The sequence below is a fragment of the Pseudophryne corroboree genome, unplaced genomic scaffold (assembly GCF_028390025.1).
Source record: "Pseudophryne corroboree isolate aPseCor3 unplaced genomic scaffold, aPseCor3.hap2 scaffold_619, whole genome shotgun sequence".
Lineage (NCBI taxonomy): Eukaryota > Metazoa > Chordata > Amphibia > Anura > Myobatrachidae > Pseudophryne > Pseudophryne corroboree.
This window is the reverse complement of record NW_026970215.1, coordinates 272,792-344,880: the sequence shown is the minus strand read 5'-3', so window position 1 is coordinate 344,880 and position 72,089 is coordinate 272,792. Positions and strand designations below refer to the sequence as shown.

General features: G+C 48.6%; 4 non-coding genes across 4 annotated transcripts; all 4 read left to right on the top strand.

The window, feature by feature from the left end:
• Nucleotides 1-60,383: 60,383 nt before the first annotated feature.
• LOC135035849 (U1 spliceosomal RNA) lies at nt 60,384-60,547 on the top strand. The gene has a single exon (XR_010230763.1). It is a non-coding gene; the product is annotated as a U1 spliceosomal RNA (small nuclear RNA).
• Nucleotides 60,548-60,699: 152 nt separating this feature from the next.
• LOC135035864 (U1 spliceosomal RNA) lies at nt 60,700-60,862 on the top strand. Its single transcript, XR_010230777.1, has one exon. It is a non-coding gene; the product is annotated as a U1 spliceosomal RNA (small nuclear RNA).
• Nucleotides 60,863-61,533: 671 nt separating this feature from the next.
• LOC135035854 (U1 spliceosomal RNA) lies at nt 61,534-61,697 on the top strand. Its single transcript, XR_010230768.1, has one exon. It is a non-coding gene; the product is annotated as a U1 spliceosomal RNA (small nuclear RNA).
• Nucleotides 61,698-61,849: 152 nt separating this feature from the next.
• Nucleotides 61,850-62,012, top strand: LOC135035872 (U1 spliceosomal RNA). Its single transcript, XR_010230784.1, has one exon. It is a non-coding gene; the product is annotated as a U1 spliceosomal RNA (small nuclear RNA).
• The last annotated feature ends 10,077 nt before the right edge of the window (nt 62,013-72,089 follow it).

Sequence of the window (72,089 nt, the reverse complement as noted above, 5' to 3'; positions counted from 1 at the left end):
CTATAGTGATAGACTTGTAACGCTCTATAGATGTGCTGGTGAGGTGAGGAAGAAGCCCCGCCGCTGTAATGGCACGCTTCTGTCCCGCTCAGAAACAAATAATTAATTACGCTGGCGGGGTAAGGACAGTGCCCAGGCACTAATGTCCACTTTTGCCAGCCTTTTGTGAGGAATTTATGCTGCCCACGGTGCCCCCCCCCCCCACCCACCCACATGCCCTGCACCCTGCAGTGCCTGTGTTTGTGTGGAAGCATGGCGCACAGCATTCCGCTCGCTGCGTGGTACCTCAGAATGCCGTCACTGGAGAAGAAGTCTTCTGTTCTTCTGCTACTCGCCTGTCTTCTGACTTCTGGCTCTGTAAGGGGGTGATGGCAGGCTACGGGAGTGGGCATCTAGGCGTACCCAGCGATCAGCACCCTCAGGAGCTAATGGTGTCCTGTCAGCCAGAAGCAGAGCCATTGAACTCACTAGAAGTTGGTCATACTTCTCTCCCCTAAGTTCCACGGAGCAGGGAGACTGTTGCCAGCAGCCTCCCTGAAAATAAGAAAAACTAACATAAGTCTTTTCAGAGAAACTCAGTAGAGCTCCCCTGTAGTGCATCCAGTCTCACTGGGCACAATTCTAAAACTGGAGTCTGGAGGAGGGGCATAGAGGGAGGAGACAGTTCACACCCTTTGAAAGTCTTAAAGTGCCCATGTCTCCTGCGGATCCCGTCTATACCCCATGGTTCTTAATGTGATCCCAGCATCCTCTAGGACGTATGAGAAAACAAATAACGCACACACGAGGAGGAGAGAACAAAGGAAGCTATAAGGAGGGGAGGGGAGGGGAGGGGAGGGGGAGGGGGAGGTAAGGTAGTAAAGGGATATTGGATAAACTACAACCTTATACATATTCATTAATGTACCAGTAGTTAGAAGTAGAAGAGCTCTAACAGAAACCACAAAGCTTATCTAAAGCCACACCACACTGGATATGCCCAATCTCATTTGATCTTTGAAGCAAAGCAGTATTGGACTTTGTTACTACCAAGCAGTCTCCCATCCATGTATTATCAGATTCTTTAGGTAAACTACCAACACCCTTTTCTTGGTACTGTACATTTAATATTTACACATATTCTTTTATGTACCAGAAGTTAGAAGTAGAAGAGCTCTAACAGAAACCACGAGCTCATCTACAGCCACAGCACACTGGATTTGCCCAATCTCTCCTGATCATGGAAGCTGAGCAGTGTTGGTCCTGGTTTTAGTACTTGGATGGGAGACCACCAGGAAATACCAGGAGCTGTGTGTATTTTTACAATACCAACACCGTTCTCTTGATGCATTCCATTTTGAAACATTGGGGCAGATCTATTAAGCCTGGTGAACTGATAAAGTGCAAGGTGATAAAGTACCAGCCAGTCAGCTCCTAACTGTCATTTTTCAAACCCAGCCTGTGACATGGCAATTAGGAGCTGATTGGCTGGTACTTTATCACCATGCAAATTATCATTTCACCAGGTTTAATAAATCGTCCGCTTATTCATTTATGTACGAGTAGTTAGAAGTAGAAGAACTCTAACAGAAACCACTAAGCTCATCTACAGCCACACCACACTGTATATGCCCAATATCACCTGATCTTAGGCCTGGTTTGTTCTTGGATGTGAGACCACCTGGGAATACCAGGTGCTGTAGGTAGTTTTATACTACCAACACCGTTCTCTTGATGCATTCTATTTTGAAACTTATTCATTGATGTAGAAGTTAGAAACAGCAAAAATCATCTACAGCCGCATCACACTGGATATGTCCAATCCAGTGGCGTAACTAGAAATTTTTCTCCCCCAAGCCAAAAAATTCTTCGGCGCCCCCCCCCCTTCATGCTCCATAATTGGGAGCAAGAAAGGGATAAATATGCGCGCGCCTAAGGTGCGCGCGTCAAAAAAGGGGCGTGGTTTTGTTGGAGTGGGCGTGGTTTCGCATAAAGGGGCGTGGCATTGCAGGAAAAGACTACCTTATACCCCAGTTTTGCAACCTGCACGCCCATACGTTGGCCACCACAGGAAAGAAAAATAATCCTGATTCATGCCCCTTACATTATTTGTCATTTTTCCTCCTTATAGTAATGCCCAGTATACATTATGCCACATACTGCAATGGCCCTTAGACATTATGCCGCACACAATAATGCACGACACAATATGCACACACTGTAATGCCCCCGACACATTATGCCACACACCGTAATGTCTGTGACACATTATGCCACACACCGTAATGCCTGTGACACATTATGACAGGAATCGCAATGCCCGTTATACATTATGCTACACACTGCAATGCCCCTGATACATTATAGCACATACAATGTCTGTGACACATTATGACACACACCGCAATGTCCGTGATACATTATGCCACACACTGCAATGCCCGATACATTATAGCACATACAATGCCTGTGACAAATTATGCCACACACTGCAATGACCTTGAGACATTATACCACAATGCCCGTGATATAGTATACCATACACCGTAATGCCTGTGACACATACCGCAATGCCCTGCCCGTTATACCCTATGCCACACATCGCAATGCCCGTTATGTATTATGCCACACTGCAATGACCCTGAGACATTATACCACATACCACAATCAGGGCCGGTTCAAGGGCGCAGAGCGCCCCGGGCAGGAAAGGGCGTGGCCTAATACAGGGGGCGTGGTGAGTCACGCCCCCTGTACATTGAAAGCGCCGCTTGAATGCTGAGCGGTGCGCGATGACGTCATCGTGCACCGCACAGCAAAAGGTCCTCTCCACGAAGAGAAACTAGACGCTATGCGTCTAGTTCCCTTCGTGGAGAGGACCTTTGCTGTGCGGTGCGCGATGACGTCATCGCGCACCGCTCAGCAGTTACTCTCCACGAAGGGAAACTAGACGCATAGCGTCTAGTTCCCTTCACAGGAGGCGCCGAGGACGGGGACGGCAGCGGGCAGCGGAGGCGGATGGGGGACACAGCGGGCAGCAGTGGCGGATCTTGCCACGGTGCGGCGCCCTCCGGATGGCGCCAGCGCCCTCCGGAAGGCGGCGCCCCGGGCAAAAGTCCTGCTTGCCCGTGGCAAGAACCGCCACTGACCACAATGCCCGTGATATAGTATACCACACACCGTAATGCCTGACACATTATGACACACACCGCAATGTCCGTGATACATTATGCCACACACTGCAATGACCCTGAGACATTATACCACATATCACAATGCCCGCGATATAGTATACCATACACCGTAATGCCTGCGACACATTATGACACACACCGCAATGTCCGTGATACATTATGCCACACACCGTAATGCCCATTACACATTAAGTCCTACAGTAAGGCTTCTAATTACTTTTCAATTACCTGCTCGTTGTCAGGGGTTTCATGCACTGGGTGTCATGCTCGTTGCCAGGGGTTTCATGCTCTTGGTTCCATGCACGGTGCCAGGGGTTTTCATGCTCAGGGTGTCATGCTCGTTGCCAGGGGTTTCATGCACTGGGTGTCATGCTCGTTGCCAGGTGTTTCATGCACTGGGTGTCATGCTCGTTGCCAGATGTTTCATGCACTGGGTGTCATGCTCGTTGCTAGGAGGTAGTCCTTGTTGCTAGGGCTGTGCTCCCAGTGCCACATATGTCCCCAGTGCCAGATATTCCCCCACGGTGCCAGGTACTTACATGCCCCAGTGCCAAATATAGTCGTCGTCCCCATGTGCCAGGTACACATATGCCCCCAGTGCCAGATATTCCCCCCCAGTGCCATATATGCCCCCCGTGCCATATATGCCCCCAGTGCCAGATACCCCCCCCCAGTGCCATATATGCCCCCAGTGCCAGATATTCCCCCCCAGTGCCATATATGCCCCAGTGCCAGATATCCCCCCCAGTGCCAGATATGCCCCCAGTGCCAGATATTCCCCCCAGTGCCAGAAATGCCCCAGTGCCAGATATTCCTCCCTCCCCCCGTGCCATATATGCCCCCAGTGCCAGATATTTACCCCCCCCCCTGCCGTCGCTTTTTGGAGGGACACGGAGGGCACAGCTCGTCTCTCCTGTGTCCCTCCTGCTGCATCATCTCCGGCGGCCGCGGGTCTAATAGGGGGAAGTGCCAGTTCGTGAGCCAATTAGAGCTCACGGACGGCACTTCCTCCTATTAGACCCGCGGCCGCCGGAGATGATGCAGCAGGAGGGACACAGGGAGGCGCGCTGTGTGCCCTCCGTGTCCCTCCAAAAAGCGGCGGAGGGAAGGAGACTGCAGACTGACATGCGGACGCTCGTCCGCATGTCAGTCTGCTGTAAATCAGTGGCGCCCCCGCAGCCCCTCGCCCCCAAGCCACCACGAGGACTGCGGGGGCAGTAGTTACGCCACTGGTCCAATCTCATCTGATGATGGAAGCTAAGCAGTGTTGTGCCTGGTTTGTTTTTGGATTTCAAGTCCTGCCTTCTGGTTTGGCCACGGCACCTCGGATATTCACCAAGGTCATGGCCGTGATGACGACCCTTCACCATCAGAGAATCAGGATCCTGCCAAATCTGGACGACTTGCTGATCCTGGTGAACTCCCAAGAGGTTCTCCACAGTTATCTGGAACTGGCGGTCCAATTCCTAAAAGTCCACGGGTGGCTCATCAACTGAAAAAAGTCCTCGCTGGTCCCTGCTCGGAACATTGTGCACCTAGGGGCACTGCTGGACACACACAGCCAACAATTGTTTCTGTCTCCAGAGAAAGTCCTGAAAATTCAGGACAGTATCGTCCTCTCTCGCCCAAGAGTGTTGATACACACAGCGATGCAAGTACTAGACCTCATGGTGTCGGCTTTCGATATGGTAGAGTACGCTCAATTTCATTACCGCCCTCTGCAGAGGTTAATCCTCTCCAAGTGGGACGGCCTGCCTCATCGGATGATGTCTCAAATGATCTCCTTGACTCCGGAGGTTCGTCTGACACTGAGCTGGTGGCTACAGGACCAACAGTTGAGCAGGGGCCATCCCTTCTAGATCTCCAACTGTGTCCTCCTGACAATGGATGCCAGTCTTTTGGGCTGGGCCATGGTGTTGGAGCAACACTTTCTCCAGGGTCGGTGGACCAGGGAGGAATCTCTCCTCCTGATATACATTCTGGAATTGCAGGCAGTGTTCAATTAATTGACACTGGCCCTGCCTCTAGTACAGAACAGACCTGTTCAAGTACAATCTGACAACGCCACCACGGTAGTGTACACAAATCATCAAGGCGGCACTCGAAACTGCATGGCAAAGCTGGAAGTATCAAAAATCCTCCGTTGGGTAGAAAGTCATCTGACAGCAATATCGGCAGTGTTCATTCCCGGAGTCCTCAACTAGGAAGCGGATTTCCTCAGTCGTCAGGACGTTCACGCTGGAGAGTGGAGAGGCCGCAGCAGAAATGTCTGCACTGGTGTCAGTAGGTGACTGAGGCAGGGATGACTGGGAGATAGTGGGTGACTGAAGCATGTATGAGTGGGAGATAGTGGGTGACTGAGGCCGGGGTGACTGGGAGATAGTGGGTGACAGGGAGATAGTGGGTTACTGAGGGAGGGGTGATAGGAAGGGGTTGGGTAAGTATGGGAAGAAAGTGGGTGACAGGTATAATAAATGACTAAGGCAGGGGTGATAGGGAGATAGTGGATGACTGTGGCAGGGGTGACAGGGACAGTAAGAGACTGAGGCAGGGGTGACAGGGATAGTGGCTGACTGAGGCAGGGGTGACTGGGAGATAGTGGGTGACTGAGGCAGGGTTGACAGGGATAGTGGGTGACTGAAGCAGGGGTGATAGGGTGACAGTGGGTGACTAAAGCAGGGGTGACTGGTATAGTGGGTGACTGAGGCAGGGATCGCAGATATAGTGGTTGACTGAGGCAGCGGTGACTGGGAGATAGTGGGTAACTGAGGCAGGGGTGACAGGGAAAGTGTGTGACTCAGGCAGGGGTGATAGGGAGATAGTGGGCTGCATATCTCTGCCTCACTGCAGCAGCACATTCCTGCTTCAATGACAGCAGCACATCCCTACCTCACTTATAGCAGCACATCCCTGCCTCGCTGACAGCAGCACATCTCTGCCTCGCTGACAGCAGCACATCCCGGCCTCGCTGACAGCAGCACATCCCTGCTTCACTGACAGCAGCACATCCCTGCTTCGCTGACAGCAGCACATCCCTGCCTCGCTGACAGCAGCACATCCCTGCCTCGCTGACAGCAGCACATCCCTGCTTCACTGACAGCAGCACATCCCTGCTTCGCTGACAGCAGCACATCCCTGCCTCGCTGACAGCAGCACATCCCTGTCTCGCTGACAGCAGCACAGCACTGCTTCGCTGACAGCAGCACATCACTGCTTCACTACCAGCAGCACATCCCTGCCTCACTGGCAGCAGCACATCCCTGCCTTACTGACAGCTGTATATAGGGCCTAATTCAGACCTGATCCCTGCTGTGCATATTCACACAACAGGAGATCAGGTCTGAAGTGCGTGTGTGCTGGTGCCGCAGTGCACCGGCACATGCCAGAGATGCGATCAGCATCTCTGCCCAGTGAGCGCCTCTGCCTGATTGACAGGCAGAGGCGGTCACTGGGCAGGAGGAGTCGGGCCAGCGGCGTTGTGCCGCCATTTTGGGGGCACAGTCAGGACAACGCAGACATGACCGGACCGTATGGGGGCGGGCCGTGACGGCTGCGTGACATTTATGGCATTTATGTGCAGTCTAGTTTGCACAGTTGATAGAGTGTTGATCTTGCACTATCAATGTAAGCCTCACATAGGTTTGATACACATGTAAGTTTGTTTTTATTTTACTACATTGTGGTTTGTGGCTCTATACCATGTAATGCATGTCTTTTAACAGTAGTCAAGTCTTCCAATGTGCTTGTTAGTGAAACCCAATAGATAGCTTTATTTTATTTTGTTTCTTCAAATATTGAATGCATATGTCTTATAACTTTTTTTTTTCAATATACAGGTTGAGTATCTGTATATACATTTTTATTATAAGATTTTCAATGACACAAGTACATCCAAGTTGCAGATTATGGATTGTGAAGGACAAATCAACCATATAAACAATTTAAGCAATTTAAATTGCATGCAGGTAGTAGAATATCAAACTCCTTGGATGAGAGTTGGTCGTAATAAACTAGGATAGAAAAGAATAAAGTAGAAAATAAGATTTTAAACCTACCGGTAAATCTTTTTCTCGTAGTCCGTAGAGGATGCTGGGGACTCCGTAAGGACCATGGGGATAGACGGGCTCCACAGGAGACATGGGCACTTTAAGAAAGACTTTAGTTCTGGGTGTGCACTGGCTCCTCCCTCTATGCCACAGTTAGAGAAACTGTGCCCAGAGGAGACGGACAGTATGAGGAAAGGATTTTGTTAATCCAGGGCAAGATTCATACCAGCCACACCAATCACACCGTATAACTTGTGATAAACTACCCAGTTATCAGTATGAAAAAACAACATAGCATCAGTGCAGGACCGATGCAACTATAACATAACCCTTATTGAAGCAATAACTATATACAAGTATTGCAGAAGTAGTCCGCACTTGGGACGGGCGCCCAGCATCCTCTACGGACTACGAGAAAAAGATTTACCAGTAGGTTTAAAATCTTATTTTCTCTAACGTCCTAGAGGATGCTGGGGACTCCGTAAGGACCATGGGGATTATACCAATGCTCCAAAACGGGCGGGAGAGTGCGGATGACCCTGCAGCACCGATTGAGCAAACATGAGTTCCTCCTCAGCCAGGGTATCAAACTTATAGTATTTTGCAAAGGTGTGTGAACCCGACCAAGTAGCAGCTTGACACAGCTGTAGTGCCGAGACCCCTCGGGCAGCTGCCCAAGAAGAGCCCGCTTTCCTCGTGGAATGGGCCTTGACCGATTTCAGTAACTGCAATCCAGCCATAGAATGCGCTTGCTGAATCGTGTTACAAATCCGGCGAGCAATAGCCTGCTTTGAAGCAGGGGCACCAATCTTGTTGGTTGCATACAGGACAAACAGCGCTTCAGTTTTCCTGACTCTAGCCGTCCTGGCCACGTAAATTTTCAAAGCCCTAACCACATCAAGTAACTCGGAATCCTCCAAGTCACGCGTAGCCACAGGCACCACAATAGGTTGGTTCATATGAAAAGATGAGACCACTTTTGGTAGGAATTGAGGACGGGTCTGCAATTCCGCTCTATCCACATGGAATACCAAATATGGGCTTTTATGTGACAAAGCCGCTAATTCCGACACTCGCCTAGCCGAAGCCAAGGCTAATAACATGACCACCTTCCATGTGAGATATTTTAACTCCACTGTTTTAAGTGGTTCAAACCAGTGTAATTTTAGAAAACTTAACACCACGTTAAGGTCCCAAGGTGCCACCGGAGGCACAAAAGGAGGCTGAATATGCAGCACTCCTTTTACAAAAGTCTTAACTTCTGGAAGAGAAGCCAATTCTTTTTGAAAGAAAATGGATAAGGCCGAAATCTGGACCTTAATAGAGCCTAATTTTAGGCCCAAATTCACTCCAGTTTGTAGGAAGTGAAGGAAACGGCCCAGATGGAATTCTTCCGTAGGAGCATTCCTGGCCTCACACCAAGAAACATAATTTCGCCATATACGGTGTAATGTTTTAACGTTACATCCTTCCTAGCCTTTATCAGCGTAGGGATGACCTCAACCGGAATGCTAGGATCCGGCATTCAACCGCCATGCCGTCAAACGCAGCCGCGGTAAGTCTTGGAACAGACAGGGCCCCTGATGCAACAGGTCCTGTCTTAGAGGGAGAGGCCACAGATCTTCTGTGAGCATTTCCTGCAGATCCGGATACCAGGTCCTCCGTGGCCAATCTGGAACAATGAGGATTGTTCTCACTCCTCTTTGTCTTATTATCCTCAACACCTTGGGTATGAGAGGAAGAGGAGGAAATACATAGACCGACTGGAACACCCACGGTGTCACTAGGGCGTCTACAGCTACTGCCTGAGGGTCTCTTGACCTTGCGCAATACCTCTGTAGCTTTTTGCTGAGCCGGGACGGCATCATGTCTATCTGTGGCAGTTCCCACCGACTTGTAATCTGTGCAAAGACTTCCTGATGAAGTCCCCACTCTCCCGGATGTAGGTCGTGTCTGCTGAGGATGTCTGCTTCCCAGTTGTCCACTCCCGGAATGAACACTGCTGACAGTGCGCTTGCGTGATTCTCCACCCAGCGAAGAATTCTGGTGGCTTGTGCCATCGCCACTCTGCTTCTTGTGCCGCCTTGGCGGTTTACATGAGCCACTGCGGTGACGTTGTCTGACTGGATCAGAACCGGTTGGTCGCAAAGTAAGGTCTCCGCTTGACGTAGGGCATTGTATATGGCCCTTAGTTCCAGGATGTTGATGTGAAGACAAGTCTCTTGACTTGACCAAAGACCTTGGAAATTTCTTCCCTGTGTGACTGCTCCCCAAACTTGGAGGCTTGCGTCTGTGGTCACCAGGATCCAGCCCTGAATGCTGAATCTGCGTCCCTCGAGAAGGTGAGCACTCTGCAGCCACCACAAGAGTGATACCCTGACCCTGGGGGACAGGGTGATCAACCAATGCATCTGTAAATGTGACCCGGACCACTTGTCCAGTAGGTCCCATTGGAAAGTCCTCGCATGGAACCTGCCGAATGGAATGGCCTCGTATGATGCCACCATCTTTCCCAGGACTCGAGTGCAGTGATGCACTGACACCTGTTTTGGTTTCAATAGGTTCCTGACAAGAGTCATGAGTTCCTGGGCCTTTTCTATCAGGAGATAAACCCTCTTCTGGTCTGTGTCCAGAATCATGCCCAAGAAAGACAGACGAGTAGTAGGAATCAACTGCGACTTCGGGATATTGAAAATCCAGCCGTGTTGCTGTAACACTTTCAGTGAAAGTGATACGCTGTTCAGCAACTGCTCTCTTGATCTCGCTTTTATGAGATCGCCCAAGTACGGGATAATTGTGACACCTTGCTTGCACAGGAGCACCATCATTTCCGCCATTACCTTGGTGAAAATTCTCAGGGCCATGGAGAGACCAAACAGCAACGTCTGAAATTGGCAATGACAGTCCTGTACCGCAAATCTGAGTTACGCCTGATGAGGTGGATAAATGGGGACATGAAGGTATGCATCCTGTACACAAATGCGGACAACAGGTGTCAAGCCGTGTGTTGCCTTTGTCAAGCTGTAATAAGTAGGGATAAGGACGTTAACCACCTCGGAACATCCTCCCTTATACGTCACCTGCAGCGCATTCATCATAAGTCAGTGACAAGTTCAAAAACTTTGGATGACAGCGGAAGTAGTCCACTAACCACTAAATCCCTTCCTCTTGTAACCAAGCTCCTGCAAACCACACCACCTACTCCCTCAGTGTCAATTTCCTCCTTAGACAGGAGAGCCAATAGTCCTGCAGGCCATGTCACTGGCAAGTCTGACGAGTCCTCTCCTGCCTGGGATTCCTCCGATGCATCCTTGAGTGTAACGCCTACTGCTGCTGGCGCTGCTGTTGTTGCTGCTGGGAGTCGATCGTCATCCCAGAGGGGAAGTCGGAAGACCACTTGTACTTCTTCCAGTAAGCAATTGACTGTCCAACAGTCCTTTGCGAGGAAGATGAAATATCACAGCAGTCATCCTGCTGCAAAGCGGATAACTCAGGTCTGGGTGGTGAGAAACGTGGTTCCGGTATCCATCGTTAATTTAGAGGCAACTAGAGACTTGATTGAGGTACTTTGTCCCCGGTACCAAATACCCTCTAGGTTCCATTTCTCTAGGCAGGCGATACCGAAAATGTACACAGACCTCAGAAAAAGAGTCACCAGTGTCCTAAAAAATGCAGTTGTACCCAATGTCCACTTGTCTGTGGTTAAGTGGAGCAGGGCAGACTCAGGACTATATGACTGTGACAGCCCACTGGGTAGATGTATTGCCTCCCGCAGCAAGAACAGCAGCGGCGGCACCAGTAGCAGCATCTCGCAATTGCCAACTCGTTCCTAGGCAGGCTACGCTTTGTATCACCGCTTTCCATAAGAGGCACACAGCTGACAACCTCTTACGGAAACTGAGGAACATCATCGCAGAATGGCTTACCCCAATTGAACTCTCCTGGGGATTTGTGACATCGGACAACGCCACCAATATTGTGCGTGCATTACATCTGGGCAAATTCCAGCACGTCCCATGTTTTGCACATACATTGAACTTGGTGGTGCAGAATTATTTAAAAAACGACAGGGGCGTGCAAGAGATGTTGTCGGTGGCCCGAAGAATTGCGGGCCACTTTCTGCCTTCAGCCACCGCATGCCGAAGACTGGAGCACCACCAAACATTCCTGAACCTGCCCTGCCATCATCTGAAGCAAGAGGTGGTAACGAGGTGGAATTCAACCCTCTATATGCTTCAGAGGATGGAGGAGCAGCAAAAGGCCATTCAAGCCTATACATCTGCCCACGATATAGGCAAAGGAGGGGGAATGCACCTGACTCAAGCGCAGTGGAGAATGATTTCAACGTTGTGCAAGGTTCTGCAACCCTTTGAACTTTCCACACGTGAAGTCAGTTCAGACACTGCCAGCCTGAGTCAGGTCATTCCCCTCATCATGCTTTTGCAGAAGAAGCTGGAGACATTGAAGGAGGAGCTAAAACAGAGTGATTCAACTAGGCATGTGGGACTTGTGGATGGAGCCCTTAATTTGCTTAACCAGGATTCAATCTGTTGAAATCAGAGCACTACATTTTGGCCGCCGTGCTCGATCCTAGATTTAAAACCTACATTGTATCTCTCTTTCCGGCAGACACAAGTCTGCAGAGGTTCAAAGACCTGCTGGTGAGAAAATTGTCAAGTCAAGCGGAACGTGACCCGTCAACAGCTCCTCCTTCACATTCTCCCGCAACTGGGGGTGCGAGGAAAAGGCTAAGAATTCCGAGCCCACCCGCTGGCGGTGATGCAGGGCAGTCTGGAGTGAGTGCTGACATCTGGTCCAGACTGAAGGACCTGGCAACGATTACTGACATGTCGTCTACTGTCACTGCATATGATTCTGTCACCTTTGAAAGAATGGTGGAGAAAAAGAGGCAATTTGGAGGCCCTTGCACAAACTGGCTTTATTCTACCTAAGTTGCCCTCCCTCCAGTGTGTACTCCGAAAGAGTGTTTAGTGCGGCCGCTCACCTTGTCAGCAATCGGCGTACGAGGTTACTTCCAGAAAATGTGGAGAAGATGATGATCATCAAAATTAATTATAATCAATTCCTCCGTGGAGACATTCACCAGCAATTGCCTCCAGAAAGTACACAGGGATCTGAGATGGTGGATTCCAGTGGGGACGAATTAATAATCTGTGAGGAGGGGGATGTACACAGTGAAAGGGGTGAGGAATCGGAGGATGATGAGGTGGACATCTTGCCTCTGTAGAGCCAGTTTGTGCAAGGAGAGATTGATTGATTCTTTTTTGGTGGGGGCCCAAACCAACCAGTCATTTCAGTCAGTCGTGTGGCAGACCCTGTCGCTGAAATGATGGGTTCGTCAATGTTTTTCTTTTCAATCTAAACCCCTGCAGTTTTCTGTAAGCATCTGCTTCGCTATGATGATCAACAAGTCACAAGGGAAAACACTCAGGGCTGGAGGCGTAGATCTTAGGACCAGCTGCTACAAGCATGGCAGAGGTGTCACTATCACTGGTGACACCCAGAGAGGCGGCGAGGGAGATTGTAATGCAGTGCGCGCAGATAAGCAGCGCAATGGTAAAAAGGAGGCATGGTCTCATAGGTAGGGGCGTGGCCTGAATCACCATTTTGTTGCTGCGGGTATCCCGGGGGTTGGGGGCTGTACCCGGGGACTAGTGTGTGAGTGGTGCTGGCTCCTGCACAGTGACAGAAACTGGGTGTTGCACGTAATGTCACAGTGAAACACCCATATTCTGTCACTGAAGAAGAGCCGGCACTTTGGTGTCACCCCACTTGGCGGGTGACACTCGGGTGTGTGCCGCAACCCCGTTGTGATGCCACTGACCCATGGGAAGCTTTACGTGGCTTACCCATGTGTTAGTAGCCCCAAGCATCTTTTGTGTTAGTCCCTGAAGAAAAACTTCAAATATTGTTTACAATTTTGTAATCAATGGCCTAATTCAGTAAGGATTGCAAATTCTGCTAAGTAACAGAATTTGCAATCATTTGGTTCGCATGCTGGGGCCACCCATCACAGGGCATGGCCACCCAGCATGCCGCCTCCCTTCTTGACCACGCTGAAATTGCAGTCTCAGTGCAGTTCAGCGTGATCATAAAAAATGGGTTAGCCTCCTGTTGGTGCAGACTGTACGTGTGCGCAGGAAGCCGCCACCATTTTTGTGATCGCAACGGCTGCATGTGATGTCATGCAGCCGCTCTGACCACGCCTCCTGTTTCTCCGTTGAAGCCCTGCCCCCGCACCGCTTCATCTCCGACTTTGAAATGGAGTGTTGCTGACCCCCCCCCGCACCGATTGACAGTCACAGAAAATGCAGGCGCATGCGTATGCTCTTAGCAATTTTTGCAGTTGGATTGCTTATTGTGATTGCAATCCAACCTGAATCAGGCTCTATTACCTATCACAATGCACTGCAGGTAGTACAAAATGGGGTTAATATAGGAGAAAACCCCCCAGAGCTGTGCTTTGTGGACACTTTTCAGAGAACAAATTTGTTAGCATGGAAATGGAGTGTTGTTGACCCCCCTCCCCCCCCCCCTTCACCGATTCACAGGCAGAGGTGATCGCATTATCTGCGGGGTGCCGCAGAAAATGCAGGCGGATGCGTATGCTCTTAGCAGTTTTTGCAGTTTGATTGCGATCCAACCTGAATCAGGCCCCATTACCTATCACAATGCACTGCGGGTAGTACAAAATGGGGTTAATATAGGAGAAAAAACCCCAGAGCTGTGCTCCTTAACTGTCCCTGGTGGCTAGTGGAGCGGCTGCCCAGTAATCAGTGTCCACGCCAGTGCGCACACGGCCCGCCCCCTACAGCCATGCTGGATCACGGTATAGTGTGGGCACAGAAGCCCCTTACCTCCCTTTCATCAGCGGCCTCGTGATCCCGGAGGGCGGTGTGTGTGTGACTGACCTTAGGAAGAAACCGGAGCCTCCGCTGCAGTGACCCAGCAACCAGGGCACGGGAGTATACTGCGCCGCTGGGAGTGACGGAGCTGCAGTAAAGATGTCTATTAGACCTAGCCTGCTGCAGCCCTTGTACATTCTTATAAAAAAAGTTCTTCTTTTCTTGTCAAAATTAATAGCTAAGTATAGGCTGCCTGAGGCAGCCCCCTGTTAAGTGTCCTGCTACTGAAGGCACCAACTACAAACTGAGCTCCCTGTTCATGGAAGCGAGGTTATAGAGCAGGGGGCGCTGAGCATCTTGGGAACAGTCAAAAGCTTTGAGCCTGTTGGTGCCTCAGATCAAGATCCTACTCTACACCACAATGTGAATCCTTGTGGAGTCCAGTGTACCCCACAGAAGAAATGAATGTGTCACACCCATTGGCAGCAACATTAGAATAGCTGCTGATGGGCACAATTGAGAAAGGAAGGGGGGAAAACATTTGAATCCAGCACATATATGTAATTTGAATATGTAATTTGTACCTTCCTACTTTAAAATGTAATGGATGAACCTCACCCTGTGAGAACTATCTTCATGATCAAGAGATCTCATATGCAAGATAAGTATGTGTTGGCAGAGGCGCTCACTGGGCAGAGATGCTGATCGCATCTCTGGCATGTGCAGGTGCACTGCGGCACCAGCACACACACACACACTTCAGACCTGATCTCCTGTTGTGTGAATATGCACAGCAGAGATCAGGTCTGAATACAGCTGTCAGTAAGGCAGGGATCTGCTGCTGCCAGTGAGGCAGGGATGTGCTGCTGTCAGTGAAGCAGTGATCTGCTGCTGCCAGTGAGGCAGGGATCTGCTGCTGCCAGTGAGGCAGGGATGTGCTGCTATAAGTGAGGCAGGTATGTGCTGCTGTCAGTGAAGCAGGGATGTGCTGCTGTCAGCGAGGCAGTGATCTGCTGCCCACTATCTCCCTATCACCCCTGCCTGAGTCACACACTTTCCCTGTCACCCCTGCCCCAGTTACCCACTATCTCCCAGTCACCGCTGCCTCAGTTAACCACTATACCTGCGACCCCTGCCTCAGTCACCCACTATACCAGTCACCCCTGCTTTAGTCACCCACTATCTCTGTCACCCCTGCCTCAGTCAACCACTATCTCCATATCACCCCTGGCCAAGGGGTAGATACGCCCCTGAGGGTCAGGGCCAGCAACAGAAATCTCGGGGCCCAGTACACTGATATCTCGGGGGCGGCTGTAAGAGTGCGGGGTTGTACGGATGTATGAGAGCGGGGTTGTACGGATGTATGAGAGCGGCAGTGTATGGATGTATGAGAGCAACAGTGTACAGTTGTGTGAGAGCGGCAGTGTGCGGATGTATGAGAGTGGCGGTGTACGGATGTATGAGAGCGGCAGTGTATGGATGGCAGCGTCATAGGGAGGGATGTCGGAATGCTGTTATAGGGTTCCTAATACAAAATGCCACGTTGGGCTTGATGGGCAGGTAGTGCGGCAAGCACACCCAAATTGGCATCTGACGTCGCCTGCAGTCCACACTGTTGTGAGGAGTCAGAGTTAATTTTGACTGTGTAGTGTACTCACAGAGGACCTACCGCCCGTCCCCTCCTCGCATCTGAGCAGCAGGTCAGGCTCTTATTTTCTTTTTAATCAGGAGAGGCCGAGTGAACTGTGAGCAGGGGGGCAGAGCTACATGGGACCCAGAGGGGCTGCTGTGCTGTCAGAGAGGGAGAGAAAGAGAGAGATGAAGCTACTGCAGATCCCCAGCTGATTGTGAGGTGCCGGGTTGAAGGGTGATGTGATCACCCTTCTCCCTCGCTGCCGCTGGGGACCGCATCTAGGCTTCCTCCATCGAGGGCATGCGGCGCAGCAGTGGGCAGCGTGTAATGAGTTTGTCTGACTCATTATACTGCTGCCTGTTGTGGACACCTCCGTCCGTACGGACTGGTGTACATGCCCAGCACAGAGGTGACAGTGTTGGTGGAAGTGCTGCCCAGTTCTGACCCTGCAGGCCTCCCTGATCTGACTGCGGCCGCTGCTACTGCTGCGGCCCGAAACCCCTGCCGGTCCCCTCCATAGACTTCTGCCTGTCCAGCGCTGAGGTACTAGGGGTATCCCAGCTGCGGGAAGGGTATGTCTCTGGCTTTCTCTCCGGCAGGGGAAGGTGACAGCGGCGGAGGAAGTGTTGCCCACCTCAGACACTGCAGGCCTCCCCGATCCAGCTGCGGCCACAGCTGATGCTGCCAGAACCCCCTGCTGGTCTCCTTTGTTGACTGCCGCATGGCCAGTGCTGAAGTACTGGGGGTAGGCCAGCTACGGGAAGAGTGTATCTGCCTCGGGCTCTCTCTCTCTGTCAGTGGAAGGAAGGGCTGATTCTCTGGCACAACAGGGAGGGCTAGGCTGCAGGAACACAGCACTGGAAGAAACAGGAGGCCGAACTCATGACCAAAAAGTGAGCAGTGCAGTGATCAGCCCCCTAGTCTTTCCCTCTCTCTGGGTGCAGAGCTGTATTCTACAGAGAGAGCTGGGATGGGAAGAAGGGGAACGGCACCTGACACACACATACACGCGCGGCACCTGACACACACATACACGCGCAACACCTGACACACACACATACACGTGCGGCACCTGACACACACACACGTAGCATCAGATACAATAAAATAAACATGCAGCACCTGACCCACACATACACGCGCAACACCTGACACACACACATACACGTGCGGCACCTGACACACACACACACGTAGCATCAGACACAATAAAATAAACATGCAGCACCTGACCCACACATACACGCGCAACACCTGACACACACACACATACACGTGCGGCACCTGACACACACACGTACCATTATACACAATAAAATAAACATGCAGCACCTGACACATGCATATACACGCAGCACCTGACACATGCATATACACGCAGCACCTGACACATGCATATACACGCAGCACCTGACACATGCATATACACGCAGCACCTGACACATGCATATACACGCAGCACCTGACACATGCATATACACGCACACCATCAGACACACACATACACACGCAGTGCCTTACTCACACACACATAGACACGTGCAGCACCTGAGGTACACACATGTACACGCGCAGCACCTGACGCACACACATGTACACGCGCAGCACCTGACGCACACTCATGTACACACGCAGCACCTGACGCACACTCATGTACACGCGCAGCACCTAATGCACACTCATGTACACGCGCAGCACCTGACGCACACTCATGTACACGCGCATCACCTGACACAGACATACGTATTCATGCACAGCACCAGACATACACTTGTACACACGCGGAGCACCTGATACTCACACACATATACACCCGCAACACCTGACACACACACACACACACACACACACACACGCACGCGGCAGCTGACGCATACACACGCACCATCAGACACACTCATATATACACGCAGCACCTGACACACACATACACACAGGAGCTGACACACACATACACAGGCAGCACCTGACACACACACACATATACACGCGCAGCACCTGACACCACGCACTCACACGTACAAGCAATGCATTTCACGCCTACCTCCAGCCTCAGTTACAGGCTGCTGCCGCCTACCCCCCTCCCTGCATCAGCTGCAAAGGCAGCAAAATATTTTGACCAAAGTCTAAAGGCCCGTACACATTAAACGATGTCGCTCTGTGAGCTACATCGTCTAATGTTTCCCCTCCCGGGCCGGCCGGCGGCCGACTGTACACACTGAGCGATATGACCGCTCATATCGCTCAGTGACGTCACGCCCCCGCCAGCCCTGCATGAAGGTCGTGGACGACAGTCCACATCCTTCCTGCATGCCCTACCGACAGCGAAGATTGTTGCCGACCCGCGGGGCCGCGCATCGTTTGTCGCTGGCTGCATACACACTTAACGATAAAATGAGCGACGTCGCTCATTAAATCGTTAAGTGTGTACGGACCTTAAACAATTTGGTTTGGTTAATAAAATAATTTTGCACAGAACAGTGATGTTATACGAACATTTTCATTAAACATTTAAAAAATCAAATGTTTATTCTTTAAGTGAAATTTTACATTTCTGAATAAAAAAAATAAATTTAAAAAAAGCGATGAAATTCCATAGACAAAAAACCTTACGGTTTCACATGTCCCATTAAGGCTTCTTAGACATGATCGAAATTTCAGAAACCTGTTGTAACTCTTCCACTCAAACTCCAAAAAGCAATGAAATTCCAATCATTAAGGCTGACGCCTTAATGGACGTGTTCCTTGCGCAATACAGATATGGTATGCCATCACAGCCTGTGGGTAAGTGCAGATTCAGCACTCTCACAGAGTGAGATTGCTGTCACTCACACAATGGTGGAGCTGCTAATTCACAGATTTGTGTGCTCATTGGAATACACACATGCAGTCTATGCAACTGAAGGTCTGAGCGGAAGACAAAGCTGCTCAGATGAGGTAAGAGTGTTGTTGATTGGAGGGAGGAGAGCGGTGTGGATGGGGGAACAGAAGTGTGTGGATAGAGGGAACACTAAGCAGCACTAATGGGGGGGACAGAGAAACACAGGGGGTAATTCAGACCGCAGCAGCAGCAGCGATTGAAGTCTGAATTAGTTTGTGAGGTACGCACGTGCAATGGCCGCACTGCGCGTGCGTACCCCAGGAGCCCAGTGAGATGCTATCACCCTGCCTGATTGATAGGCAGAGGTGGTTGCGGGGAAGGAGGGGGGCGTGCAAACAGCGTTAGAATGCCATTGGCAGGGCATGGTCTGCACAACGGAGGCGTTTCCGGACCACTGGGGGGTGGGCTGTGGCGGTTATCCCCCTGCCAAGAGTGCAGGATCCACTAAATTTACCTTCAGGATGTCAGCTACATGAATAGGGTAAGAGTGGTGTGGATAGGGGGTAGATTAAGCAGCAAGTATGGGAAGGGAGACAGAGCGGTGCAGATGGGGGAAATGGTGCAGATGGGTTGAAAACACTGGCATGGATGGGTAGAAAACTGGTGCAGATGGGAGAGAAGACAGTGTGCCATGTACTGGAGGAGGCGGAGTGACGTTGAAGAAGGAAACACTGAGCAGCACAGAGAGAAGGAAACGGTGGTACAGACAATGCACAGGTGGGGAAAGACAGATGGTACAGATAAGTTAGTACAGACTAGCACAGATGGGAGAACACAGCAGTAGGGATTGGGGAAGACCGGGCAGCATGGGGGTGTATAGGGGAAGTAAGTGTAGATGCATAGACCGTAGATGGGGTATTATAGTTTAGCAATTAACCAAGATGTTTGAGGGAGCTAAATGTGTATACTAAGTGAGATGGATGTATGGAGTTAGAAGGATGTTGTAACAAGGTGGCTTTGTTGTGTTGACTGAATGGGATGGTTGTGGGCACTGTGTGGGATGGGAGCACCACAAAACTGCTCAGACCTTCAGTTGCATAGACTGCATGTGTGTATTCCAATGAGCACACAAATCTGTGAATTAGCAGCTCCACCATTGTGTGAGTGACAGCAATCTCACTCTGTGAGAGTGCTGAATCTGCACTTACCCACAGGCTGTGATGGCATACCATATCTGTATTGCGCAAGGAACACGTCCATTAAGGCGTCAGCCTTAATGATCGGAATTTCATTGCTTTTTGGAGTTTGAGTGGAAGAGTTACAACAGGCTTCTGAAATTTCGATCATGTCTAAGAAGCCTTAATGGGACATGTGAAACCGTAAGGTTTTTTGTCTATGGAATATATATATATATATATATATATATATATCACAAACATATATGATTCATACATATATCACACACACATACATGATACATACATGAGAAAGACCTGGGATGGTGATGAGGCCAGGGCCCCCTGCTGATGTTGCGTTGAGGTTCAATCCCACCCAGGGACCTAATTGACCTTGTTATCAGATTTTGGTGATCTTTAAGTAGACAAGTCAAATTTCATACCCCCTGTTATGGTGTAGGGTACCTGGCCTTCTCTGATGTAATCAGAGTTAGATTTGATTCAGTGATTTTATAAAAACATCTAGGAAGCACAATTTAGCAGTGGGTTGCAGAGAAAAAGAAATATGCTGGCAAAAAAATCAAATTGCGTGATTAAACAGCTCTTCATTTTCTGGCTTTATTTTTATGCTAACAAATTTGTTCTCTGAAAAGTGTCCACAAAGCCAAGTCTCTGATTAACACCTTTGTAGGGATGGTTTTTCACCTATTACTAAATTAAACTTGCTTCATTGGAAAGGCAGCAAGATGCATCCTCATTTCAATGTCTACTGAAATAATACAGGTTGACACCAGGAAACATTAACGCCACTGCATCCTTGCTGCTTTCTCATGTGGAAGTCTGTTTAATGTGAAAACAAGGTGATATCTAATTAGCACACAGGTAAGGAATTAAGAAAATCTTTATTTAAGGGTGAAGATGTTTCTCACAAAATCGTTGCCCCAATGCATCATTGAAATTCAAGCTGGAAAGATGATTTTAATATATCACTTGTACATTTTGTATTGCTCTTCTGGTGACAATGTAGTTTGTTTTTGTCAATTACCATTTTAATAATAGGGTAAAGAAAATGAAGTGGATTTTTGAAAGAAAACAATACTGTCAATATACTATTAAAACAAATTAAAATGGTAAAAGTTATTGTACTTTAAGTAAAAATAAAAGAGCCAAAATATCAATCCCAGTTTTGGATTACTTTAATTAACAAAAAAAAAATGCATATAGCAGAGGATAGTTTCAATCTGCCTACCTCTGGGTTATGGGCCTAGCATGCTTCCATTGCAGTACTCTGCTGCACATGTAAGTGCAAGAGATCCTGAAGCACTCACTCATCATGGGAAAGTACCAATGTGTTTCTTCGTTGGTTGATGGAAGAAACATCTTACAAAAACTCTCCAGATTATTGACTTTTTAAAGTTTTTCTAGGAAACGTTTTAGATGAATGCTTATTAGCCTTTGTCAGTATGAACTTTTGCAAAGTGTCTCTGTGGCGCAATCAGTTAGTATGTACGGCTATTAACCAAAAGGTTGGTGGTTCAATCCCACCCAGGGACCTAATTGACCTTGTTATCAGATTTTGGTGATCTTTAAGTAGACAAGTCAAATTTCATACCCCCTGTTATGGTGTAGGGTACCTGGCCTTCTCTGATGTAATCAGAGTTAGATTTGATTCAGTGATTTTATAAAAACATCTAGGAAGCACAATTTAGCAGTGGGTTGCAGAGAAAAAGAAATATGCTGGCAAAAAAATCAAATTGCGTGATTAAACAGCTCTTCATTTTCTGGCTTTATTTTTATGCTAACAAATTTGTTCTCTGAAAAGTGTCCACAAAGCACAGCTCTGGGGGGTTTTCTCCTATATTAACTGCGTGTGTGTCAGGCGCTGCATGTGTGTCAGGCGCTGCGTGTGTGTCAGGCGCTGCGTGTGTGTCAGGCGCTGCGTGTGTGTCAGGCGCTGCGTGTCTGCGTGTGTGTCAGGCGCTGCGTGTCTGCGTGTGTGTCAGGCGCTGCGTGTCTGCGTGTGTGTCAGGCGCTGCGTGTCTGTGTGTCAGGTGCTGCGTGTGTGTGTCAGGTGCTGCGTGTGTGTGTGTCAGATGCTGCGTGTCTGCGTGTGTGTCAGGTGCTGCGTGTGAGTATGTCAGGTGCTGCGTGTGTCAGGAGCATGTGAGTGTCAGGTGCGTGTGTGTGTCAGGCGCTGCGTGTGTCAGGCGCTGCGTGTGTCAGGCGCTGCGTGTGTCAGGCGCGTGTGTGTCAGGCGCTGCCTGTGCGTCAGGCGCTGCGTGTCTGTGTGTGTCAGGCGCTGCGTGTCTGTGTGTGTCAGGCGCTGCGTGTGTGTCAGGCGCTGCCTGTGCGTGTGTGCCAGGCGCTGCCTGTGCGTGTGTGTCAGGCGCCGCGTGTCTGTCAGGCGCCGCGTGTCTGTCAGGCGCCGCGTGTGCGTCAGGCGCCGCGTGTGCGTCAGGCGCCGCGTGTGCGTCAGGCGCCGCGTGTCTATGTGCGTCAGGCACCGCGTGTGAGTGTGTGCGTGTGTGTCAGGTCCGTGTGAGTGTCAGGTGCTGCGTCTGTGTGTGCGTGTGTCAGGTGCTGCGTGTGAGTGTGTGCGCGTGTGTCAGGTCCGTGTGAGTGTCAGGTGCTGTGTGTGTGTGTGTCAGGTGCTGTGTGTGTGCGTGTGTGTCAGGAGCTGTGTGTGTGTGTGTGTCAGGTGCTGTGTGCGTGTGCGTCAGGCGCTGCATATGCGTATGCGTGTCAGGCGTTGCATGTCTGTGTGTCAGGCGCTGCGTGTCTGGGGGGGGTGGCCGGACACACAGCAGAGAGGGGGGGGGGGTGGCTGGACACACAGCAGAGAGGGGAGGGTGACCGGACACACGGCAGGGAGGGGAGGGGGTAGGGGGTGGCCGAACACAGCAGGAAGAGGGGGGAGTTGCCGAACACACAGCAGGGGAGGGGAGGGGATGGTGGCCAGACAAACAGCAGGGGAGGGGAGGGGGGGGGAGGGTAGGCCGGACACACAGCAGGTGAGGGGGGGGGTGGCTGGACACACAGCAGGGAGGGGGGGTAGGCAGGACACACAGCAGGGGAGGGGAGGGTGGCCGGACAAAAAGCAGGGAGGGGGGGGTAGGCCGGACACACAGCAGGGGAGGGGGGGTGGCTGGACACACAGCAGGTGAGGGGGGGGCTGGACACACAGCAGGTGAGGGGGGGGGGGCTGGACACGCAGCAGGTGAGGGGGGGGGGGCTGGACACGCAGCAGGGGAGGGGGGGGTAGGCCGGACACACAGCAGGGGAGGGGAGGGTGGCCGGACACACAGCATGGGAGGGGAGGGTGGCCGGACACACAGCAGGGGAGGGGAGGGTGGCCGGACACACAGCAGGGAAGGGGAGGGTGGCCGGACACACAGCAGGGAAGGGGAGGGTGGCCGGACAAACAGCAGGGAGGGGGGGGTAGGCCGGACACACAGCAGGGGAGGAGGGGGGGGCTGGACACACAGCAGGTGAGGGGGGGGGGCTGGACACACAGCAGGTGAGGGGGGGGTAGGCCGGTCACACAGCAGGGAGGGGGGGGGGTAGGCCGCCGGACACACAGCAGGGGAGGGGAGGGTGGCCGGACAAACAGCAGGGAAGGGGGGGTAGGCCGGACACACAGCAGGTGAGGGGGGGGGTGGCTGGACACACAGCAGGTGAGGGGGGGGGTCTGGACACACAGCAGGGAGGGGGGGGTAGGCCGGACAAACAGCAGGGAGGGGGGGGGGGTAGGCCGGACACACAGCAGGGAGGGGGGGGGGGCTGGACACACAGCAGGGGGGGGTAGGCCAGACACACAGCAGGTGAGGGGGGGGTGGCTGGACACACAGCAGGGAGGGGGGGGGGTAGGCCGGACACACAGCAGGTGAGGGGGGGGGGGGCTGGACACACAGCAGGTGAGGGGGGGGGGGCTGGACACACAGCAGGTGAGGGGGGGGGTAGGCCGGACACACAGCAGGTGAGGGGGGGGGTGGCTGGACACACAGCAGGGAGGGAAGGGGGTAGCCTTATTATAATAACCGTGTGGGGGAGGAGTCTGCGGCGGTGGGTGAATGAGATGTGGGGGCAGGCTGCTAAGGGTGCAGGGGAGGAGGGGAAGGGAGCCGGATGGATCTGAATGTGAGCCGCACGTAAGGGACCATACTGATCCTCCCCACCTCAGCCCGCTGGTGCTGCTGCTGCTGCTGCCTGACTTCTTCCGTGCAGCACAGCTGTCTTCTCCGGCTGCCGCTGCCGCTCCCGCACCCGCTTCAGGTGTGGGGGTAAAACACCGCTCAGTAGGCAAGCGCTGTCAGTCAGGAGTCAGCGCTGCACCGGATGTCTCTTCTGGATGTCCTCTGACTTTCTCCTGCGGCGCAACTCCAGCTATTCCTCCCGCTGCGGCTCCCACTTCGGGTAAGGGGACCATATTGCTCAGTAGTGAGCACTTTCGGTAAGCCTGCGGCTGCTATGCCGCTACCCCTCTCCTCCACAGTCCTAATGGGTCGCTGCAGTCTGTAAGGGACCGCAGGTGCACACACCCAGGAACCGCTGGCTCTCCTCCCGCCGCCAGCAGCTACTTTTATAACCTCAGCCTGCACGAGACCCCTTCCCTCACTCACTCTCGCTCTCCTGGCGGCCACTGCGCAGCCGCAACAAATTGAAAAGCCTTATCTCTATAATGGGGCATATTTCTCTTAATTAAAAAAACCCTATAACTTTCTGAAAAACCACAACCCCAAAAGGCACTACACTGGGGCATACTCTATCTAGTAAAACAAACCCCAAGTCTTAATTCGTCCTCTATCCGGAGTTATGCCTTCCCAAAAAATATCTAATTCACTCTATAGGAAAACGGTGTCAAAAAGCCACAAAGGAAGTCACAGAAAAAAACTGACAGTTGGAACTTTAGGTTACTCCCAATTCCTCATTTTTTATTATTTTGCCCTGAAATTTGGCATACAGCACCGGGTGACGATTCTACACGCCCATGCCAAATTTCAGCTCAGTACGTCCAATCAGTTTTGAGGTGTAGCCCCTCAAACACCATGCCCCCATCTCAGAAGTTCCCTATGGGAGAATTCCGTTTGTTCGATTCAGCCTTAATATAAGGGCACGACCGTGCCCTTATAATATCTATCTATCTATCTATCTATCTATCTATCTATCGTATGTGTGTGTATATATACATCTATACATACATGCGCTAACACCTGGACATACACTGATGTACCCACACCTAATATCCATACATACACGCCCTGACACCTGGACATACACCAACATTCCCACACCTGCATCTATACATAAACATGCTGACACCTGGACATACACCAACGTACAAGCACCTGCATCTATATATACACGCGCTGACAAATGGACATACACCGACGTACCCACACTTGCATCTATACATACATGCACTGACATCTGGACATACAAGCACCTGCATCTATACATACACGCGCTGACACCTGAACCTACACTGACCTTCCCACACCTGCATCTATACATACACATTCTGACACCTGGACATACACAGACGTACCCACACCTGCATCTATACATACACGCGTTGACACCTGGACGTACACTGACGTACACACACCTACATCTATATATGCATGGATGCAAATGTGGGTACGTCTGTATACGTCCAGGTGTTAGCATGTGTATGTATAGATGTTAGGTGTGGGTACATCAGTGTATGTCCAGGTGTCAGCACATGTATGTATAGATTCACATGTGGGTAAGCCGGTGTACGTCCACGTGTCAGCATGTGTAGGTATAGATGCAGGTGTGGGTACGTTGGTGTACGTTTAGGGGTCAGCGTGTTAATGTATAGATGTTGGTGTGTGTATGTCAGTGTACGTACAGATATAGGTGTGTGTGTGTATGTATGTATGTATGTATGTATGTATGTATGTATATGTATAGAGGAAGGTGTGATACATACATATAACACATACATGATAGATACATACATATATCACACACACGATAGATAGATAGATAGATAGATAGATAGATAGATAGATAGATAGATAGATAGATAGATAGATAGATAGAACACATACATACAAGATAGATACATACATACATACATACATACATGATAGATACATATATATACACACACATACGATAGATAGATAGATAGATAGATAGATAGATAGATAGATAGATAGATAGATAGATAGATAGATAGATAGATAGATAGATAGATAGATATATCACAAACATATATGATTCATACATATATCACACACACATACATGATACATACATGAGAAAGATGAGGCCAGGGCCCCCTGCTGATGTTGCGTTGAGGAAGGCAGTGTTCCAGGGCGGATGCCAGTCGGGGAGAGCGCCGCGCAGCCCGGGAAAAATACTGCTGAGGAGCTACATCTGGAAGAGCCCCTGGGAGGGAGAGTGCCACATGCCCCATCCTGCGCGGCAGACTCTGCAGGCCTGCACATGGGAAGGGAGGTCTCTGGCCACACGTACTCACCCTTCTGCTGAAGCCCTCTCCAGCGGGGAGCGGGGCCAGGATGAACCTCAACCTGTGAGAACTATCTTCATGATCAAGAGATCTCATATGCAAGATAAGTATGTGTTGGGATAGGGCTGGGGAGGGTGGCTGCTCGGGCACACCCCCGTCAAGTTAAGGAGATTTAACTGAGGAAGCACAAGGGAACTCTCGTCTGGGGACAACAACTGCAGGGAGACCACAAGTTAGGACATGTGTCGGACATTAAACCATATGCAACAACTATTGCAAGCATTCCTGGGGGAAGGTCTGCAGCAGACGGATTTGCATACGGTGATGTCATCCAAGCAGTGGGCCAAAGTTGGCTGGAACCCTCATCTGTATATGAAAAGAGAAAAGGGGCATGCAGGGCATGGCGGCCTTTTGCGGCGCTTGGATAACCCCAAGTTTGCATTAAACACCCCCACCCTCCTTCGGTGTGGGGCTCATGTTGGCCATGCCCAAGCCCCTGAAGCATTCAAGCTGATTTCTTGCAGCAGCTGGGCACTGTAACAGCTTCAGAGCTGCTCTACAAGACAAGTAAAAGGGTGTGGGCCCTGCAGCACCACCTGTAGTTTGCATACACACATATATAGGACAGCATCTCTTATATGCCCCAGGGTCAATAAAATAGTATCCTTGTCTAGGCTATCCATCCCCTCAGATAAGGTATTTGTCCATGCCGCTACAGCACTACACACCCAGGCCGACGCAATTGCCGGTCTGAGTAAGGTACCTGAATGTGTATAAATGGACTTCAGGGTAATCTCCTGTTTGCGGTCAGCACACTCTTTGAGGGTAGCCGTATCCTGGGACGGGAGGGCTACCTTCTTGGATAAGCGTGTTAATGCTTTGTCCACCCTAGGGGAGGATTCCCATCGTAACCTATCCGTTGATGGGAAAGGATACGCCATAAGAATCCTTTTGGAAATCTGCAGTCTTTTATCTGGAGATTCCCAAGCTTTTTCACATAACTCGTTCAGCTCGTGTGAGGGGGGAAAGGTTACCTCAGGCTTCTTTCCCTTGTACATATGTACCCTCTTGTCAGCGACAGGGGGTTCCTCTGTGATGTGCAAAACATCTTTTATTGCCATAATCATAAATCGAATGGATTTTGCCAATTTTGGCTGTAACTTTGCATCATCGTAATCGACACTGGAGTCAGAATCCGTGTCGGTATCTGTGTCAACAATCTGGGATAGTGGGCGCTTATGAGACCCTGACAGTCCCTGCAACATAGGATCAGGCATGGGTTGAAACCCTGACTGTCCCAAAGCTTCTGCCTTGTCTAATCTTTTGTGCAATGAGTTTACACTAGCATTTAAAACATTCCACATATCCATCCAATCAGCTGTCGGCGGAGACACCACATTCATTTGCTCCCGCTCCTCTCTAATATAGCCTTCTTCCTCAGACATGTCGACACACGTGTACCGACACACTTCACACACAGGGAATGCTTTTTCTGAAGACAGTTTCCCCACAAGGCCCTTTGGAGAGACAGAGAGAGAGTATGCCAGCACACCCCCCAGCGCTATATAACCCAGGAATAAAACAGTAACTTAATGTTTGCCCAGTGGTGCTGCTGTATGTAATTTGCGAATTATGTGCCCCCCCCCCCCCTCTTTTCAACCCTCTTGTCTAACGTGGTATAAGCAGGGTAGAGTCCGGGGAGCTTCCTCTCAGCGGTGCTGTGGAGAAAAAATGGCGCTGGTGAGTGCTGAGGGAGAAGCCCCGCCCCCTCGGAGGCGGGCTTCTGTCCCGCTTAAACTGTAAAATTGGTGGGGGCTTATACATATATAAAGTGCCCAGCTGTATATATGTTATATTTTTGCGAAAGAGGTTTATATTGCTGCCCAGGGCGCCCCCCCTGCGCCCTGCACCCTTACAGTGACCGGAGTATGTGAGGTGTATGGGAGCAAAGGCGCACAGCTGCAGTGCTGTGCGTTACCTCAGTGAAGATCATGAAGTCTTCTGCCGCCTCTGAAGTCTTCTTTTCTTCTCATACTCACCCGGCTTCTATCTTCCGGCTCTGCGAGGGGGACGGCGGCGCGGCTCTGGGACGGACGGCGAGGGTGAGATCCTGCGTACCAATCCCACTGGAGCTAATGGTGTCCAGTAGCCTAAGAAGCAGGACCTTGCAACTCAGAGAGTAGGGCTGCTTCTCTCCCCTCAGTCCCTCGATGAGGGAGTCTGTTGCCAGCAGTGCTCCCTGAAAATTAAAAACCTAACAAAATACTTTCTGTCAGAAAGCTCAGGAGAGCTCCTGAAAAGCACCCAGTCTCCACTGGGTACAGTATCAAACTGAGGTCTGGAGGAGGGGCATAGAGGGAGGAGCCAGTGCACACCCAGAACTAAAGTCTTTCTTAAAGTGCCCATGTCTCCTGCGGAGCCCGTCTATCCCCATGGTCCTTACGGAGTCCCCAGCATCCTCTAGGACGGTAGAGAAAATAGGATTTTAATACCTACCGGTACATCCTTTTCTCTTAGTCCGTAGAGGATGCTGGGCACCCGTCCCAGTGCGTACTGTGTCTGCAGTTATTAAATGGCCCTTAACTCAAGAACATTTATGTGGAGATGAAAACATCCAAGGAAGACTTGACCATCTTCCTTGGATGTTTTCCCCCTGTGTGACTGCTCTCCAGCCTCAGAGGGTTGCATCCGTGGTCCCTAGGATCCCGTCCTGGATCCCGAACCATCGCCCCTCTAGGTGGTGAGAACTGTGCAGCCACCAATGGAGTGAGATTCTGGTCTTGGAAGACAGGATTATCCTCCGGTGCATGTGTAGGTGGGATCCGGACCACTTGTCCAACAGGTCCCACTGGAACACTCTGGCATGGAACCTGCCAAACTGAATGGCCTCGTAGGCCGCAACCATCTTCCCCAGCAACTGAATGCATTGATGGATTAACACTCTTGCTGGTTTCAGAATTTGTTTGACCAGACTCTGGATCTCCAGAGCCTTTCCACTAGAAGAAAACCTCTTCTGTGTCCAGTATCACTCCCAAAAACAACAACCGCGTCATTGGGACCAACTGCGATTTTGGCAAGTTTAGGAGCCAACCATGTTGTTGAAGAACTGTCAGGGAGAGTAGATGTTTTGCACCAACTGGTCCCTGGATCTCGCCTTTATCAGGAGATCATCCAAGTACGGGATAATTGTGACTCCTTGCTTGCGAAGGAGAACCATCATTTCCGCCATCACCCTGGTGAAAATCCTCGGAGCCGTGGACAGACCAAACGGCAACGTCTGAAATTGGTAATGACAATCCTGAATTGCAAACCTCAGGTAGCTTGATTCAGTGGCTAAATGGGAACATATAAGTAGGCATCCTTTATGTCTACCAAAACCATGAAATCTCCTTTATCCCCCGGACTGGAGATCACTACCCTGAGAGATTCCATCTTGAAATTGAATTTCTTTAGGTAGAAATTAAGGGATTTCAGATTTAAGATTGGTCTGACTGAGCCGTCCGGCTTCGGGACCACGAAGAGGCTTGAATAAAAACCTTCTCCCTGCTGACTAAGGCTGATTTGAACAATCGGTGAGGGGGAACGTCTTGAAACCCCAGTTTGTACCCTTGGGACACTATTTGTAAAGCCCACGAGTCCAGGTCCCAATGAATCCAGAACTGACTGAAGAGTTTTAGACGTGCCCCCCACTGGTGCGGGCTCCTGCAAGAGAGCCCTAGCGTCATGCAGTGGATTTGGTAAAAGCAGAGGACGATCTCTGCTCCTGCGATCTTGAAGAGGCTACAGACCTCTTCCCTCTTTTCCTTCCTCTACCTGCAAAGAAAGGGGAATCTTAACTTCTTGCATATCTATTGGGCCGAAATGACTGCGTCAGATAATGATGCGTCTTCATCCGTTGAGAGGGAACATAGGGCAAGAAGGATGACTTACCTGCGGGAGCTGCCGAGATCAAATTAACTAGGCCGTCGCCAAACAAGGCTTCACCTTCATAGGGAAGAGACTCCCTTTCTTCTTGGAGTCAGCATCAGCATTCCCTTGGTGAATCCACAATGCCCTCCTATCCGAGACTGCCATGAAATTGGCCCGTGAGCACTTGTGCCCGGTGTAGGATTTTTAAATATGTGTAGTTTACTGTATGCAAAGGTTTAAAACCTTTTAGGAACTGAGATCTAAGGTGTATTACATGTAGTTTAAAAAAAACAAAAAAGGTTTATTTTATGGCAGTAGTTTCCAAACTGGGGTTCTTGCACTGGTAGCATAGTTTGGTGGTCCAGGACCAATTAAAATTATTTATACTTTATTAAATTGGCAAAACCATTCCCTCACAACATAACTGAACCTGAGGATGACATGCTATAAACACAATTTACTTAATTTTATATTTTTTTCTGAATTTCTCAATAAAAAAAACTTTGGCCTAGGGGTGCCGTGAAACAAATTCTGATACTCTAGGGCAGGGGTGTCAAACCCATGGGCCGCATGCCGCCCCCAATGCATCCTTTTGTGGCCCACAGGCCGGGGTCCGACAGGGGTCCTTTTGTGGCCCGATCACCTTGCTTAGAGCGAGGGCAGGAGAGTGCAGCCAGAGTCTTTGCTTTCTATGTGCGGCACCATCTTCCCGAAGAGATCACCGGGAAGATAGTGCCCCTTCCACTGGCTACAGCACAGGTATACTGGGGTGGGGTAGCAAACTGGGGGCCCCAATGGGCCCCTCCAGCAGTCCCTCTACCAAAACACGTCTTTTGGTGGTTTTGCGGTGTTGTTATAACTACATGGTGACGATACTGTAGCACAGAGATTTTCAACCATTTACAACTCACGTCACACAGAACAAGATTTAAATATTGACATGGCACACTGAAATATAATGGTGATGCATGGTGCAGTATCGTGTCCTAGGATGTCATGTCGCAGCTTCTCCATAGGTAACGCCTGAACAGGCCCGGTGACAGGGGGGACAAAGGGGACACTTGTTCAGGGCTCCAAGTATTGAGAACAGAAATAATGGGGCCACAGTGCCAATATTGCTTTTTAAAGTGTATCCACCAACTGCTCAATTTAAGCAGGAAAACAATTAACAGGCCAACTAAACCCTCCCCCCTCCTTTTACCCCATCACTTTGTCCAGTCCCTGTGGTCCATACTGTATTGCCATTATTATGCATGTTGCTGTGCTGGCCCTTTTCTGAATGTCCCTGCCACCGCCACCGAAGAGCTGGATAGCCCAGTATGAAAACCACCTGCCGGCCTCACTGACGGTCCGAGTCAAAGGCTCCATTTTTTTTTAAAGATCCCTCTGCCAAGTTAAGGGGGGGTTGAGGGGGCCCCAGAGATATCAGTGTACTGGGCCCCGAGATTTCTGTTGCTGGCCCTGACCCTCAGGGGCGTATCTACCCCTTGGCCAGGATGGCACTTGCCAGGGGCACCATCCAGCTGTGCCAACCGTGGCTAAGGGATAGAGTTCTGCAGTCTCGAAAGGGCGCTATGGCAATCAGCGTGGGACTGACCAATTAGACGGTGAGGGAAGGATACTGAAATTGTCCCAACCCTGTTACAGTTTGAAACGCCCCTCAACTGCTGTCCACTGCTTCACTCCTAGCTCTGCCCCTTTGAAATTATTAATCCCTACCCCCCGGTAGGCAGAGTTCTCCAGGCCCATACTCTGGAGTCACCACTGCTGTACATTATGTGCCGGTTGTAGAGGCAGAGCGGGGAACATCAGAGAACGCCACAAATTACACAGTGGGCAAGGAGATGGCTGGAGACAGCTGCACAGCCATGCCTTGCAAGTTCGAGAGAGCTGTTGAATTTCAGCACTTCAAGTCAGAGCCTGCCCCCTGCTGCCCAAGCAGTCCGTGACAGTTAGTGTCGAGGAGGGGGGGATTTGTGCATGTGTGCTATCAGTGTGTGTGTGGGGGGGTGGAGGATGTGTGTGACTGTGAGGGAGCTGTCAGTGTCAGTGGGGAGAGGAGCAGGAGGGAGTTGTCAGTGTGTGGAAGTGATGAGAGTTGTCAGTACTGGGGAAATGTGTGTGTGTGTACTAGATTTAGGAGTGTGTGTTTGTGAGAGGTTTCAGTTGGGGAATTAGAGTTCATACAGTAATTAAATGTTTTCATATTGAGAACTACATCTCCCAGCATATACAGTGTGCTGGGGATGCTAACAAGCTTTATTTAAAAGTTTAAAAAACATTGCTTTTATGACTGCAATGGTTAAAAAGGGAGAGATATAAATCAATTTATCAGTGAATGATCGCAGTTTGAGCTGTTACATTTTACTGAACCACCTATCCCTCCACACTCACTACCTGTCCTCAGGATACATTTACCATCCCGGCAGACGGTATACCGGCGGTCATTTGACCGATGTTGGAATCCTGACACCACTTGGGAGACTGATGCCGGCACACAGACAGCCAACATCCCGAAGGCGAGTATTGGAGGGAGGGTTAGGACCGGAGGAGGGGGTGTTAGGGAAGGCACTAGGAGGTGGGGGGGGGGGTTAGTCCTAGCTGCCACCCCCTGAGGGTTAGCCCTATCCGCCACCCCCCCCAGAGGGTTAGGATTAGGATTAGGTATCATGTGACTGCTGGAATCCCGAGCGCCGGATGCCATACCCAACCCCCTTTACTTTTTCAGGCATTTCTATCTCTCCTCTCTCTATGGTGTTCCGATTGCTCACTTTCCCTTGTGCTTTTCTCTCTCTCTCTCTCTCCTTTGGTTAGAGCATCAGTTTCTGTAGTCCACTTTATCCTTATTTTCTCTAACGTCCTAAGTGGATGCTGGGGACTCCGTAAGGACCATGGGGAATAGCGGCTCCGCAGGAGACTGGGCACATCTAAAGAAAGCTTTAGGACTAGCTGGTGTGCACTGGCTCCTCCCCCTATGACCCTCCTCCAAGCCTCAGTTAGATTTCTGTGCCCGACGAGAAGGGTGCACACTAGGGGCTCTCCTGAGCTTCTTAGTGAAAGTTTTAGTTTAGGTTTGTTATTTTCAGTGAGACCTGCTGGCAACAGGCTCACTGCATCGAGGGACTAAGGGGAGAAGAAGCGAACTCACCTGCGTGCAGAGTGGATTGGGCTTCTTGGCTACTGGACATTAGCTCCAGAGGGACGATCACAGGTCCAGCCTGGATGGGTCCCGGAGCCGCGCCGCCGGCCCCCTTACAGAGCCAGAAGAGCGAAGAGGTCCGGAAAAATCGGCGGCAGAAGACGTTCCTGTCTTCAATAAGGTAGCGCACAGCACTGCAGCTGTGCGCCATTGCTCTCAGCACACTTCATACTCCGGTCACTGAGGGTGCAGGGCGCTGGGGGGGGCGCCCTGAGACGCAATAAAACACGACAGAAATACCTTACATGGCAAAAAATACATCACATATAGCTCCTGGGCTATATGGATGCATTTAACCCCTGCCAAAATATACAAAAAACCGGGAGATAAGGCCGCCGGAAAGGGGACGGAGCCTATCTCCTCAGCACACTGGCACCATTTTCCCTCACAGCTCAGTTGGAGGGAAGCTCCCCTGGCTCTCCCCTGCAGTCACTACACTACAGAAAGGGTTAAAAAAGAGAGGGGGGCACTAATTAGGCGCAGTATTAAAACATACAGCAGCTATAAGGGGAAAAACACTTATATAAGGTTATCCCTGTATATATATAGCGCTCTGGTGTGTGCTGGCATACTCTCCCTCTGTCTCCCCAAAGGGCTAGTGGGGTCCTGTCCTCTATCAGAGCATTCCCTGTGTGTGTGCTGTGTGTCGGTACGTTTGTGTCGACATATATGAGGAGAAAAATGATGTTGAGACGGAGTGTCTGTAACAGTGATGTCACCCCCTAGGGGGTCGACACCTGAGTGGATGTACTGTTGAAAATTACGTGACAGTGTCAGCTCTATATAAAAACAGTGGTTGACATGAGACAGCCGGCTACTCAGCTTGTGCCTGTCCAGACGTCTCATAGGCCGTCAGGGGCTCTAAAGCGGCCGTTACCTCAGATGGCAGATACAGACGCCGACATGGATACTGACTCCTGTGTCGACGGTGAAGAGACAACCGTGATTTCCAGTAGGGCCACACGTTACATGATTGATACAATGGAAAATGTTTTTATACATTTCTGATAATACGAGTACCACCAAAAAGGGGTATTATGTTCGGTGGGGGAAAAACTACCTGTAGTTTTCCTAAATCTGAAAAATAAAATGAGGTGTGTGATGATGCGTGGGTTTCCCCCCGATAACACTTGATAATTTCTTAAAAAGTATTGGCTGCATACCCTTTCCCGCCAGAGGTTAGGGTGCGTTGGGAAACACCCCCTAGGGGGGATAAGGCGCTCACACGCTTGTAAGAACAAGGGCTCTACCCTCTCATGAGATGGCCGCCCTTAAGGATCCTGCTGATAGAAAGCAGGAGGGTATCCAAAAATGTATTTACACACATACTGGTGTTATACTGCGACCAGCTATCGCCTCAGCCTGGAGGTGCAGTGCTGGGTTGGCATGGTCGGATTCCCTGACTGGAAATATTGATATCCTAGATAAGGATAGTATATTATTGCCTATAGAGCATTTAAAAGATGCATTTCTATATATGCATGATGCACAGCGGAATAATTGCCGACTGGCATCAAGTATAAGTGCGTTGTCCAATTCTACCAGTAAAATGGTCAGGTGATGCGGATTCCAAACGGCATTTGGAAGTATTGCCTTTGAAAGGGGACATTTGGGGTCGGTCCTTTAGACCTGGTGGCCACGGCAACAGCTGGGAAATCCACGTTTGTACCCCAGGTCGCCTCTCAAAATAAGACGCCGTATTATCAGGCGCAGTCCTTTGTTGGCAAGCGGACAAAAGGTTCCTCTTTTCTGCTCGTGACAGACGGAGAGGAAAAAGGCTGCAGAGATCAGCCAGTTCCCAGGAACAGAAACCCTTTCCCGCCTCTGCCAAGCCCTCAGTATGACGCTAGGGCTATACAAGCTCAGGCACGGTGGGGGCCCGTTCTCAATGAATTTCAGTGCGCAGTGGGCTCACTCGCAAGTAGACCCCTGGATCCTTCAGGTAATATCTCAGGGGTACATATTGGAATTCGAGACGTCTCCCCCTCGCCGTTTCCAAAAGTTGGCTTTACCGACGTCTCCCTCTGACAGGGAGGCAGTTTTGGAAGCCATTCACAAGCTGTATTCCCAGCAGGTGATAATCAAGGTACCCCTCCTGCAACAGGGAACGGGGTATTATTCCACACTATTGTGGTACCGAAGCCAGACGGCTCGGTGAGACCGATTCTAAATCTAAAATCTTTGAACACTTACATACAGAGGTTCAAATTCAAGATTGAGTCACTCAGAGTAGTGATTGCGAACCTGGAAGAAGGGGACTACATGATGTCTCGGGACATCAAGGATGCTTACCTTCATGTCAAAATTTACCCTTCTCACCAAGGGTACCTCAGGTTATGGTACAGAACTGTCACTATCAGTTCAGACGCTGCCGTAGGGATGGTCCACGGCACCCCGGGTCTTTACCAAGGTAATGGACGAAATGATATCCCTTCGAAGGAAGGGAATTTTAGTTATCCCTTACTTGGACGATTCCCTGATAAGGGTAAGATCCAGGGAACAGTTGGAGGTCGGTGTAGCACTATCTCAGGTAGTGTTGCGGCAGCACGATTGGATTCTCAATATTCCAAAATCGCAGCTGGTTCCGACGACTTGTCTTCTGTTTCCTAGGGATGATCCTGGACACAGTCCAGAAAAAAGGTGTTTCTCCCGGAAGAGAAAGCCAGGGAGTTATCCGAGCTAATCAGGAACCTCCTAAAACCGAACCAAGTCTCAGTGCATCAATGCACAAGGGTTCTGGGAAAAAATGATGGCTTCATACGAAGCAATCCCATTCGTTAGATTCCACGCAAGAACTTTCCAGTGGAACCTACTGGACAAATGGTCCGGGTCGCATTTTCAGATGCATCAGCGGATAACCCTGTCACCAAGGACAAGGGTATCCATCCTGTGGTGGTTGCAGAGTGCTCATCTTCTAGAGGGCCGCAGATTCGGCATTCAGGACTGGGTCCTGGTGACCACGGATGCCAGCCTGCGAGGCTGGGGAGCAGTCACACAGGGAAGGAATATCCAGGGCTTAGGGTCAAGCCGGGATACATCACTTCACATAAATATCCTGAAGCTAAGGGCCATTTTAACACTTAGCAAGACCTCTGCTTCAAGGTCAGCCGGTGTTGATCCAGTCGGACAACATCATGGCAGTCACCCACGTAAACAGACAGGGTGGCACAAGAAGCAGGAGGGCAATGGCAGAAGCTGCAAGGATTCTTCGCTGGGCGGAAAATCATGTGATAGCACTGTCAATAGTATTCATTCCGGGAGTGGACAACTGCTAATAAGCATACATCTAGAACGTTTCCTAGAAAAACATTAAAAAATCAATAATCTGGAGAGTTTTTGTATGTATAGATGCAAGTGTGGGTACGTCGGTGTATGTCCATTTGTCAGCGCGTGTATATATAGATGCAGGTGCTTGTACGTTGGTGTATGTCCCGGTGTCAGCATGTGTATGTATAGATGCAGGTGTGGGAATGTTGGTGTATGTCCAAGTGTCAGGGCGTGTATGTATGGATATTAGGTGTGGGTACATCAGTGTATGTCCAGGTGTTAGCGCATGTATGTATAGATGTATATATACACACACATACGATAGATAGATAGATAGATAGATAGATAGATAGATAGATAGAGAGATAGATAGATAGATAGATAGATAGATAGATAGATAGATAGATAGATAGATAGATACATATTATAAGGGCACGGTCGTGCCCTTATATTAAGGCTGAATCGAACAAACGGAATTCTCCCATAGGGAACTTCTGAGATGGGGGCATGGTGTTTGAGGGGCTACACCTCAAAACTGATTGGACGTACTGAGCTGAAATTTGGCATGGGCGTGTAGAATCGTCACCCGGTGCTGCATGCCAAATTTCAGGGCAAAATAATAAAAAATGAGGAATTGGGAGTAACCTAAAGTTCCAACTGTCAGTTTTTTTCTGTGACTTCCTTTGTGGCTTTTTGACACCGTTTTCCTATAGAGTGAATTAGATATTTTTTGGGAAGGCATAACTCCGGATAGAGGACGAATTAAGACTTGGGGTTTGTTTTACTAGATAGAGTATGCCCCAGTGTAGTGCCTTTTGGGGTTGTGGTTTTTCAGAAAGTTATAGGGTTTTTTTAATTAAGAGAAATATGCCCCATTATAGAGATAGGGCTTTTCAATTTGTTGCGGCTGCGCAGTGGCCGCCAGGAGAGCGAGAGTGAGTGAGGGAAGGGGTCTCGTGCAGGCTGAGGTTATAAAAGTAGCTGCTGGCGGCGGGAGGAGAGCCAGCGGTTCCTGGGTGTGTGCACCTGCGGTCCCTTACAGACTGCAGCGACCCATTAGGACTGTGGAGGAGAGGGGTAGCGGCATAGCAGCCGCAGGCTTACCGAAAGTGCTCACTACTGAGCAATATGGTCCCCTTACCCGAAGTGGGAGCCGCAGCGGGAGGAATAGCTGGAGTTGCGCCGCAGGAGAAAGTCAGAGGACATCCAGAAGAGACATCCGGTGCAGCGCTGACTCCTGACTGACAGCGCTTGCCTACTGAGCGGTGTTTTACCTAGAGATGAGCGCCTGAAATTTTTCGGGTTTTGTGTTTTGGTTTCGGGTTCGGTTCCGCGGCCGTGTTTTGGGTTCGAACGCGTTTTGGCAAATCTCACCAAATTATTTTTGTCGGATTCGGGTGTGTTTTGGATTCGGGTGTTTTTTTCCAAAAACACTAAAAAACAGCTTAAATCATAGAATTTGGGGGTCATTTTGATCCCAAAGTATTATTAACCTCAAAAACCATAATTTACACTCATTTTCAGTCTATTCTGAATACCTCACACCTCACAATATTATTTTTAGTCCTAAAATTTGCACCGAGGTCGCTGTGTGAGTAAGATAAGCGACCCTAGTGGCCGACACAAACACCGGGCCCATCTAGGAGTGGCACTGCAGTGTCACGCAGGATGTCCCTTCCAAAAAACCCTCCCCAAACAGCACATGACGCAAAGAAAAAAAGAGGCGCAATGAGGTAGCTGTGTGAGTAAGATTAGCGACCCTAGTGGCCGACACAAACACCGGGCCCATCTAGGAGTGGCACTGCAGTGTCACGCAGGATGGCCCTTCCAAAAAACCCTCCCCAAACAGCACATGACGCAAAGAAAAAAAGAGGCGCAATGAGGTAGCTGTGTGAGTAAGATTAGCGACCCTAGTGGCCGACACAAACACCGGGCCCATCTAGGAGTGGCACTGCAGTGTCACGCAGGATGGCCCTTCCAAAAAACCCTCCCCAAACAGCACATGACGCAAAGAAAAAAAGAGGCGCAATGAGGTAGCTGACTGTGTGAGTAAGATTAGCGACCCTAGTGGCCGACACAAACACCGGGCCCATCTAGGAGTGGCACTGCAGTGTCACGCAGGATGTCCCTTCCAAAAAACCCTCCCCAATCAGCACATGATGCAAAGAAAAAGAAAAGAAAAAAGAGGTGCAAGATGGAATTGTCCTTGGGCCCTCTCACCCACCCTTATGTTGTATAAACAAAACAGAACATGCACACTTTAACCAACCCATCATTTCAGTGACAGGGTCTGCCACACGACTGTGACTGATATGACGGGTTGGTTTGGACCCCCCCAAAAAAAGAAGCAATTAATCTCTCCTTGCACAAACTGGCTCTACAGAGGCAAGATGTCCACCTCATCTTCACCCTCCGATATATCACCGTGTACATCCCCCTCCTCACAGATTATCAATTCGTCCCCACTGGAATCCACCATCTCAGCTCCCTGTGTACTTTGTGGAGGCAATTGCTGCTGGTCAATGTCTCCGCGGAGGAATTGATTATAATTCATTTTAATGAACATCATCTTCTCCACATTTTCTGGATGTAACCTCGTACGCCGATTGCTGACACGGTGAGCGGCGGCACTAAACACTCTTTCGGAGTACACACTTGTGGGAGGGCAACTTAGGTAGAATAAAGCCAGTTTGTGCAAGGGCCTCCAAATTGCCTCTTTTTCCTGCCAGTATAAGTACGGACTGTGTGACGTGCCTACTTGGATGCGGTCACTCATATAATCCTCCACCATTCTATCAATGTTGAGAGAATCATATGCAGTGACAGTAGACGACATGTCCGTAATCGTTGTCAGGTCCTTCAGTCCGGACCAGATGTCAGCATCAGCAGTCGCTCCAGACTGCCCTGCATCACCGCCAGCGGGTGGGCTCGGAATTCTGAGCCTTTTCCTCGCACCCCCAGTTGCGGGAGAATGTGAAGGAGGAGATGTTGACAGGTCGCGTTCCGCTTGACTTGACAATTTTGTCACCAGCAGGTCTTTCAACCCCAGCAGACCTGTGTCTGCCGGAAAGAGAGATCCAAGGTAGGCTTTAAATCTAGGATCGAGCACGGTGGCCAAAATGTAGTGCTCTGATTTCAACAGATTGACCACCCGTGAATCCTTGTTAAGCGAATTAAGGGCTGCATCCACAAGTCCCACATGCCTAGCGGAATCGCTCCCTTTTAGCTCCTTCTTCAATGCCTCCAGCTTCTTCTGCAAAAGCCTGATGAGGGGAATGACCTGACTCAGGCTGGCAGTGTCTGAACTGACTTCACGTGTGGCAAGTTCAAAGGGCATCAGAACCTTGCACAACGTTGAAATCATTCTCCACTGCACTTGAGACAGGTGCATTCCATCTCCTATATCGTGCTCAATTGTATAGGCTTGAATGGCCTTTTGCTGCTCCTCCAACCTCTGAAGCATATAGAGGGTTGAATTCCACCTCGTTACCACTTCTTGCTTCAGATGATGGCAGGGCAGGTTCAGTAGTTTTTGGTGGTGCTCCAGTCTTCTGTACGTGGTGCCTGTACGCCGAAAGTGTCCCGCAATTTTTCTGGCCACCGACAGCATCTCTTGCACGCCCCTGTCGTTTTTTAAAAAATTCTGCACCACCAAATTCAAGGTATGTGCAAAACATGGGACGTGCTGGAATTTGCCCATATTTAATGCACACACAATATTGCTGGCGTTGTCCGATGCCACAAATCCACAGGAGAGTCCAATTGGGGTAAGCCATTCCGCGATGATCTTCCTCAGTTGCCGTAAGAGGTTTTCAGCTGTGTGCGTATTCTGGAAAGCGGTGATACAAAGCGTAGCCTGCCTAGGAAAGAGTTGGCGTTTGCGAGATGCTGCTACTGGTGCCGCCGCTGCTGTTCTTGCGGCGGGAGTCCATACATCTACCCAGTGGGCTGTCACAGTCATATAGTCCTGACCCTGCCCTGCTCCACTTGTCCACATGTCCGTGGTTAAGTGGACATTGGGTACAACTGCATTTTTTAGGAGACTGGTGAGTCTTTTTCTGACGTCCGTGTACATTCTCGGTATCGCCTGCCTAGAGAAGTGGAACCTAGATGGTATTTGGTAACGGGGGCACACTGCCTCAATAAATTGTCTAGTTCCCTGTGAACTAACGGCGGATACCGGACGCACGTCTAACACCAACATAGTTGTCAAGGACTCAGTTATCCGCTTTGCAGTAGGATGACTGCTGTGATATTTCATCTTCCTCGCAAAGGACTGTTGAACAGTCAATTGCTTACTGGAAGTAGTACAAGTGGGCTTACGACTTCCCCTCTGGGATGACCATCGACTCCCAGCGGCAACAACAGCAGCGCCAGCAGCAGTAGGCGTTACACGCAAGGATGCATCGGAGGAATCCCAGGCAGGAGAGGACTCGTCAGACTTGCCAGTGACATGGCCTGCAGGACTATTGGCATTCCTGGGGAAGGAGGAAATTGACACTGAGGGAGTTGGTGGGGTGGTTTGCGTGAGCTTGGTTACAAGAGGAAGGGATTTACTGGTCAGTGGACTGCTTCCGCTGTCACCCAAAGTTTTTGAACTTGTCACTGACTTATTATGAATGCGCTGCAGGTGACGTATAAGGGAGGATGTTCCGAGGTGGTTAACGTCCTTACCCCTACTTATTACAGCTTGACAAAGGGAACACACGGCTTGACACCTGTTGTCCGCATTTCTGGTGAAATACCTCCACACCGAAGAGCTGATTTTTTTGGTATTTTCACCTGGCATGTCAACGGCCATATTCCTCCCACGGACAACAGGTGTCTCCCCGGGTGCCTGACTTAAACAAACCACCTCACCATCAGAATCCTCCTGGTCAATTTCCTCCCCAGCGCCAGCAACACCCATATCCTCCTCATCCTGGTGTACTTCAACACTGACATCTTCAATCTGACTATCAGGAACTGGACTGCGGGTGCTCCTTCCAGCACTTGCAGGGAGCGTGCAAATGGTGGAAGGCGCATGCTCTTCACGTCCAGTGTTGGGAAGGTCAGGCATCGCAACCGACACAATTGGACTCTCCTTGTGGATTTGGGATTTCAAAGAACGCACAGTTCTTTGCGGTGCTTTTGCCAGCTTGAGTCTTTTCAGTTTTCTAGCGAGAGGCTGAGTGCTTCCATCCTCATGTGAAGCTGAACCACTAGCCATGAACATAGGCCAGGGCCTCAGCCGTTCCTTGCCACTCCGTGTGGTAAATGGCATATTGGCAAGTTTACGCTTCTCCTCCGACAATTTTATTTTAGGTTTTGGAGTCCTTTTTTTACTGATATTTGGTGTTTTGGTTTTGACATGCTCTGTACTATGCCATTGGGCATCGGCCTTGGCAGACGACGTTGCTGGCATTTCATCGTCTCGGCCATGACTAGTGGCAGCAGCTTCAGCACGAGGTGGAAGTGGATCTTGATCTTTCCCTAATTTTGGAACCTCAACATTTTTGTTCTCCATATTTTAATAGGCACAACTAAAAGGCACCTCAGGTAAACAATGGAGATGGATGGATTGGATACTAGTATACAATTATGGACGGGCTGCCGAGTGCCGACACAGAGGTAGCCACAGCCGTGAACTACCGCACTGTACTGTGTCTGCTGCTAATATATAGACTGGTTGATAAAGAGATAGTATACTCGTAACTAGTATGTATGTATAAAGAAAGAAAAAAAACCACGGTTAGGTGGTATATACAATTATGGACGGGCTGCCGAGTGCCGACACAGAGGTAGCCACAGCCGTGAACTACCGCACTGTACTGTGTCTGCTGCTAATATATAGACTGGTTGATAAAGAGATAGTATACTCGTAACTAGTATGTATGTATAAAGAAAGAAAAAAAAACCACGGTTAGGTGGTATATACAATTATGGACGGGCTGCCGAGTGCCGACACAGAGGTAGCCACAGCCGTGAACTACCGCACTGTACTGTGTCTGCTGCTAATATATAGACTGGTTGATAAAGAGATAGTATACTCGTAACTAGTATGTATGTATAAAGAAAGAAAAAAAAACCACGGTTAGGTGGTATATACAATTATGGACGGGCTGCCGAGTGCCGACACAGAGGTAGCCACAGCCGTGAACTACCGCACTGTACTGTGTCTGCTGCTAATATATAGACTGGTTGATAAAGAGATAGTATACTCGTAACTAGTATGTATGTATAAAGAAAGAAAAAAAAACCACGGTTAGGTGGTATATACAATTATGGACGGGCTGCCGAGTGCCGACACAGAGGTAGCCACAGCCGTGAACTACCGCACTGTACTGTGTCTGCTGCTAATATATAGACTGGTTGATAAAGAGATAGTATACTCGTAACTAGTATGTATGTATAAAGAAAGAAAAAAAAACCACGGTTAGGTGGTATATACAATTATGGACGGGCTGCAGAGTGCCGACACAGAGGTAGCCACAGCCGTGAACTACCGCACTGTACTGTGTCTGCTGCTAATATATAGACTGGTTGATAAAGAGATAGTATACTCGTAACTAGTATGTATGTATAAAGAAAGAAAAAAAAACCACGGTTAGGTGGTATATACAATTATGGACGGGCTGCCGAGTGCCGACACAGAGGTAGCCACAGCCGTGAACTACCGCACTGTACTGTGTCTGCTGCTAATATATAGACTGGTTGATAAAGAGATAGTATACTCGTAACTAGTATGTATGTATAAAGAAAGAAAAAAAAACCACGGTTAGGTGGTATATACAATTATGGACGGGCTGCCGAGTGCCGACACAGAGGTAGCCACAGCCGTGAACTACCGCACTGTACTGTGTCTGCTGCTAATATATAGACTGGTTGATAAAGAGATAGTATACTCGTAACTAGTATGTATGTATAAAGAAAGAAAAAAAAACCACGGTTAGGTGGTATATACAATTATGGACGGGCTGCCGAGTGCCGACACAGAGGTAGCCACAGCCGTGAACTACCGCACTGTACTGTGTCTGCTGCTAATATATAGACTGGTTGATAAAGAGATAGTATACTCGTAACTAGTATGTATGTATAAAGAAAGAAAAAAAAACCACGGTTAGGTCACTGGTATATACAATTATGGACGGGCTGCCGAGTGCCGACACAGAGGTAGCCACAGCCGTGAACTACCGCACTGTACTGTGTCTGCTGCTAATATAGACTGGTTGATAAAGAGATAGTATACTACTAATATTATATACTGGTGGTCAGGTCACTGGTCACTAGTCACACTGGCAGTGGCACTCCTGCAGCAAAAGTGTGCACTGTTTAATTTTAATATAATATTATGTACTCCTGGCTCCTGCTATAACCTATAACTGGCACTGCAGTAGTGCTCCCCAGTCTCCCCCACAATTATAAGCTGTGTGAGCTGAGCAGTCAGACAGATATATAATATATATAGATGATGCAGCACACTGGCCTGAGCCTGAGCAGTGCACACAGAAATGGTATGTATGTGACTGAGTCACTGTGTGCTGTGTATCGCTTTTTTCAGGCAGAGAACGGATTATAAATAAAAGTGGTGGTCACTGGTCACTATCAGCAAAACTCTGCACTGTACACTACTGAGTACTCCTAATGCTCCCCAAAATTAGTAAATCAAGTGTCTAAACGGAGAGGACGCCAGCCACGTCCTCTCCCTATCAATCTCAATGCACGTGTGAAAATGGCGGCGACGCGCGGCTCCTTATATAGAATCCGAGTCTCGCGATAGAATCCGAGCCTCGCGAGAATCCGACAGCGTCATGATGACGTTCGGGCGCGCTCGGGTTAACCGAGCAAGGCGGGAAGATCCGAGTCGCTCGGACCCGTGAAAAAAAACATGAAGTTCTGGCGGGTTCGGATTCAGAGAAACCGAACCCGCTCATCTCTAGTTTTACCCCCACACCTGAAGCGGGTGCGGGAGCGGCAGCGGCAGCCGGAGAAGACAGCTGTGCTGCACGGAAGAAGTCAGGCAGCAGCAGCAGCACCAGCGGGCTGAGGTGGGGAGGATCAGTATGGTCCCTTACGTGCGGCTCACATTCAGATCCATCCGGCTCCCTTCCCCTCCTCCCCTGCACCCTTAGCAGCCTGCCCCCACATCTCATTCACCCACCGCCGCAGACTCCTCCCCCACACGGTTATTATAATAAGGCTACCCCCTTCCCTCCCTGCTGTGTGTCCAGCCACCCCCCCCTCACCTGCTGTGTGTCCGGCCTACCCCCCCCCCCTCACCTGCTGTGTGTCCAGCCCCCCCCCTCACCTGCTGTGTGTCCAGCCCCCCCCCCCTCACCTGCTGTGTGTCCAGCCTACCCCCCCCCCTCCCTGCTGTGTGTCCAGCCCCCCCCCCCTCACCTGCTGTGTGTCTGGCCTACCCCCCCCCCTGCTGTGTGTCCTGCCCCCCCCCCTCCCTGCTGTGTGTCCGGCCTACGGCCTACCCCCTCCCTGCTGATTGTCCGGCCTACCCCCCCCCTCCCTGCTGTGTGTCCAGACCCCCCCCCTCACCTGCTGTGTGTCCAGCCACCCCCCCCCCTCACCTGCTGTGTGTCCGGCCTACCCCCCCCTCCCTGCTGTTTGTCCGGCCACCCTCCCCTCCCCTGCTGTGTGTCCGGCGGCCTACCCCCCCCCCCCTCCCTGCTGTGTGTCCGGCCTACCCCCCCTCACCTGCTGTGTGTCCAGCCCCCCCCCTCACCTGCTGTGTGTCCAGCCCCCCCCTCCTCCCCTGCTGTGTGTCCGGCCTACCCCCCCCCCCCTCCCTGCTGTTTGTCCGGCCACCCTCCCCTTCCCTGCTGTGTGTCCGGCCACCCTCCCCTCCCCTGCTGTGTGTCCGGCCACCCTCCCCTCCCCTGCTGTGTGTCCGGCCACCCTCCCCTCCCCTGCTGTGTGTCCGGCCACCCTCCCCTCCCCTGCTGTGTGTCCGGCCTACCCCCCCCTCCCCTGCTGCGTGTCCAGCCCCCCCCCCCTCACCTGCTGCGTGTCCAGCCCCCCCCCCTCACCTGCTGCGTGTCCAGCACCCCCCCTCACCTGCTGTGTGTCCAGCCCACCCCCCTCACCTGCTGTGTGTCCAGCCCCCCCCTCACCTGCTGTGTGTCCAGCCCCCCCCCCTCACCTGCTGTGTGTCCAGCCCCCCCCCTCACCTGCTGTGTGTCCAGCCCCCCCCCTCACCTGCTGTGTGTCCAGCCCCCCCCCTCACCTGCTGTGTGTCCAGCCCCCCCCCTCACCTGCTGTGTGTCCAGCCCCCCCCCCCTCACCTGCTGTGTGTCCAGCCCCCACCTCACCTGCTGTGTGTCCAGCCACCCCCCCTCCCCTGCTGTGTGTCCGGCCTACCCCCCCCCCCCTCCCTGCTTTTTGTCCGGCCACCCTCCCCTCCCCTGCTGTGTGTCCTGCCTACCCCCCCTCCCTGCTGTGTGTCCAGCCACCCCCCCCTCACCTGCTGTGTGTCCAGCCCCCCCCCCCTCACCTGCTGTGTGTCCAGCCCCCCCCCCTCACCTGCTGTGTGTCCAGCCCCCCCCCCTCACCTGCTGTGTGTCCAGCCCCCCCCCCTCACCTGCTGTGTGTCCAGCCCCCCCCCTCACCTGCTGTGTGCCCAGCCCCCCCCCCCCTCACCTGCTGTGTGTCCAGCCCCCCCCCTCACCTGCTGTGTGTCCAGCCCCCCCCTCACCTGCTGTGTGTCCAGCCCCCCCCCCTCACCTGCTGTGTGTCCAGCCCCCCCCTCACCTGCTGTGTGTCCAGCCACCCCCCCTCCCCTGCTGTGTGTCCGGCCTACCCCCCCCCCTCCCTGCTTTTTGTCCGGCCACCCTCCCCTCCCCTGCTGTGTGTCCTGCCTACCCCCCCTCCCTGCTGTGTGTCCAGCCACCCCCCCCTCACCTGCTGTGTGTCCAGCCCCCCCCCCTCACCTGCTGTGTGTCCAGCCCCCCCCCCTCACCTGCTGTGTGTCCAGCCCCCCCCTCACCTGCTGTGTGTCCAGCCCCCCCCCCTCACCTGCTGTGTGTCCAGCCCCCCCCCCTCACCTGCTGTGTGTCCAGCCCCCCCCCCCTCACCTGCTGTGTGTCCAGCCCCCCCCCCTCACCTGATGTGTGTCCAGCCCCCCCCCCTCACCTGCTGTGTGTCCAGCCCCCCCCCTCACCTGCTGTGTGTCCAGCCCCCCCCCCTCACCTGCTGTGTGTCCAGCCCCCCCCTCACCTGCTGTGTGTCCAGCCACCCCCCCTCCCCTGCTGTGTGTCCGGCCTACCCCCCCCCCCTCCCTGCTTTTTGTCCGGCCACCCTCCCCTCCCCTGCTGTGTGTCCTGCCTACCCCCCCTCCCTGCTGTGTGTCCAGCCACCCCCCCCCCTCACCTGCTGTGTGTCCGGCCTACCCTCCCCCCCCCCTCCCCTGCTGTTTGTCTGGCCACCATCCCCTCCCCTCCCCTGCTGTGTGTTCGGCAACTCCCCCCTCTTCCTGCTGTGTTCGGCCACCCCCTACCCCCTCCCCTCCCTGCTGTGTGTCCGGCCACCCTCCCCTCCCCTGCTGTGTGTCCGGCCACCCTCCCCTCCCCTGCTGTGTGTCCGGCCACCCTCCCCTCCCCTGCTGTGTGTCCGGCCACCCTCCCCTCCCCTGCTGTGTGTCCAGCCCACCCCCCCTCACCTGCTGTGTGTCCAGCCCCCCCCCTCACCTGCTGTGTGTCCAGCCCCCCCCCTCACCTGCTGTGTGTCCAGCCCCCCCCCCCTCACCTGCTGTGTGTCCAGCCCCCCCCCCCTCACCTGCTGTGTGTCCAGCCCCCCCCCCCTCACCTGCTGTGTGTCCAGCCCCCCCCCCTCACCTGCTGTGTGTCCAGCCCACCCCCCCTCACCTGCTGTGTGTCCAGCCCCCCCCTCACCTGCTGTGTGTCCAGCCCCCCCCCTCACCTGCTGTGTGTCCAGCCCCCCCCTCACCTGCTGTGTGTCCAGCCCCCCCCCCCCTCACCTGCTGTGTGTCCAGCCCCCCCCCCCACCTGCTGTGTGTCCAGCCCCCCCCCCTCACCTGCTGTGTGTCCAGCCCCCCCCCCCTCACCTGCTGTGTGTCCAGCCCCCACCTCACCTGCTGTGTGTCCACCCCCCCCCTCCCCTGCTGTGTGTCCGGCCTACCCCCCCCCCCCTCCCTGCTTTTTGTCCGGCCACCCTCCCCTCCCCTGCTGTGTGTCCTGCCTACCCCCCCTCCCTGCTGTGTGTCCAGCCACCCCCCCCTCACCTGCTGTGTGTCCAGCCCCCCCCTCACCTGCTGTGTGTCCAGCCCCCCCCCCCTCACCTGCTGTGTGTCCAGCCCCCCCCCCCTCACCTGCTGTGTGTCCAGCCCCCCCCCCTCACCTGCTGTGTGTCCAGCCCCCCCCCTCACCTGCTGTGTGTCCAGCCCCCCCCCTCACCTGCTGTGTGTCCAGCCCCCCCCCCTCACCTGCTGTGTGTCCAGCCCCCCCCCCCTCACCTGCTGTGTGTCCAGCCCCCCCCCCCCTCACCTGCTGTGTGTCCAGCCCCCCCCCCTCACCTGCTGTGTGTCCAGCCACCCCCCCTCCCCTGCTGTGTGTCCGGCCTACCCCCCCCCCTCCCTGCTTTTTGTCCGGCCACCCTCCCCTCCCCTGCTGTGTGTCCTGCCTACCCCCCCTCCCTGCTGTGTGTCCAGCCACCCCCCCCCCTCACCTGCTGTGTGTCCAGCCCCCCCCCTCACCTGCTGTGTGTCCAGCCCCCCCCCTCACCTGCTGTGTGTCCAGCCCCCCCCCTCACCTGCTGTGTGTCCAGCCCCCCCCCTCACCTGCTGTGCGTCCAGCCCCCCCCCTCACCTGCTGTGTGTCCAGCCCCCCCCTCACCTGCTGTGTGTCCAGCCCCCCCCTCACCTGCTGTGTGTCCAGCCACCCCCCCTCCCCTGCTGTTGTGTCCGGCCTACCCCCCCCCCTCCCTGCTTTTTGTCCGGCCACCCTCCCCTCCCCTGCTGTGTGTCCTGCCTACCCCCCCTCCCTGCTGTGTGTCCAGCCACCCCCCCCCTCACCTGCTGTGTGTCCGGCCTACATATATCGAATGGATTTTGCCAATTTTGGCTGTAACTTTGCATCATCGTAATCGACACTGGAGTCAGAATCCGTGTCTGTATCTGTGTCAACAATCTGGGATAGTGGCTCTGCTTCTGGCTGACAGGACACCATTAGCTCCTGAGGGTGCTGATCGCTGGGTACGCCTAGATGCCCACTCCCGTAGCCTGCCATCACCCCCTTACAGAGCCAGAAGTCAGAAGACAGGCGAGTAGCAGAAGAACAGAAGACTTCTTCTCCAGTGACGGCATTCTGAGGTACCACGCAGCGAGCGGAATGCTGTGCGCCATGCTTCCACACAAACACAGGCACTGCAGGGTGCAGGGCATGTGGGTGGGGGGGGGGGCACCCTGGGCAGCATAAATTCCTCACAAAAGGCTGGCAAAAGTGGACATTAGTGCCTGGGCACTGTCCTTACCCCGCCAGCGTAATTAATTATTTGTTTCTGAGCGGGACAGAAGCGTGCCATTACAGCGGCGGGGCTTCTTCCTCACCTCACCAGCACATCTATAGAGCGTTACAAGTCTATCACTATAGAGTTTATTATTTCCCAGACTGTGTACTTTTGGCGCTGGGTTGTGAGCTGAAAAATCCTCTCTGTCCCTCTGACAGATTTACTGTAGGTCTATCCCCGATAAGCCGATGTGTCTGTGGGTACTTGGTACATGTGTGTCAACATGTCGGTGGCTGAATGTTTTTCCCAAGAGGAAACTATATTAGGAATGCAGACATATGATGGTGGCCCTGTTGGCACCACCAATAACTGACTGGGTGAAAGTTTCAATAATATCAGAGTGAGGTTGGATAAATCTGTGTCCCAGACACAGACGTAGAGAATAGATGTGATGTTCATGGCTATGCTTCTTTTCCCTCAGGCCCGCAAAAATGTTACTACACACTGATACTGACTCGGACACTGATTCCTATGTCGACCATAATATTTCCTGATTAGATCCAATATTGGCAAGGAGCATTCAGTACATGATTGTGGATATTAAGGACATATTAACATCACTGAGGACCCTGCTGTTCCTGACAAAGGGGTCTATATGTATGTATATATAGATATATAATGAAAGCTGATGTAATGTTCCTCCATCTCTGTTTGAGAAAGTCTGGGCCAGCTCGACAAGATGGTTTCAAATCCCCAAAAGGTTTCCGATTGTTTATTAATTTCCTGCTGCGGACAGAATAAAGTGGGAGTCACCCCCTGTTCTGCACGGGGCCCTGTCACAAATCCAGCGGATCATATGCAGGAAGCTACATTATTTCTAGTTATGTAACCATGGGTACATTACTTAGACCTGCCATTACATGCGCATGGGTGAGTAGTAGTATTCAAGAATTGGTCGAATACCTTGTCTTCCGATATAGATATCTTGGAGAGATGGGATACTCCTTACGTTGGATCATATCAAGGACACTGCAGCATACTTACGACTGCAAGGGATATAGGACTCTTGAGTTCACGGGCCAATTTCATGGCAGTCTCGGATAGGAGGGCATTGTGGATTCACCAAGGGAATGCTGATGCTGACTCCAAGAAGAAAGGGAGTCTCTTCCCTTTGAAGGTGAAGCCTTGTTTGGCAACGGCCTAGTTAATTTGATCTCGGCAGCTCCCGCAGGTAAGTCAACCTTCTTGCCCTATGTTCCCTCTCAACGGATAAAGACGCATCATTGTCTAACGCAGTCATTTTGTCCCAATAGATATGCAAGAAGTTAAGATTCCCCTTTCTTTGCAGGTAGAGGAAGGAGAAGAGGGAAGAGGTCTGTAGCCTCTTCAAGATCGCAGGAGCAGAGATCGTCCTCTGCTTCTGCCAAATCCACTGCATGACGCTGGGGCTCTCTTGCAGGAGCCCACACCAGTGGGGGCACGTCTAAAACACTTCAGTCAGTTCTGGATTAATTTGGACCTGGACTCGTGGGTTTTACAAATAGTGTCACAAGGGTACAAACTGGGGTTTCAAGACGTTCCCCCTCACCGATTGTTCAAATCGGCCTTAGTCATCAGGGAGAAGGTTTTTATTCAAGCCTCTTCGTGCTCCCGAAGCCGGACGGCTCAGTCAGACCAATCTTAAATTTGAAATCCCTCAATTTCTACCTGAAGAAATTCAATTTCAAGATGGAATCTCTCAGGGTAGGGATCTCCAGTCCGGAGGAAGGAGATTTCATGGTTTTGGTAGACATAAGGATGCCTAATTACATGTTCCCGTTTAGCCACTGCATCAAGCTACCTAAGGTTTGCAATTCAGGATTGTCATTACCAATTTCAGACGTTGCCGTTTGGTCTGTCCACGGCTCCGAGGATTTTCCCCAGGGTGATGGTGGAAATGATGGTTCTCCTTCGCAAGCAAGGAGTCACAATTATGCAGTACTTGGATGATCTCCTGATAAAGGCGAGATCCAGGGACCAGTTGGTGCAAAACATCTACTCTCCCTGACAGTTCTTCAACAACATGGTTGGCTCCTAAACTTGCCAAAATCGCAGTTGGTCCCAATGACGCGGTTGTTGTTTCTGGGAGTCATACTGGACACAGAAGAGGCTTTCTTCCAGTGGAAAGGCTATGGAGTTCCAGAGTCTGGTCAAACAAATTCTGAAACCAGCAAGAGTGTTAATCCATCAATGCATTCTGTTGCTGGGGAAGATGGTTGCGGCCTACGAGGCCATTCAGTTTGGCAGGTTCCATGCCAGAGTGTTCCAGTGGGACCTGTTGGACAAGTGGTCCGGATCCCACCTACACATGCACCGGAGGATAATCCTGTCTTCCAAGACCAGAATCTTACTCCATTGGTGGCTGCACAGTTCTCACCTCCTAGAGGGGCGATGGTTCGGGATCCAGGACTGGATCCTAGGGACCATGGATGCAACCCTCCGAGGCTGGGGAGCAGTCACACAGGGGGAAAACATCCAAGGAAGATGGTCAAGTCAGGAAAGTTTTCTCCACATAAATGTTCTGGAGTTAAGGGCCATTTAATAACTGCAGACACAGTACGCACTGGGACGGGTGCCCAGCATCCTCTACGGACTAAGAGAAAAGGATTTACCGGTAGGTATTAAAATCCTATTTTCTCTAACGTCCTAGAGGATGCTGGGGACTCCGTAAGGACCATGGGGATAGATAGGCTCCGCAGGAGACATGGGTACTTTAAGAAAGACTTTAGTTCTGGGTGTGCACTGGCTCCTCCCTCTATGCCCCTCCTCCAGACCTCAGTTTGATACTGTGCCCAGTGGAGACTGGGTGCTTTTCAGGAGCTCTCCTGAGCTTTCTGACAGAAAGTATTTTGTTAGGTTTTTAATTTTCAGGGAGCACTGCTGGCAACAGACTCCCTCATCGAGGGACTGAGGGGAGAGAAGCAGCCCTACTCTCTGAGTTGCAAGGTCCTGCTTCTTAGGCTACTGGACACCATTAGCTCCAGAGGGATTGGTACGCAGGATCTCACCCTCGCCGTCCGTCCCAGAGCCGCGCCTCCGTCCCCCTTGCAGAGCCGGAAGATAGAAGCCGGGTGAGTATGAGAAGAAAAGAAGACTTCAGAGGCGGCAGAAGACTTCATGATCTTCACTGAAGTAACGCACAGCACTGCAGCTGTGCGCCATTGCTCCCATACACCTCACACACTCCGGTCACTGTAAGGGTGCAGGGCGCAGGGGGGGGGGGGGGGCACCCTGGGCAGCAATATAAACCTCTTTTTGGCAAAAATATAACACATATACAGCGGGGCACTGTATATATGTATGAGCCCCCGCCAATTTTACAGTTTAAGCGGGACAGAAGCCTGCCGCCGAGGGTGCGGGGCTTCTCCCTCAGCACTCACCAGCGCCATTTTTTCTTCACAGCACCGCTGAGAGGAAGCTCCCCGGACTCTCCCCTGCTTATACCACGGTAGACAAGAGAGTTGAAAAGAGGGGGGGGGGGGGCACATAATTTGGCGCAAATTACATGCTGCAGTACTACTGGGCAAACATTAAGTTACTGTGTATTCCTGGGTTATATAGCGCTGGGGTGTGTGCTGGCATACTCTCTCTCTGTCTCTCCAAAGGGCCTTGTGGGGAAACTGTCTTCAGAAAAAGCATTCCCTGTGTGTGTGGTGTGTCGGTACACATGTGTCGACATGTCTGAGGAAGAAGGCTATATTAGAGAGGAGCAGGAGCAAATGAATGTGGTGTCTCCGCCGACAGCTGATTGGATGGATATGTGGAATGTTTTAAATGCTAGTGTAAACTCATTGCACAAAAGATTAGACAAGGCTGAAGCTTTGGGACAGTCAGGGTCTCAACCCATGCCTGATCCTATGTTGCAGGGACTGTCAGGGTCTCATAAGCGCCCACTATCCCAGATTGTTGACACAGATACAGACACGGATTCTGACTCCAGTGTCGATTACGATGATGCAAAGTTACAGCCAAAATTGGCAAAATCCATTCGATATATGATTATGGCAATAAAAGATGTTTTGCACATCAGGGAGGAACCCCCTGTCCCTGACAAGAGGGTACATATGTACAAGGTGAAAAAGCCTGAGGTAACCTTTGAGGGGGTCACACGAGCTGAACGAGTTATGTGAAAAAGCTTGGGAATCTCCAGATAAAAGACTGCAGATTTCCAAAAGGATTCTTATGGCGTATCCTTTCCCATCAATGGATAGGTTACGATGGGAATCCTCCCCTAGGGTGGACAAAGCATTAACACGCTTATCCAAGAAGGTAGCCCTCCCGTCCCAGTATACGGCTACCCTCAAAGAGTCTGCTGACCGCAAACAGGAGATTACCCTGAAGTCCATTTATACACATTCAGGTACCTTACTCAGACCGGCAATTGCGTCGGCCTGGGTGTGTAGTGCTGTAGCGGCATGGACGGATACCTTATCTGTGGGGATGGATACCCTAGATAAGGATACTATTTTATTGACCCTGGGGCATATAAGAGATGCTGTCCTATATATGTGTGTATGCAAACTACAGGTGGTGCTGCAGGGCTCACACCCTTTTACTTGTCTTGTAGAGCAACTCTGGAGCTGTTTCTGGGTCCAGCTGCTGCAAGAAATCAGCTTGAATGCTTCAGGGGCTGGGGCATGGCCAACATGAGCCCACACTGATGGGGGGTGGGGGTGTATAAAGCGATTTAGGGGTCATCCAAGCGCAACCCCACAAAGGCCGCCATGCCCTGCGTGACCCTTTTCTCTTTTCATATGCAGACGAGGGTTGCAGCCAACTATGCCCACTGCTTGGATGACATCACTATATGCAAATCCATCTGCTGCAGGCCTTCCCCCAGGAATGCTTGCAGTAGTTGTTGCATTTGGTTTGTTGTTTGGGGGTGCTTCAGTATTAGGCAGCCTTCTGCCCTCCCACATTCGTCTGAAAATGTGTTCTCCCTGCAGTTGTTGTTCCCAGATGAGAGTTCCCTTGTGCTTCCTCAGTTGAATCTCCTTAACTTGACAGGGGTGTGCCCGAGCAGCCGCCCTCCACAGCCCTATCCCAACACATACTTATCTTGCATATGAGATCTCTTGATCATGAAGATAGTTCTCACAGGGTGAGGTTCATCCATTACATTTTAAAGTAGGAAGGTACAAATTACATATTCAAATTACATATATGTGCTGGATTCAAATGTTTTCCCCCCTTCCTTTCTCAATTGTGCCCATCAGCAGCTATTCTAATGTTGCTGCCAATGGGTGTGACGCATTCATTTCTTCTGTGGGGTACACTGGACTCCACAAGGATTCACATTGTATATGTACACCAGAGTAGGATCTTGATCTGAGGCACCAACAGGCTCAAAGCTTTTGACTGTTCCCAAGATGCTCCTCTATAACCTCGCTTCCATGAACAGGGAGCTCAGTTTGTAGTTGGTGCCTTCAGTAGCAGGCCACTTAACAGGGGGCTGCCTCAGGCAGCCTATTCTTAGCTATTAATTTTGGCAAGAAAAGAAGAACTTTTTTTATAAGAATCTACAAGGGCTGCAGCAGGCTAGGTCTAATAGACCTCTTTACTGCAGCTCCATCACTCCCAGTGGCGCAGTATACTCCCGTGCCCCGGTTGCTGGGTCACTGCAGCGGAGGCTCCGGTTTCTTCCTAAGGTCAGTCACACACACACCGCCCTCCGGGATCACGAGGCCGCTGATGGGGGCGGGCCGTGTGCGCACTGGCGTGGACACTGATTACTGGGCAGCCGCTCCACTAGCCACCAGGGACAATTAAGGAGCACAGCTCTGGGGTTTTTTCTCCTATATTAACCCCATTTTGTACTACCCGCAGTGCATTGTGATAGGTAATAGGGCCTGATTCAGGTTGGATCGCAATCCAACTGCAAAAACTGCTAAGAGCATACGCATCCGCCTGCATTTTCTGCGGCACCCCGCAGATAATGCGATCACCTCTGCCTGTGAATCGGTGAAGGGGGGGGGGGGAGGGGGGTCAACAACACTCCATTTCCAAGTCGGAGATGGAGCGGTGCGGGGGCACGGTTTCAAAATGGGGTCGGCAACGGAGAAACAGGAGGCGTGGTCAGAGCAGCTGCATGACATCACATGGGCCGGACTCTGCCAGTGGAGCCCCAGCGTCATGAGGTAGATTTTGTAGAGGCCGGGGAGGACTTCTGTTCCTGGGAACTAGCTGTGTTGTGCAGCTTTATTCCTCTGCCCCTACCTCTGGCAAGAAAGGACGCACCTCGCACTTTCTTGTTTCTTTGTGACCGAAAGGACTGCATTTGATAATGCGGAGCTTTCTTATGCTGTGAGGGAACATAAGGTAAAAAATTTGATTTTCCAACTGTAGCTGTGCGTGTTAATGCTTTGTCCATCCTATGGGAGGATTTCCATCGTAACCTATCCGTTGATGGAAAAGGATACGCCATAAGAATCCTTTTGGAAATCTGCAGTCTTTTATCTGGAGATTCCCAAGCTTTTTCACATAACTCGTTCAGCTCGTGTGACCCCCTCAAAGGTTACCTCAGGCTTCTTTCCCTTGTACATATGTTCCCTCTTGTCAGGGACAGGGGGTTCCTCTGTGATGTGCAAAACATCTTTTATTGCCATAATCATATATCGAATGGATTTTGCCAATTTTGGCTGTAACTTTGCATCATCGTAATCGACACTGGAGTCAGAATCCGTGTCGGTATCTGTGTCAACAATCTGGGATAGTGGGCGCTTATGAGACCCTGACAGTCCCTGCAACATAGGATCAGGCATGGGTTGAGTCCCTGACTGTCCCAAAGCTTCAGCCTTGTCTAATCTTTTGTACAATGAGTTTACACTAGCATTTAAAACATTCCACATATCCATCCAATCAGGTGTCAGCGGAGACACCACATTCATTTGCTCCCGCTCCTCTCTAATATAGCCTTCTTCCTCAGACATGTCGACACACGTGTACCGACACACCACACACACAGGGAATACTTTTTCTGAAGATAGTTTCCCCACAAGGCCCTTTGGAGAGACAGAGAGAGAGTATGCCAGCACACTCCCCAGCGCTATATAACCCAGGAATAACACAGTAACTTAATGTTTCACAAAAGGCTGGAAAAAGTGGACATTAGTGCCTGGGCACTGTCCTTACCCCAATAGCGTAATTAATTATTTCTGAGCGGGACAGATACGCGCCATTACAGCGGCGGGGCTTCTTCCTCACCTCACCAGAACATCTTTAGAGCATTACAAGTCTATCACTATAGAGTTTATTATTTCCCAGACTGTGTACTTTTGGCGCTGGATTGTGAGCTGAAAAATCCTCTGTGTCCCTCTGACAGATTTACTGACGGTCTGTCCCCCATAAGCCGGTGTGTCTGTGGGTACTTGGTATATGTGTGTCAACATGTCGGTGGCTGAATGTTTTTCCCAAGAGGAAACTATATTAGGAATGCAGACATATGATGGTGGCCCTGTTGGCACCACCAATAACTGACTGGGTAAATGTTTCAGTAATATCAGAGTAAGGTTGGATAAATCTGTGTCCCAGACACAGACGTAGAGAATAGATGTGATATTCATGGCTATGTTTCTTTTCCCTCAGGCCCCGCTGGGTCGCAAAAATGTTATTTTGCCCAGTTACTACACACTGATACTGACACGGATACTGATACTTATGTCGACCATAATGTTTCCTGATTAGATCCAATATTGGCAAGGAGCATTCAGTACATGATTGTGGATATTAAGGACATATTAAAATCACTGAAGACCCTGCTGTTCCTGACAAAGGGGTCTATATGTATGTATATATAGATATATAATGAAAGCTGATGTAACGTTCCTCCATCTCTGTTTGAGAAAGTCTGGGCCAGCTCGACAAGATGGTTTCAAATCCCCAAAAGGATTCTGGTTGTTTATTCATTTCCCGCCGCGGACAGAATAAAGTGGGAGTCACCCCCTGTTCTGCACGGGGCCCTGTCACAAATCCAGCGGATCGTATGCAGGAAGCTACATTATTTCTAGTTATGTAACCACGGGTACATTACTTAGACCTGCCATTACATGTGCATGGGTGAGTAGTAGTATTCAAGAATTGGTCGAATACCTTGTCATCCGATATAGATACCCTGGAGAGATGGGATACTCCTTACGTTGTATCATATCAAGGACACTGCAGCATACTTACGTGAGACTGCAAGGGATATAGGACTCTTGAGTTCACGGGCCAATTTCATGGCAGTGTCGGATAGGAGGGCATTGTGGATTCACCAAGAGAATGCTGATGCTGACTCCAAGAAGAAAGGGAGTCTCTTCCCTATGAAGGTGAAGCCTTGTTTGGTGACTGCCTAGTTAATTTGATCTCGGCAGCTCCCGCAGGTAAGTCAACCTTCTTGCCCTATGTTCCCTCCCAACGGATGAAGACGCATCATTCTCTGATGCAGTCATTTCGGCCCAATAGATATGCAAAAAGTTAAGATTCCCCTTTCTTTGCAGGTAGAGGAAGGAGAAGAGAGAAGAGGTCTGCATCCTCTTCAAGATCGCAGGAGCAGAGATCATCCTCTGCTTCTGCCAAATCCACTGCATGACGCTGGGGCTCTCTTGCAGGAGCCCGCACCAGTGGGGGCACGTCTAAAACTCTTCAGTCAGTTCTGGATTCATTCGGACATGGACTCGTGTGTTTTACAAATAGTGTCCCAAGGGTACAAACTGGGGTTTCAAGATGTTCCCCCTCACCGATTGTTCAAACATTAAGTTACTGTGCTATTCCTGGGTTATATAGCGCTGGGGTATGTGCTGGCATACTCTCTCTCTGTCTCTCCAAAGGGCCTTGTGGGGAAAATGTCTTCAGTATTGGCAAGGAAAAGCTGTCTTGTACCTTTGCATTTTTCTCCCAAACGAAGGACACTAGAAAGAAAATTTTAAAGCCTCCTGTTAGGCCATCATCTACACGACATAGCCCTGAATTTTCCAATGCGTAGCTCTTTGCAAAAGAGAGATATTGGCAAGGAAAAGCTGTCTTGTACCTTTGCATTTTTCTCCCAAACGAAGGACACTAGAAAGAAAATTTTAAAGCCTCCTGTTAGGCCATCATCTACACGACATAGCCCTGAATTTTCCAATGCGCAGCTCTTTGCAAAAGAGAGATATTGGCAAGGAAAAGCTGTCTTGTACCATTGCATTTTTCTCCCAAACGAAGGCACTAGAAAGAAAATTTTAAAGCCTCCTGTTAGGCCATCATCTACACGACATAGCCCTGAATTTTCCAATGCGCAGCTCTTTGCAAAAGAGAGATATTGGCAAGGAAAAGCTGTCTTGTACCTTTGCATTTTTCTCCCAAACGAAGGACACTAGAAAGAAAATGTTAAAGCCTCCTGTTAGGCCATCATCTACACGACATAGCCCTGAATTTTCCAATGCGCAGCTCTTTGCAAAAGAGAGATATTGGCAAGGAAAAGCTGTCTTGTACCATTGCATTTTTCTCCCAAACGAAGGACACTAGAAAGAAAATTTTAAAGCCTCCTGTTAGGCCATCATCTACACGACATAGCCCTAAATTTTCCAATGCATAGCTCTTTGCAAAAGAGAGATATTGGCAAGGAAAAGCTGTCTTGTACCTTTGCATTTTTCTCCCAAACGAAGGACACTAGAAAGAAAATTTTAAAGCCTCCTGTTAGGCCATCATCTACACGACATAGCCCTGAATTTTCCAATGCGCAGCTCTTTGCAAAAGAGAGATATTGGCAAGGAAAAGCTGTCTTGTACCTTTGCATTTTTCTCCCAAACGAAGGTCACTAGAAAGAAAATTTTAAAGCCTCCTGTTAGGCCATCATCTACACGACATAGCCCTGAATTTTCCAATGCGTAGCTCTTTGCAAAAGAGAGATATTGGCAAGGAAAAGCTGTCTTGTACCTTTGCATTTTTCTCCCAAACGAAGGACACTAGAAAGAAAATTTTAAAGCCTCCTGTTAGGCCATCATCTACACGACATAGCCCTGAATTTTCCAATGCGCAGCTCTTTGCAAAAGAGAGATATTGGCAAGGAAAAGCTGTCTTGTACCTTTGCATTTTTCTCCCAAACGAAGGTCACTAGAAAGAAAATTTTAAAGCCTCCTGTTAGGCCATCATCTACACGACATAGCCCTGAATTTTCCAATGCGTAGCTCTTTGCAAAAGAGAGATATTGGCAAGGAAAAGCTGTCTTGTACCTTTGCATTTTTCTCCCAAACGAAGGACACTAGAAAGAAAATTTTAAAGCCTCCTGTTAGGCCATCATCTACACGACATAGCCCTGAATTTTCCAATGCGCAGCTCTTTGCAAAAGAGAGATATTGGCAAGGAAAAGCTGTCTTGTACCTTTGCATTTTTCTCCCAAACGAAGGTCACTAGAAAGAAAATTTTAAAGCCTCCTGTTAGGCCATCATCTACACGACATAGCCCTGAATTTTCCAATGCGTAGCTCTTTGCAAAAGAGAGATATTGGCAAGGAAAAGCTGTCTTGTACCTTTGCATTTTTCTCCCAAACGAAGGACACTAGAAAGAAAATTTTAAAGCCTCCTGTTAGGCCATCATCTACACGACATAGCCCTGAATTTTCCAATACTTGACTGCATAATTTGTGTTTCCCCTGGTCGGCTCTCATATAATTCAGATCTCTTTGTCTCAGGTCTCTCTCCAGCCTAGTTTGCTGTCTGTTTCCACTTCCCTTTTCTTGAGCCGCTCCCTTCTATGCCCTTGCGCACTATCCTGACTTCTCCCGTCTGCTTACTTTGTGCCTTCCAACGCACAATGCGAACTACAGGTAGTGCTGCAGGGCCCACACCCTTTTATTTGCCTTACAGAGCAGCTCTGGAGCTGTTACAGTGCCCAGCTGCTGCAAGAAATCAGCTTGAATGCTTCAGGGGCTGGGGCATAGCCAACATGAGCCCCACACCGAATGAGGGTGCAGGTGTTTAATGCGAACTAGGGGTCATCCAAGCGCCGCAAAAGGCCGCCATGCCCTGCACGCCCCTTTTCTCTTTTCATATGCAGATGAGGGTTGAAGCCAACTTTGACCCACTGCTTGGATGACATCACCATATGCAAATCCATCTGCTGCAGGCCTTCCCCCAGGAATGCTTGTACTAGTTGTTGCATTTGGTTTGTTGTTTGGGGGTGCTTCAGTATTAGGCAGCCTTCTGCCCTCCCATGTTCATCTGAAAATATGTGTTCTCCCTGCAGTTGTTGTCCCCAGATGAGAGTTCCCTTGTGCTGCCTCAGTTGAATCTCCTTTACTTGACAGAGATGTGCCTGAGCAGCGGCCCTCCCCAGCCCTATCCCAAATCATACTTATTTTGCATAGGAGATACCATGGTCATGAAGATTGTTCTCCCAGGGTGAGGTTCATTCATTGCATTCTGGGTATGCTGACCCCTGTGATTTCCCCAAATGTGGGAAACTCGACTGCATTATTTGTGGTAGAGGGGGACTGTGTTTGTGCTTTCCTCTGGTCAGCTCTGGTAAAAGTCAGATTTCTTTGTCTCAGATCTTCCTCTAGCCTTGTTCCTCTTTCAAGAGTTCCCTTGTGCTGCCTCAGTTGGATCTCCTTCACTTGACAGGGGGGTGCCCGAGCAGCGACCCTCCCCAGCTCTAGCCCAACTCCTACTTACCTGCCAGGTGAGATACTATGATCATGAAGGTGCTTCTCCCAGGGCAAGGCTCACCCATTGCACTCTGGGTGTGCTGCTCCTGCAATTTCCCCAAATGTGGGACACTTGACTGCATAATTTGTGTTTCCCCTGGTCGGCTCTCGTATAATTCAGATCTCTTTGTCTCAGGTCTCTCTCCAGCCTAGTTTGCTGTCTGTTTCCACTTCTCTTTTCTTGAGCCGCTCCCTTCTATGCCCTTGCGCACTATCCTGACTTCTCCCGTCTGCTTACTTTGTGCCTTCCAATGCACAATGCAAACTACAGGTAGTGCTGCAGGGCCCACACCCTTTTACTTGCCTTACAGAGCAGCTCTGGAGCTGTTACAGTGCCCAGCTGCTGTAAGAAATCAGCGTGAATGCTTCAGGGGCTGGGGCATAGCCAACATGAGACCCACACCGAAGGAGGGTGGAGATGTTTAATGTGAATTAGGGGTCATCCAAGCGCCACAAAAGGACGCCATGCCCTGCACATCCCTTTTTTCTTTTCATATGCAGACGAGGGTTGAAGCCAACTTTGACCCACTGCTTGGATGACATCACCATATGCAAATCCATCTGCTGTAGGCCTTCCCCCAGGAATGCTTGTACTAGTTGTTGCATTTGGTTTGTTGTTTGGGGGTGCTTCAGTATTAGGCAGCCTTCTGCCCTCCCATGTTCATCTGAAAATATGTGTTCTCCCAGCAGTTGTTGTCCCCAGATGAGAGTTCCCTTGTGCTGCCTCAGTTGAATCTCCTTTACTTGACAGAGATGTGCCTGAGCAGCGGCCCTCCCCAGCTCTATCCCAAATCATACTTATTTTGCATAGGAGATACCATGGTCATGAAGATTGTTCTCCCAGGGTGAGGTTCATTCATTGCATTCTGGGTATGCTGACTCCTATGATTTCCCCAAATGTGGGAAACTCGACTGCATTATTTGTGGTAGTGGGGGACTGTGTTTGTGCTTTCCTCTGGTCAGCTCTGGTAAAAGCCAGATTTCTGTGTCTCAGATCTTCCTCTAGCCTTGTTCTTCTTTCGAGAGTTCTCTTGTGCTGCCTCAGTTGGATCTCCTTCACTTGACAGGGGGTTGCCCGAGCAGCGACCCTCCTCAGCTCTTGCCCAACTCCTACTTACCTGCCAGGTGAGATACTATGATCATGAAGGTGCTTCTCCCAGGGCAAGGCTCACCCATTGCACTCTGTGTGTGCTGCTCCAGCTATTTCCCCAAATGTGGGAAACTCGACTGCATAATTTGTGTTTCCCCTGGTCGGCTCTCGTATAATTCAGATCTCTTTGTCTCAGGTCTCTCTCCAGCCTAGTTTGCTGTCTGTTTCCACTTCTCTTTTCTTGAGCCGCTCCCTTCTATGCCCTTGCGCACTATCCTGACTTCTCCCGTCTGCTTACTTTGTGCCTTCCAACGCACAATGCGAACTACAGGTAGTGCTGCAGGGCCCACACCCTTTTAGTTGCCTTACAGAGCAGCTCTGGAGCTGTTACAGTGCCCAGCTGCTGCAAGAAATCAGCTTGAATGTTCTTCGTTGATTGATGGAAGAAACATCTTACAAAAACTCTCCAGATTATTGACTTTTTAAAGTTTTTCTAGGAAACGTTCTAGATGAATGCTTATTAGCGTTTGTCAGAATGTACGTTTGCAAAGTGTCTCTGTGGCGCAATCAGTTAGCGTGCTCGGTTATTATCCAAAAGGTTGGTGGTTCAATCCCACCCAGGGACGTAATTTACCTTGTTATCAGATTTTGGTGATCTTTAAGTAGACAAGTCAAAATTTCAAACCCCCTCTTGTGGTGTAGGGTACCTGGCCTTCTCTGATGTAATCAGAGTTAGATTTGATTAAGTGATTTTATAAAAAAAACAGCTAGGAAGCACAATTTAGCAGTGGGTTGCAGAGAAAAAGAAATATGCTGGCAAAAAATCCAATTGAGTGATTAAACAGCTCTTCATTTTCTGGCTTTATTTTTATGCTAACAAATTTGTTCTCTGAAAAGTGTCCACAAAGCCAAGTATCTGATTAACACCTTTGTAGGGATGGTTTTTCACCTATTACTAAATTAAACTTGCTTCATTGGAAAGGCAGCAAGATGCATCGTCATTTCAATATCTACTGAAATAATACAGGTTGACACCAGGAAACATTAACGCCACTGCATCCTTGCTGCTTTCTCATGTGGAAGTCTGTTTAATGTGAAAACAAGGTGATATCTAATTAGCACACAGGTAAGGAATTAAGAAAATCTTTATTTAAGGGTGAAGATGTTTCTAACAAAATCGTTGCCCCAATGCATCATTGAAATTCAAGCTGGAAAGATGATTTTAATATATCACTTGTACATTTTGTATTGCTCTTCTGGTGACAATGTAGTTTGTTTTTGTCAATTACCATTTTAATAATAGGGTAAAGAAAATTAAGTGGATTTTTGAAAGAAAACAATACTGTCAATATACTATTAAACAAATTAAAATGGTAAAAGTTATTGTACTTTAAGTAAAAATAAAAGAGCCAAAATATCAATCCCAATTTTGGATTACTTTAATTTAAAAAAAATGCATATAGCAGAGGATAGTTTCAATCTGCCTACCTCTGGGTTATCGGCCCAGCATGCTTCCATTGCAGTACTCTGCTGCACATGTAAGTGCAAGAGATCCTGAAGCACTCACTCATCGTGGGAAAGTACCAATGTGTTTCTTCGTTGGTTGATGGAAGAAACATCTTACAAAAACTCTCCAGATTATTGACTTTTTAAAGTTTTTCTAGGAAACGTTCTAGATGAATGCTTATTAGCCTTTGTCAGTATGTACTTTTTGCAAAGTGTCTCAGTGGCGCAATCGGTTAGTGTGTTCGGCTATTAACCAAAAGGTTGGTGGTTCAATCCCACCCAGGGATGTAATTGACCTTGTGATCAGATTTTGGTGATATTTAAGTAGACAAGTCAAAATTTCAAACCCCCTGTTATGGTGTGGGTACCTGGCCTTCCCTGATGTAATCAGAGTTAGATTTGATTCAGTGATTTTATAAAAACAGCTAGGAAGCACAATTTAGCAGTAGGTTGCAGAGAAAAAAAATATGCTGGCAAAAAAATCCAATTGAGTGATTAAACAGCTCTTCATTTTCTGGTTTATTTTTATGATAACAAATTTGTTCTCTGAAAAGTGTCCACAAAGCCAAGTCTCTGATTAACACCTTTGTAGGGATGGTTTTTCACCTATTACTAAATTAAACTTGCTTCATTGGAAAGGCAGCAAGATGCATCCTCATTTCAATGTCTACTGAAATAATACAGGTTGACACCAGGAAACATTAACGCCACTGCATCCTTGCTGCTTTCTCATGTGGAAGTCTGTTTAATGTGAAAACAAGGTGATATCTAATTAGCACACAGGTAAGGAATTAAGAAAATCTTTATTTAAGGGTGAAGATGTTTCTCACAAAATCGTTGCCCCAATGCATCATTGAAATTCAAGCTGGAAAGATGATTTTAATATATCACTTGTACATTTTGTATTGCTCTTCTGGTGACAATGTAGTTTGTTTTTGTCAATTACCATTTTAATAATAGGGTAAAGAAAATTAAGTGGATTTTTGAAAGAAAACAATACTGTCAATATACTATCAAAACAAATTAAAATGGTAAAAGTTATTGTACTTTAAGTAAAAATAAAAGAGCCAAAATATCAATCCCAGTTTTGGATTACTTTAATTAACAAAAAAAATGCATATAGCAAAGGATAGTTTCAATCTGCCTACCTCTGGGTTATGGGCCCAGCATGCTTCCATTGCAGTACTCTGCTGCACATGTAAGTGCAAAAGATCCTGAAGCACTCACTCATCATGGGAAAGTACCAATGTGTTTCTTCATTGGTTGATGGAAGAAACATCTTACAAAAACTCTCCAGATTATTGACTTTTTAAAGTTTTTCTAGGAAACGTTCTAGATGAATGCTTATTAGATTTTGTCAGTATGTACTTTTGCAAAGTGTCTCTGTGGCGCAATTGGTTAGTGTGTAAGGCTATTAACCAAAAGGTTGGTGGTTCAATCCCACCCAGGGACGTAATTGACCTTGTGTTCAGATTTTGGTGATCTTTAAGTAGACAAGTCAAAATTTCAAACCCCCTCTTATTGTGTAGGGTACCTGGCCTTCTCTGATGTAATCAGAGTTAGATTTGATTCAGTGATTTTATAAAAAACAGCTAGGAAGCACAATTTAGCAGTAGGTTGCAGAGAAAAAAAATATGCTGGCAAAAAAATCCAATTGAGTGATTAAACAGCTCTTCATTTTCTGGTTTATTTTTATGATAACAAATTTGTTCTCTGAAAAGTGTCCACAAAGCCAAGTCTCTGATTAACACCTTTGTAGGGATGGTTTTTCACCTATTACTAAATTAAACTTGCTTCATTGGAAAGGCAGCAAGATGCATCCTCATTTCAATGTCTACTGAAATAATACAGGTTGACACCAGGAAACATTAACGCCACTGCATCCTTGCTGCTTTCTCATGTGGAAGTCTGTTTAATGTGAAAACAAGGTGATATCTAATTAGCACACAGGTAAGGAATTAAGAAAATCTTTATTTAAGGGTGAAGATGTTTCTCACAAAATCGTTGCCCAAATGCATCATTGAAATTCAAGCTGGAAAGATGATTTTAATATATCACTTGTACATTTTGTATTGCTCTTCTGGTGACAATGTAGTTTGTTTTTGTCAATTACCATTTTAATAATAGGGTAAAGAAAATTAAGTGGATTTTTGAAAGAAAACAATACTGTCAATATACTATTAAAACAAATTAAAATGGTAAAAGTTATTGTACTTTAAGTAAAAATAAAAGAGCCAAAATATCAATCCCAATTTTGGATTACTTTAATTAAAAAAAAATGCATATAGCAGAGGATAGTTTCAATCTGCCTACCTCTGGGTTATCGGCCCAGCATGCTTCCATTGCAGTACTCTGCTGCACATGTAAGTGCAAGAGATCCTGAAGCACTCACTCATCGTGGGAAAGTACCAATGTGTTTCTTCGTTGGTTGATGGAAGAAACATCTTACAAAAACTCTCCAGATTATTGACTTTTTAAAGTTTTTCTAGGAAACGTTCTAGATGAATGCTTATTAGCCTTTGTCAGTATGTACTTTTTGCAAAGTGTCTCAGTGGCGCAATCGGTTAGTGTGTTCGGCTATTAACCAAAAGGTTGGTGGTTCAATCCCACCCAGGGATGTAATTGACCTTGTGATCAGATTTTGGTGATATTTAAGTAGACAAGTCAAAATTTCAAACCCCCTGTTATGGTGTGGGTACCTGGCCTTCCCTGATGTAATCAGAGTTAGATTTGATTCAGTGATTTTATAAAAACAGCTAGGAAGCACAATTTAGCAGTAGGTTGCAGAGAAAAAAAATATGCTGGCAGAAAAATCCAATTGAGTGAATAAACAGCTCTTCATTTTCTGGCTTTATTTTTATGCTAACAAATTTGTTCTCTGAAAAGTGTCCACAAAGCCAAGTCTCTGATTAACACCTTTGTAAGGATGGTTTTTCACCTATTACTAAATTAAACTTGCTTCATTGGAAAGGCAGCAAGATGCATCCTCATTTCAATGTCTACTGAAATAATACAGGTTGACACCAGGAAACATTAACGCCACTGCATCCTTGCTGCTTTCTCATGTGGAAGTCTGTTTAATGTGAAAACAAGGTGATATCTAATTAGCACACAGGTAAGGAATTAAGAAAATCTTTATTTAAGGGTGAAGATGTTTCTCACAAAATCGTTGCCCCAATGCATCATTGAAATTCAACCTGGAAAGATGATTTTAATATATCACTTGTACATTTTGTATTGCTCTTCTGGTGACAATGTAGTTTGTTTTTGTCAATTACCATTTTAATAATTGGGTAAAGAAAATTAAGTGGATTTTTGAAAGAAAACAATACTGTCAATATACTATTAAAACAAATTAAAATGGTAAAAGTTATTGTACTTTAAGTAAAAATAAAAGAGCAAAAATATCCATCCCAGTTTTGGATTACTTTAATTAACAAAAAAAATGCATATAACAAAGGATAGTTTCAATCTGCCTACCTCTGGGTTATGGGCCCAGCATGCTTCCATTGGAGTACTCTGCTGCACATGTAAGTGCAAGAGATCCTGAAGCACTCACTCATCATGGGAAAGTACCAATGTGTTTCTTTGTTGGTTGATGGAAGAAACATCTTTCAAAAACTCTCCAGATTATTGACTTTTTAAAGTTTTTCTAGGATATGTTCTAGATGAATGCTTATTAGCCTTTGTCAGTATGTACTTTTTGCAAAGTGTCTCTGTGGCGCAATTGGTTAGTGTGTACGGCTATTAACCAAAAGGTTGGTGGTTACATCCTACCCAGGGACGTAATTGACCTTGTGATCAGATTTTGGTGATATTTAAGTAGACAAGTCAAAATTTCAAACCCCCTCTTATTGTGTAGGGTACCTAGCCTTCTCTGATGTAATCAGAGTTAGATTTGATTCAGTGATTTTATAAAAACAGCTAGGAAGCACAATTTAGCAGTGGGTTGCAGAGAAAAAGAAATATGCTGGCAAAAAAATCCAATTGAGTGATTAAACAGCTCTTCATTTCTGGCTTTATTTTTATGCTAACAAATTTGTTCTCTGAAAAGTGTCCACAAAGCCAAGTCTCTGATTAACACCTTTGTAGGGATGGTTTTTCACCTATTACTAAATTAAACTTGCTTCATTGGAAAGGCAGCAAGATGCATCCTCATTTCAATGTCTACTGAAATAATACAGGTTGACACCAGGAAACATTAACGCCACTGCATCCTTGCTGCTTTCTCATGTTGAAGTCTGTTTAATGTGAAAACAAGGTGATATCTAATTAGCACACAGGTAAGGAATTAAGAAAATCTTTATTTAAGGGTGAAGATGTTTCTCACAAAATCGTTGCCCCAATGCATCATTGAAATTCAAGCTGGAAAGATGATTTTAATATATCACTTGTACATTTTGTATTGCTCTTCTGGTGACAATGTAGTTTGTTTTTGTCAATTACCATTTTAATAATAGGGTAAAGAAAATTAAGTGGATTTTTGAAAGAAAACAATACTGTCAATATACTATTAAAACAAATTAAAATGGTAAAAGTTATTGTACTTTAAGTAAAAATAAAAGAGCAAAAATATCAATCCCAGTTTTGAATTACTTTAATTAACAAAAAAAATGCATATAGCAAAGGATAATTTCAATCTGCCTACCTCTGGGTTATGGGCCCAGCATGCTTCCATTGCAGTACTCTGCTGCACATGTAAGTGCAAGAGATCCTGAAGCACTCACTCATCATGGGAAAGTACCAATGTGTTTCTTCGTTGGTTGATGGAAGAAACATCTTACAAAAACTCTCCAGATTATTGACTTTTTAAAGTTTTTCTAGGAAACGTTCTAGATGAATGTATTAGCCTTTGTCAGTATGTACTTTTGCAAAGTGTCTCTGTGGCGCAATTGGTTAGTGTGTAAGGCTATTAACAAAAGGTTGGTGGTTCAATCCCACCCAGGAATGTAATTGACCTTGTGGTCAGATTTTGGTGATATTTAAGTAGACAAGTCAAAATTTCAAACCCCCTCTTATTGTGTAGGGTACCTGGCCTTCTCTGATGTAATCAGAGTTAGATTTGATTCAGTGATTTTATAAAAAAACAGCTAGGAAGCACAATTTAGCAGTAGGTTGCAGAGAAAAAAAATATGCTGGCAAAAAAATCCAATTGAGTGATTAAACAGCTCTTCATTTTCTGGTTTATTTTTATGATAACAAATTTGTTCTCTGAAAAGTGTCCACAAAGCCAAGTCTCTGATTAACACCTTTGTAGGGATGGTTTTTCACCTATTACTAAATTAAACTTGCTTCATTGGAAAGGCAGCAAGATGCATCCTCATTTCAATGTCTACTGAAATAATACAGGTTGACACCAGGAAACATTAACGCCACTGCATCCTTGCTGCTTTCTCATGTGGAAGTCTGTTTAATGTGAAAACAAGGTGATATCTAATTAGCACACAGGTAAGGAATTAAGAAAATCTTTATTTAAGGGTGAAGATGTTTCTCACAAAATCGTTGCCGAAATGCATCATTGAAATTCAAGCTGGAAAGATGATTTTAATATATCACTTGTACATTTTGTATTGCTCTTCTGGTGACAATGTAGTTTGTTTTTGTCAATTACCATTTTAATAATAGGGTAAAGAAAATTAAGTGGATTTTTGAAAGAAAACAATACTGTCAATATACTATTAAAACAAATTAAAATGGTAAAAGTTATTGTACTTTAAGTAAAAATAAAAGAGCCAAAATATCAATCCCAATTTTGGATTACTTTAATAAAAAAAAAATGCATATAGCAGAGGATAGTTTCAATCTGCCTACCTCTGGGTTATCGGCCCAGCATGCTTCCATTGCAGTACTCTGCTGCACATGTAAGTGCAAGAGATCCTGAAGCACTCACTCATCGTGGGAAAGTACCAATGTGTTTCTTCGTTGGTTGATGGAAGAAACATCTTACAAAAACTCTCCAGATTATTGACTTTTTAAAGTTTTTCTAGGAAACGTTCTAGATGAATGCTTATTAGCCTTTGTCAGTATGTACTTTTTGCAAAGTGTCTCAGTGGCGCAATCGGTTAGTGTGTTCGGCTATTAACCAAAAGGTTGGTGGTTCAATCCCACCCAGGAATGTAATTGACCTTGTGATCAGATTTTGGTGATATTTAAGTAGACAAGTCAAAATTTCAAACCCCCTGTTATGGTGTGGGTACCTGGCCTTCCCTGATGTAATCAGAGTTAGATTTGATTCAGTGATTTTATAAAAACAGCTAGGAAGCACAATTTAGCAGTAGGTTGCAGAGAAAAAAAAATATGCTGGCAGAAAAATCCAATTGAGTGAATAAACAGCTCTTCATTTTCTGGCTTTATTTTTATGCTAACAAATTTGTTCTCTGAAAAGTGTCCACAAAGCCAAGTCTCTGATTAACACCTTTGTAAGGATGGTTTTTCACCTATTACTAAATTAAACTTGCTTCATTGGAAAGGCAGCAAGATGCATCCTCATTTCAATGTCTACTGAAATAATACAGGTTGACACCAGGAAACATTAACGCCACTGCATCCTTGCTGCTTTCTCATGTGGAAGTCTGTTTAATGTGAAAACAAGGTGATATCTAATTAGCACACAGGTAAGGAATTAAGAAAATCTTTATTTAAGGGTGAAGATGTTTCTCACAAAATCGTTGCCCCAATGCATCATTGAAATTCAAGCTGGAAAGATGATTTTAATATATCACTTGTACATTTTGTATTGCTCTTCTGGTGACAATGTAGTTTGTTTTTGTCAATTACCATTTTAATAATAGGGTAAAGAAAATTAAGTGGATTTTTGAAAGAAAACAATACTGTCAATATACTATTAAAACAAATTAAAATGGTAAAAGTTATTGTACTTTAAGTAAAAATAAAAGAGCAAAAATATCCATCCCAGTTTTGAATTACTTTAATTAACAAAAAAAATGCATATAGCAAAGGATAATTTCAATCTGCCTACCTCTGGGTTATGGGCCCAGCATGCTTCCATTGCAGTACTCTGCTGCACATGTAAGTGCAAGAGATCCTGAAGCACTCACTCATCATGGGAAAGTACCAATGTGTTTCTTCGTTGGTTGATGGAAGAAACATCTTACAAAAACTCTCCAGATTATTGACTTTTTAAAGTTTTTCTAGGAAACGTTCTAGATGAATGTATTAGCCTTTGTCAGTATGTACTTTTGCAAAGTGTCTCTGTGGCGCAATTGGTTAGTGTGTAAGGCTATTAACAAAAGGTTGGTGGTTCAATCCCACCCAGGAATGTAATTGACCTTGTGATCAGATTTTGGTGATATTTAAGTAGACAAGTCAAAATTTCAAACCCCCTCTTATTGTGTAGGGTACCTGGCCTTCTCTGATGTTATCAGAGTTAGATTTGATTCAGTGATTTTATAAAAACAGCTAGGAAGCACAATTTAGCAGTGGGTTGCAGAGAAAAAGAAATATGCTGGCAAAAAAATCCAATTGAGTGATTAAACAGCTCTTCATTTCTGGCTTTATTTTTATGCTAACAAATTTGTTCTCTGAAAAGTGTCCACAAAGCCAAGTCTCTGATTAACACCTTTGTAGGGATGGTTTTTCACCTATTACTAAATTAAACTTGCTTCATTGGAAAGGCAGCAAGATGCATCCTCATTTCAATGTCTACTGAAATAATACAGGTTGACACCAGGAAACATTAACGCCACTGCATCCTTGCTGCTTTCTCATGTGGAAGTCTGTTTAATGTGAAAACAAGGTGATATCTAATTAGCACACAGGTAAGGAATTAAGAAAATCTTTATTTAAGGGTGAAGATGTTTCTCACAAAATCGTTGCCCAAATGCATCATTGAAATTCAAGCTGGAAAGATGATTTTAATATATCACTTGTACATTTTGTATTGCTCTTCTGGTGACAATGTAGTTTGTTTTTGTCAATTACCATTTTAATAATAGGGTAAAGAAAATTAAGTGGATTTTTGAAAGAAAACAATACTGTCAATATACTATTAAAACAAATTAAAATGGTAAAAGTTATTGTACTTTAAGTAAAAATAAAAGAGCCAAAATATCAATCCCAATTTTGGATTACTTTAATTAAAAAAAAATGCATATAGCAGAGGATAGTTTCAATCTGCCTACCTCTGGGTTATCGGCCCAGCATGCTTCCATTGCAGTACTCTGCTGCACATGTAAGTGCAAGAGATCCTGAAGCACTCACTCATCGTGGGAAAGTACCAATGTGTTTCTTCGTTGGTTGATGGAAGAAACATCTTACAAAAACTCTCCAGATTATTGATTTTTTAAAGTTTTTCTAGGAAACGTTCTAGATGAATGCTTATTAGCCTTTGTCAGTATGTACTTTTTGCAAAGTGTCTCAGTGGCGCAATCGGTTAGTGTGTTCGGCTATTAACCAAAAGGTTGGTGGTTCAATCCCACCCAGGAATGTAATTGACCTTGTGATCAGATTTTGGTGATATTTAAGTAGACAAGTCAAAATTTCAAACCCCCTGTTATGGTGTGGGTACCTGGCCTTCCCTGATGTAATCAGAGTTAGATTTGATTCAGTGATTTTATAAAAACAGCTAGGAAGCACAATTTAGCAGTAGGTTGCAGAGAAAAAAAATATGCTGGCAGAAAAATCCAATTGAGTGAATAAACAGCTCTTCATTTTCTGGCTTTATTTTTATGCTAACAAATTTGTTCTCTGAAAAGTGTCCACAAAGCTAAGTCTCTGATTAACACCTTTGTAAGG